Source organism: Tetrao urogallus (genome assembly GCF_951394365.1).
Source record: "Tetrao urogallus genome assembly, chromosome: 1".
Classification (NCBI taxonomy): domain Eukaryota; kingdom Metazoa; phylum Chordata; class Aves; order Galliformes; family Phasianidae; genus Tetrao; species Tetrao urogallus.
In genome coordinates this window covers 121203790-121257471 of record NC_136813.1, presented here as the reverse complement: position 1 = coordinate 121257471, position 53682 = coordinate 121203790, and the positions used below count along the sequence as shown (strand labels likewise).

At 37.0% G+C, this 53682-nt stretch overlaps 2 protein-coding genes across 3 annotated transcripts; one reads left to right on the top strand and one right to left on the bottom strand.

The window, feature by feature from the left end:
* Positions 1-2065: 2065 nt before the first annotated feature.
* On the bottom strand, positions 2066-9086 carry RAD51AP1 (RAD51 associated protein 1; the record flags this gene model as incomplete). Its single annotated transcript, XM_079550516.1, has 8 exons — positions 2066-2193; positions 2909-3028; positions 4009-4152; positions 5223-5365; positions 6358-6483; positions 7017-7155; positions 8539-8588; positions 9079-9086. The coding sequence occupies 8 exons, from the start codon at positions 9084-9086 to the stop codon at positions 2066-2068; spliced, it is 858 nt and encodes a 285-aa protein (XP_079406642.1).
* A 3174-nt stretch (positions 9087-12260) lies between these two features.
* On the top strand, positions 12261-34673 carry FERRY3 (FERRY endosomal RAB5 effector complex subunit 3; the record flags this gene model as incomplete). 2 transcript variants are annotated; one of them, XM_079549585.1, is made up of 13 exons in its annotated part: positions 12261-12438; positions 12709-12854; positions 14224-14405; positions 17030-17129; positions 17220-17341; positions 18295-18401; positions 19093-19290; positions 22300-22428; positions 23547-23615; positions 25123-25325; positions 32168-32225; positions 33511-33578; positions 34581-34673. In XM_079549585.1, 13 exons carry the CDS (start codon positions 12261-12263, stop codon positions 34671-34673), a joined length of 1653 nt encoding a protein of 550 aa, XP_079405711.1. The 2 variants fall into 2 exon arrangements, with proteins under 2 accessions (XP_079405711.1, XP_079405712.1); XM_079549586.1 differs by having other exon boundaries at positions 22300-22432; positions 23551-23615.
* Between the last annotated feature and the right edge of the window lie 19009 nt (positions 34674-53682).

Genomic DNA, 53682 nt, shown 5'->3' with positions numbered 1-53682 from the left:
ACTGCCTGTGTGGAATTTTGATTTAGCAATTTTGACAGACACGTAATTTTTGAAAATAAGATGATGCCAAGACTGAGACCAGAGTGAGACAAATTTCAAATGTATGTTTTGTGAAAAAAAAAAATAAAAATGGGATGAATGGAAAGTCAGAGAAAATAGGGCTTAATAAATCTACCAATTGCAGGAATTTTCCAAAAGCTTCACGCTGAGAAAACACTTATCATTGTTATGTAAATTCCCCTCATGTGGGAAATTGTTAGATTATGTTAGATTATGTAAATCTAACCTCATGAAATGCGTACTTACTCTGAAAAGTAAGTAGAAAAGCAAAATAATTCTTGACAGACTTATTTCAGTAGAAAAGGAAACCAGGCAACTGTGACACTGTAGGGGACTGTTGAGCATGATTACTCCAAGTAGAAAGAAAACGACTGATGCGTAAAGGGAGGGTAGTGGATTGGGATGCTGCATTGAGTCACCCTAAGGCCCAAGGCTCTCTGTGTTTCCTTCCTGTTCTGCTACAGCTCCTTAATCAGCACACATCTCATAAAAAGCCTGGTTAAATAAACACAAAAAGAGGAGTAACACAACTCTGACTTCCTAGTTATCACAAGTGTTATTCTTAGGCACTTATCTTTTCCTTTGGGTACTTCTGTTTCACCTTTGTTTGGAAGCTGTTTCAAGTACATCAGCTGGCAATTTGCTGTAAAGGTGGGTTGATTTTTTTTTCATGTGTCAATTTAGAAAGCTAAGATAATTCACAAATGAGGCAGGCAGGTACTAGAGACAGAAGGCATGTGCCTTCCCTACACTCACTCAGCCCAGTTCAGTAGGCCCCACTTCATCCACTCACTAAAGGCTTTGTGATTCCGTTTGGATAAAATGAGTTTATACTAAACAATGCCCAAATCTCCCTGTTTCTGAGAAACAATCTTTGGTCCATGAATACTCTGTCATTCCTTCCATAAGGCAACATGCACATTATTTTTATAATGTATATTAAATGTAATGCATGTATTTATTACTATGTTGTTTTATCATGTATATACTATGCAGTTAAAAATTAGTCATACCATATATTTTTTTTACCTTAGATAATACCATGCTTTTGCCTGCATAACTACTTTGAGCAATAGGATCATGCATTCTTTTAACACTACTGTATATGTTAAGCAGTCAGATATCATAAGTTACATGAATGCAAATTATGACGAAATCCTTTAATACAGGCCCAACTGCAGTGTCTGGCATAATGTGCTTAGGTGGGAAACTGTCTAAAAAATCAGTCTCATGACTCAGTACCAGTCACTTCAAGTTTTATGAATCACACGTGCACACAGGACATCATGGTTTTCAACAAAGACTAAGGAGTCCATGCCAAAATCCTAATTTTCTGAGCCTAACTAATGTTTACTGACGTCCAGTAAGTTATTCCCACATTTGCAGGGCTGTAGACAAAATCTGGAAGTTAACTTCAAAATTAATAAAATCAATTACTAAGATTCATTAGACTATATATTTTATTTTTTTTCAAAATACAAATTTTAAATACAATTTCTATCTAAAATACATTTAAAAAGCAATTAAAAACACATTTAAGACATGCAAACATTAACAAATTCTGAAAGTGAAGAAGACGGCATAAAAGTGATGGCTTAAGTCTTCCCAGAAATACATTTAAAACATCACTTTCATTTGTATTTAAGAATCTATTTGAGATAGTGAATTCCATAATTGACATAGTGCTGTTAGACTATCTTAATGCTGAGTTCACATAGCAGAGAATTAGATTACAAACCTGTATCTTTGATTATAATTCATAATGAGTTGGTGACCCAGATGACCTTGATTAAATAATATTATGCAGTAGCACTTAAGGATGCCTAGCATTTTACAGAATAAAACTCTGCAATATTAGAAGTGTACTAAACAACTATCCTAGAAAACCAATGATGTCATGAAGCTTTTGTTGCCCAGTGGTTTTCCAGCTTCTATTTATACACAAAATACATTCCCAAGTCTTTCTTCAATACAGGCCTTCACGTGGCACCTTGTCACTGACCACCTATCTGCTGGTGGCATTGGGATGCAGAGGTTTGACTCTTGCTAGTCTGGAAAGGCCAAGCCTAAGACACTGAGTAGGTGATTTAACTGAAGCATACTTCGTAGAGTTGTTACTTGTTCCTGTTGCAGCTGAAAATAACATTAAAACAAAAAGATTTAAGAACACAGAGAAAAAAAAAATATAAATCTAATCTTTTCATAGCTTTCAAAGCAGAGCAGAAAAAAAGGTATTCTAAAGGCACTGCAAGAAGAACTGAATAATATACCATGAAAGTACAAGAAAATCAGCATGTTCACGAGGAACCAATCCATTTGGGAGCCAAAGTAGCAGGCATAGCACACATTTTTAAGTAACCAGTAACGCATCAGACCAACAGCACCACGCGGCATTGGACAGGCAGAGAAAAACTACTGGTAAAAGCCTACTGTGCATTTTCAGGCAGACAATCACGCAGTGGAACATAATGCCAAGTGAGAAAAGAAAGGAGTCAAAGAGGAAAGAAATGTGTGCAGAAAAGGAATATGAAGGAAAATAAGGAGTCAGCAGCAGTATGCTTAAACATCCCAAAACATTAGAACTCCTAACTATTAATCTTACTAAAGCAGTTAAAACACTCAAACATATTTCTAATATTATTTTAGAATACAAAACAACAAAGCACATACCAGAGCTAAAGAAAACTCTTAATAAGCTAGAAAGGGACACAATACAATCTCTTGCTTACGATTTGATCTATGCTCTGCAGTCATTGTTCTGAAATACAGTTTATTTGTTTGCACGCTTTTAGGAGGCATTTCTAAAAACGTAAGACAACAAATCTATCTGTTACAAACTTTAATGTACCTGGTGGTACCCATTTGGGTTTCTTGTTTGTTACAGGACTTGATGTATGTAGAGGCCTTCCAACTGGTTCTGAAGACGTGGACATCTTCTTTTGTGTTTGCTCAGATTTTACTTTCATTACTTTTGAAGGAGTAAATACAGATAAAAATAAAAGCTTGGAAAGACATTTTTACTGAGAAATCATTACAATGTATAAGATGGTAGATCTCTTTACTGCAAGACCTCTCTGAACTGAGTGAAACGAACGTGGATGTTAATAGACAATCATGTCTTCCAACCAACAACATATATTTAAACAGTTACACTTATTATACTCTGGAATTTCAACCCTGGTTTGTTAATAAGCACTGCAACTATTTCTTGTTAAAGATATTCCAGATCTGAATTGCTAAGAGGGAAGGTTCTTCTGTCAGCTACATAAAACAAACCATTCCTTCTCACAATTAAAACTAAATGTAAACTAAATTATGTAAATTCATGCCTGAAATTGAAACACATTATCAAGTCAGACAGGATTAACATGACAGTAAGAATTTTCCTATACTATTTAGGTAAAACTAAATTGTGTTAACAATACAGAGAAAAATTCAAGTCTGAAGGACGTGAATATTTAACATTTTCTCCAAATAGTTTTTAGCACTAGCCTTGTTTGGCTGTCCTTGGATTACAGACTTACATGTGCAATGACATACAACAACTGCAAGAACAGGCTCTGAAATTGTACATATGTATTTAAGTCCTCATATCACTCAATATTATTCAGCCTTTTCTTAAATGCTGTTTTTTTTTAAAAAAAAAAAGAAATGAACTCTGTCTCTTCAGTTTTGTCTGTTTTTATTGTAAGCAGGGTTTATTTATTTTAAAGGTTTTTTTCTTTCAGATTTTTTGTCATTTCCCTTAACTCTGTAGAGTCAGTTTGTCAGCCTAATTTATCTGCCACTGCAGATCCCTTTTAAGATACTTGGTTTTTAAATAAGAAAAATGATTATGAATACCAAAACAAAAAAAACATGAAATATTTCTTGTGAAAGGTACGGATTAAAACAAAAGGAACCTTTATACTAAAAGAAGTGTATTTTAAATTCATAGTAGAAGCTTACCAGTAGTATTATTCTCAGATTTAGGAGTCTTTTCTTTTCCAGTCTGCTTCTTTATTTCCTTTTTATTTCCTTTGATTTTCATCTTTTCCATAGCACAGTCTTCATTACCTTCACTATAATCGGAATCTTTTTCTGATTCCTCATCTACAGCAAGGAAAAAGGATCTCAACTCATTAGAGGAAATAGAATTTACTGTTATGCTAGCTAAAGTCTTCTAATCTCATGTTGAATGTAAACAATCAGGGTATATTAGGAATATAGTAAAATATATATATGTGATGAAATGTGAAGGAAATAGCTGTCATAAAATATTCTGCATTTACAGATTTCTTTCCCTGTTTTTCAATATTTCAACACTGGTATAAAATGCAATTAACAGTTTTTAATTATCAGTTAAAAAAAAATCCCCATGTGCTAGATGAAAAAGGTAAACTCTATCACAGCCTCTGATTTTCACATAATTTTGTTCACAAATATTTGAAGAAGAAAAATATGTCAAATTTCAGCTGCAGGAAAGATTTTACACATTTATTATTATTTTTTTTTTTTAAATGCAATAGCAAATCTTAGGAATAACTTCCAAGCAGGAATATCTGGACTATTCTCCAAATACTTTATTTAACTGATAATTTTTGAAATATTTTCCAGTAAGCCTTCTGTAATGGATAAGTCTGGATAAAGACATGTCAACTACTGGGGAATAAGAGGGAGAGAGAGCTACAGACATTCAGTAATTAGATCCTACCCGAATCTTATTGACCTACAACCAGCTGCAGCAAGGTTTTTTGAGAGTTGATAATGGAAAGAAGGAAGGCTACTTTGTTCTTTAATAAGCTTAGATAAAGCCAACACTGAAAGAACTGTGATGAAGAACATATGATACTTCTCTGCAATACAACTGCAAGAATGGACAGTAGCTCTTTCAAGAGACCATTTTTCCCCAGACAGCGTGGGTAGAAAAATGATTTTCTGACATACTGCAGCTTATACAGAGAAATGGATGATTTCTGCCAGTTTAGGGAATGTGTATCAATAAGCCCCAGTGTCTAGATTCAGTGTCCAAGCGCCGCTTCATATATCACTAGTATTAAAACAATTCAGTAAAGAGGAAGGAAAGATAAAAAGGTGGTATGTGTTTCAATGAACATATAACCCGAGGGTAAGTAATCACATTCAATACACATCTAAGCAGAGGGTGTTTACTGACAGCTTACCTGGTGCAGTCACTGGTTCAGAGTCAGTAACGTGCTCTCTGTCACAACTGTCAATGGTCAGTAACTTCTGATGAGAGAAAGCTTTAAATGCTGCTGTCCTTTGCCTACAGCCATTCATAGGTATGTCATCATCTAGAACCTGACTGAGACCTAGAGAACAGAAGGTGGTCTAATTAATCCAAATTCCCAGTAACTGTTCAAAGAGAAGCAGGTATTTGAGTCTTGAGGCTCTGAATTCTTTTCTGTTTTTCTAAAGTACACTATTAGAGAAGCGTATTATCTGTACCTGTTTTTATCACATTCTCACTTTTTTAACTGATCAAACTGTACTTTCTGGTAGTAAAAGTGATCAGTGTTTATCTGTAATCAAACTAACTAAAGGACAGAAAGCCAAAATAAAATGAGAAACATGAAAAAGTTTCCAGTGGCACAGCAAATCTGATGCTTACAAGTTCCAGACACATTAAGAAATTGAGGATAAGCATTGCTTCTTGTAAAAGCAAATAAACATCTAAAAGCATTGTGTCTGCTGTTTCTTCCAGAAAATATTTAGTGGTCTGTAACTATTTCATTCACAGTAGGTTTTTTTTCCAATGCTAGGACTTTTAAATTCCTCAGCATTTAACATATTTTAAAATATAGACACTTTCTTTTTCCCCACATAATTGAAAAACAGGAAACACGAGAAAGAAAAATGAGAAAAATGTATTTAAATGTGAATTTAAATGCTTTTTCTGAAAAGACAGAGTATGAAAATACCTAAAAGTTCACTGTCTACACTGCAGTTGGAAAAACAGGTCTCCTATCTCCTGATTCAATATTCTTATTGTTTTAGGTATCCAGAAAATAAAATTTAAAAAAAAACAGAATAGCAATATTTGAAAATGACATTGTAAAAATGCAAGTTATTAAGAAATGAAAACAAAATTTTTATCTCTCTCTAAACAACCTATTCAAAAGATCTTATAGAGAATTTATTTTTCTCCTAGTAAAAGCTATTAACATAAGAAGGCAGGTACCACCTAGAAATTCACATTTTCTTATCATGACATCTTGAATAAAAACATGACTTTCAATCTATTTTTTTATAAAACAAGTCACATTGAGTTCAGCACATATAAACAGAGTATTGCACTGAACTGTACAATAACCTTGTTCTTCTGAATTTTGCACTTCATGGATATTTGCTGATTTTTCTTCGATGGACAAGGCCAAGGTAACATTCAAATCCCTTTCACAGAAACTATCATCCAAGGATGTCCTGAAAAAAACAAACATTCAAAATGAAAGTATAATGAGACAAGAGTCACTAACCTATTTCTGACTTACTAAGATTTAAATATCAATATTTCTACAGAAATTAATATTTCAATATGTACTTTATCAAACACCATGCCACAAATTAGTTCCAGAAAAGACTTAAAGAAACTATCTACTGATATTTAAAGCACAATATATTTAAAAGTATTATTACAGGAGAAAACAAGACAAACATCATCCATCTCGACTTCCACTTCTATAAAATAATAGTCATAAAAATCGTATATGCACAAAAGACTGGCCCTGAAAATACAGTGTGCAGAGTGTTAAATGAAGATAAAGGGTAAAAAACAACAACAACAATAACACTTTCTCCTTTATAGCAGTACTTTCTTAACATTCTAATTCTTAAAATAACATTTTGAGTCTTCATTCTCAAATGCATAAAATGATAGGAAAAAAAAGAAAAAATACTGTTTTGTAAGTCCAGGCTCCTATTACAAACATAGTAAACCACAATTCAATTTTTCTTACTTTCCAACAGGTGAATCTTTTTGCAATGGAGTCGATTCTTTTCGTGGCTTTTGCTTCTTCTTTGTCTCCTTTTTTGGTTCCTTAGGCTGCGTTCTGGATTTTTTTGTTAAAGGTGCAGCTATGCATGCAAAGTCTTCATCTATGTAGGAGATATTAACAAGCTTTAATTAACTTTCCTTCTGTATATTCTTCTATGTGGTCAAAAAGAAGTCACTCAACTCAATTTCATCATATACTGAAAATACAAAATACATAACCTTTCTGAAATTAAATCTTTTAATAAAGAGACAAGTGTAAATCTACTGTTCTTCAATGCAATTTAAATGAAAATATAACAAGACCTCTTATGCATCTTTGTTAAAGGCAATTTATATTAACAATATGTGACTAATGGTTCAGTATTGAGTTTCTCAACAGCTGCAAGTTTCACCTTTTGAAATACTTAATAATAATCAATTATAATAGCAATCGCTGTCATTCATTAGTTTTAGAGTCTTGGTGTTTTGGAAATTAATTGCATTAATGGCCTCCCATTCACAAGAAATGCAGACTGCTTCCTATTTTCTAGCCTTCTCATAATGCCTCTCACCAAATACAAAACACATTCTCCGGTTTTCCGAGAATATCTGAAGGTATGAAAGCTTTCTTTCTTCTGACCAATTACAATGCAGTTCAGTGTAAAATAAGAAAACAAGACAACAACGTGTTTTTTAAATGCCATGGAACAGATACATAATCCCTTCTGAGAAAAAAAATCTAAGAGACAGAAGAAAACTTTTTTTTTAATATTACAAGTGGTCACTTAAAAAAAATAAGAAAAGTTATGAACCATATTTAAACTCACAAAACTAAGACTCTGCGTTAACTAACATGACTTACAAGAGATCTGCAAGATCATTTAATTTTTCCTTCCCCTTCCTATCACTTCAAAATGTTCAATGGATACCAAAAACTGACAAATAGCACAGGAAAAAGAAAAAGTTAATCCAAATTCATAAAGGAAAATTATGCAATACCCATTAGGGCTTAGAAGGAGGACTGTCAAGACAACAAATAGACTGCAATCTATTTTTGTTATCCATAGAATTCAAAATCTGATTGCTAAATCCTTATCCAAAATCCTTTAAGACACAGACCTCCATGAGAAATGTTAGATCTGTGCACAACCAACTACATAACTCCCTTTATATTCTGATATGCAGACTTGTGAAATGATCATAAAGAGGACATGGAACAAGTAACTCTCTGAAAACTGAGGCAGGCAGAGAAACAGATTTTCCTGCAATCAAAAGACACGGTGCATTCAACAGATCCCTGGCAAACTGTTGTTATGCTCTGGCTTACAGAAATCATATTCTTGTTGAATCAAGATTTTTAACAATGTGCTCAGTTTACATCCACTGAAAACATTAATAGCCTTGTCACTTAACTAAGTCACAAAAACGAAGACCACTCTGCTGATGCTTTAGGTTGTGGCATTCGTGCTTGGCATTTCAGTTATGTACAGAAATACATCACTTACCACCATCTTCAAAATCCCCAAATTCTGAATAATTAACAATTTTCCTGTTCCTGTAGCAAAAGAACACAGTATTAAGCTTTTCATATTGAGAATCCTTACTAGCTAATTCTTGATTTGGTTTAAATCATGTATTTAAGGAGAAAAGCAATGTATGTCCAAATACATGTGTAACTTGTAACTATTGCAAACATGGTTACTAAGAGTATTAGAATAGCTTGGTTGGAAGGGACAGTTCCAACCTCCCCTTCCAAGTGCAGGGACACCCCCACTAGATCAGGCTGCACATTTAGCATACTTCAGCTTCTCTGTGTAACCTGTTTCAGTGTCTCACCACCCTCATAGTGAAGAATTTCTTCCTAATATTTAACTAAACCTACCCTCATTAAGTTTAAAATTGTTCCTTCTTGTCCTCCTGAGAGTCCCTTTCCAGTTTTGTTGTAGGTTCCCTTTAGGTACTAGAAGGTTGCTATAGGGTCTTCTTGTCCCCAGGATGAACAAGCCGAGCCCCCTGAGAATGCCTTACAGAGAGCTATTCCAGACTCGCGCATCTTCACGGCCCTCATCTGGACTTGCTTCAACAGCTCTTCATCCTTCTCCTGATGGGAGCCCCAAGCATCAACATGGTTTTCCAGACAGGCCCTCATGAATGCAGAGCACAGGGGAACAATCACTTTCTTGCCCTGCTAGCCACCCCTCTTTTGGCCCAGCTCAGGGTACAGTTGGCCTTCTGGGCTGGAACTGCATACTGTTGACATGTGTTGGGTCTTCCACCAACAAACACTCCCAATCCTCCGCAGCACTGCTCTCAATCCATTCATCTCCTTGCCTGAATAGCTACTAAATAAGTGTTTTTGTTGTTCTCCTTACGGAAGCACGGTATTCTTACACACACACACCTTATCAGAGATTTATTCAATTCCTTGGTCACTTCCAGATGCTCAAGGTGTGTTTTCCATGCAGTTTTTACATGGTTTACCATGCCACACTGCTACCAGTGCAGGTGTTTCTGTACCCAGAGGGCCCCTTTGCATGAGGTATACGACTGCCTCTCAGAGCCCACCTGAGGGCCACCACCTTCACGCACAAGCTCTCTGATGAACAGAAGGGCGGCTGCTGCCTACTTGTTGTGTTAGTTTGTTTGTTTTCCTACTGCAGGAAGAGCCCCGTGCTTTCAGCTGGAGAAGAAACGTCGCCAAACCGCCCACAAGCCTCGCTCTGCAGCAGCCCACAGAAAAGATCTCGCCTCCAAGAACAGGTCCAGCAGAACTGACAACAGGGGAGAGCGGGGTGGACGTCACGCAAGCGACGGGCAGATGCAGCGCACCAGAGGCTTTCGAAGAAAAACCGCTCGGCACCGTTCGGCGCACACTCCCAACGCCTCTGCGCCCCGAGGAGCGGAAGGCACGGCGGCCACCGAACCGCGCAACACGCGCTCATGTCCCTCGTCCCGTCCGCGCGGCGCGACCGGACCCGACCCGAGCTACATCACGCACCTCCGCACCATCCCCGCCATCGCCGCGGCAGCCGGCGACGGCCGCGAAAGACGCGCGCCGTTGACGACACTGTTCCTCTCTTTTGATTCCAGCAGAATTGCACATTCGCCACAGAGAGGCGGAGCGGAGACAGCCGGTTCTACGGCGTCGAATCTGCGTTTCCGGATGAGAAGCTATTGAAGAGAAGGGAGGAGGTCCTGGCGTCGGCGCTTCCCGGACAGAAAAATCGAATACCTCATCCGGAATCCAGGTGAGAGATGAGTGCGGTGGAAGTCACTCCTGCCTTTCGTACGAGAGCGCCGGCCCCAGCCCCTGTCAGCCCTGCACCGGTCGGCCAGCGCCCATCGGCTTGGTGAGACCGCTCCGGAGCCGGTGCGGCGTTCGTCTGCTCTGTCAGCCGGGCCGCCCCTCCTGTGCTGTATCTCCGCAGCTGAGCCTTGCGGTCTCGTGACTGAACGAGCTTGCCTCGGAGCTGGGCGGGGGGCTTTGTTCTCCCGGGGAACACGTTACTGCAGACCCTTCTCCTCTTCCCTTCTGTCACCAACTTTGTTTCTGCGTTTTCAGTAACCGCAGCTACTGCTGCCTTTCCTCTGAGCCTGTTAACCTTGAGCCTGCAGTAGGTTTGAGGACACAAATGCAGACTGAGTGCGCTGTTGCACGGCGATCGAAAACTTTTCACATCCTTTGTCTTCCCCTCTTAGTTTACTCGAGGAATGGTACAGAGATGTTTGTCGCTTTTGCATGTCTAAGTGGTGCTGTTCAGATCCCTCTCTGCAACTGGACATGTGCCAGCCTCAATTTAGTTTTGGTTGTATTGGAATGTTCATTCATGTATGGAACTTGTAGATAAAATACAGGATGATGTATCTTTCAACTATGTGTTAAGTTTTCTACAGAATCAGTGAATGGTTTGCATTGAAAAGAACCTTAAAGATCAGATACTTCCAACTGTTTGGACACCTCCCACTAAATCAGATTTCCTAAGGTGCCATCCAACCTGGCCTTCAATACTTTAAGGAATTGAGCATCCATAGCTTCTCTGGGGAACCTGTTCCAGTGTCTCAACCTTCTATTTTAAAAGTGTTACCCTTTGTCTTATCACTCCAGATAAAAAGTCCTTCCCCAGCTTATCTGTTAGCTCCCTTTAGGTACTGGATGGGTGCTGCAAGGTCTTCCTGGAGCCTTCTGTTGTCCAGGCAAGAAAATAAAGAACTCTCAGCCTGTCTTCATAGGAGAGGTGCTCCAGTTCACTGATCATTTCTGTGGCCTTCCTCTGGATTTGCACTAACAGGTGTCTGTCTTTATTGTGCTGGGAGTCCCTGAATTGAATGCAGCATTCAAGGTGGAGTAAACAGTATTAAAGTCATTTGTTTAATCGATTCCCAGCATGTGGACTTGTTCATAACCCTATAGACTAATCCTATAAATTTTTCTGTGGAGAATAAACTTTTTGTTTTCTGCTTTTCTTCTCCTTGGACAGTGGCTTTTAGCACTGAGGAGATTCCCATTAGAATAAGATGCCCAACATTGCAGGGTATGTTCAAAGAAGAGAACTGTAAATCTGTGAAGGAGACCTTGTGGAGAGAAAAACCACCAAGACACAAGACAGCTCCCATTGTTCATTTTTGTCTTGTAGACAGTTCTATTGCTTTTTTCTTTTTTCCTTTTTTTTTTTTTTTTTTTTTCTTTCTTCTCATGGTTTCCTTTAAAAATAAATCCAATTTATCATTAGGCAAGTTTCAAAAGAAGTAAGTAAGCTTCTTCCAGAAGTTGCTGTTGTCTTCCCCTCCTACAACTCTACCACCGGTAGAGAAGAGGCAATATAATCCTAATGCTAATCCTAATGCTCCAAACTATTTCTGTTGTTGAGACATAGTTGTCTGCACTTACAGTTTCTCAGTTAAAGATAGCTTTTTACGTGTTTTTCTTCTGTCGTTTCTGCCTTTTAGTCACAAGGTTTATACTGTAATTCTTGAAAGTAAGTACCGTAATGCGCTCAATCCCAGTTTGGAATAACTCAGTGTTCTGGAAACTGGTGTTCATTTACAGCTTCTACCTGTGTGTTTGGAATCCAAAGCTGAAATGAACACCAATGAAAAATGCAGGATTAAAAGTTTTCTTGCTAGAAATTGTAAATTATTAACGAGGACATTTGCATTTATTTATTTGTTTTATGAGAATGTAATTATTGCTGTTTTCATTGCTACTGCAGGAAATGAACTCAAGAAAATGAAGCCTAATAGAGGAAAGGCCTGTGCTGGAGAGAGAGACTATGTGTACACACTCAATGCTGGAAATCAACATTTTGTGCTTACAGTGCCTCTCAAATTTCCTGTGCAAGAGAATATTAGTCATTTGCATGGGCGTCTAATGCTTCTGCACAATCTGCCATGCTTTGTAGAAAATGGTAAGAACTTTTTTTTTTAAATTCATGTCAAGCATCGGTGTACATAAATGTTTTACAAGATACTTAAAGAAACAAGTACTGAAAAAAAAGTCGTGTTTTTTTTTTTTTTTTAATTAAAAACAAGAACAGCAAAACATTTATGAATATGGCTGTCAGTACAAGCAAGTATGATGCCCAAATGAAAGCTTTTCAGAAAAACCTTTGTATCCTACTTGATTACTAATACTCCACTGACATGGTTTTGTTGATGCTCTCTTCTTCTTATAAAAGACCTGAAGCAATCTCTTAATAAGTTTATAGAAGATGAAACTATAAAGGGTTATGATAGAGAAGCTGAAATGGCTCTGGAAGCTGTGAAGTCAGGAGAAGTAGACATAAACCAGCTGGCAGATACTTGGGCTAAAGCTTATAAAGAGGTAAGATTAATATTCAGAACTTGTTTTGTGAATGTATGTGCACGTATACGCAGATAATCACTTCTGCAAAGGTGCAGAATTACACAAATTCATTTTTACTCATCAATTCTTGTAATTTTTCCCTTTTATTCTGAAGTGCTCATGCAAGTTCTTTATCAGGTTTTTCCTGAATTTATGTCATTACTGGCAAAAATTTAGTTGAGCTATAAAATCAAAATAGAAAGGTGAAACAGATATTTACAGTCAAACAGAAGTGGATGTATGGGTTACAGTGCATTAGAACCAAATCAGAAGATGGTAAATTGCAAAAATATCAACGAGGACTCCAAAGGAGGAGGTATGTGGTTTTCAGATCATTTTCTGAGTTCATATGAGTATTGTACTCTTAGTTATTTGTTTTGTGTTTAAACTTCAAAAAAGAGGAATGCAGAAGAATTGGAGGAGTCCTAGTGGAGAGAAAAAAGTATGACAGAAACTGCAGCTATTGTGGAAAAGTTTGAGGGCCTAACTTGTCATGGAAGAGTGAAGAATATTGCAGGAAAATGCTGGAATGTATGTCCGGTATAAAGAAAATTGGCAAAACAAAATGTCTGCCTTAATGAACATCAACAAAATGAAATTAGCCGAACATTTAAGAAGGAATTTTTTTTACTGGGGAGCATAGGAGTGTGATGAAGCAATGAGTTTACCCTCTTTTCTTTCAAGAAATGAATAGGTTAGGCAGACTATTCAAAACCTTGTCTCTGTGCGAGGATTAGAATTATATTGTCTTTTGATATTCCTTAATTTATTATTCAATATATCGGCTACATTTGTCAGGTTAAACTGGTATATAAAAATATACAGAGTGTTTCAGTGTAGAAGAGCTTGCTGAATTGACATGTTTGGGTCATTCGTTATTCAGTAAGAATTGTTTTTCTGAAATCATTGTTGATCACATTCTAATTATATCAACAATTGGTTCTCCTTTGTAATAAAACATTTTTCTTTTCATAGCCGATGTTTTGAACCCAATCTAAAATTCATCAAATGATGAAACATTGTACAGATATTATTTTAAGGTACTATAAAAAAAAAAGTGCTAAATTTTCTTCTTTGCAATGAGTTGGTGGCTGAAAATTGATTATCCCTCTCTGTAATCAAAATGCTTCTGCTATTGGTTGCTTTCAAAAAGAGAGTATATGGGAAGAGAGAAAATAATAATAGTTAAGCCAGAGTATAGATGACTTAAATTAGGAAAGAGGTAGTTAATGTATGTTGAAGGATGTACATCAGAATGAATGTCCAGTTGGTTTTGTGCCACCATTATAAGACATCTTTATTTTAAATCATTTGGAACCCTTAAGGATGTATCTTTCATAATTTTTAGACAACGTTAGAGTATGCAAAACCTGAAGAAAACAGCTGGGATGAAGATTTTGCAGATGTTTATCATGATCTGATACATTCTCCAGCTTCTGAGACACTGTTAAACCTGGAACACAATTATTTTGTTAGCATCTCAGAATTAATAAGTGAAAGAGATGTGGAATTGAAAAAACTACAGGAAAGGTATTATTTTTATTTTATTTTATTGTTATGCCAAATATGGGTGTACACCACCAGATTTATGTTTCTGTCTTTAAGTATATAATAAATACTTAGCCTATGTTACTAGGGTCAGCTATCTTCCATTCTACTTGGTCACTGAGAATTAGGAAAGGTCATCTGAGTAATATAAGGTTTGATGGTGTTGATTCCCATTTGTTCTATTATAAGCACTTAGGATGTCTGGTAAACGAAGTATAAGTATGTACTGTGCTTTGCCCTTGTTGTAATTTAAATGAGAAATTGGAAGTTCCACCAGATGAAAGAAGGAGGAATGGAACTGAATGAACTTCAATTCAGAAACTCTAGAAAGCATGTGAGTGTGTGTGGGATCCCGACTTCACTAAGATTGTAAAGTTGCAGGTGGCTGCTTTGCCCACAAGGGGGAGAATATGCATTGCGGGATGTTATAAGTGCTAGATACAAATGCTGGCAATGCTTGTGAAATACCAAAATATTCGAAACAGTATGTTACAGCATTGTAAGCAGCACTATTTTTGTTTTTAAGCTCCTTTTATATGATGTATAGCTATTTATGTAGCTTTTTTGTTTATTTTTAATGTACCTCGAGAATAAATCTTACATATCTCTAATTTGTGGGTGAAAATCTCCAGTAATGTGTGTAAGCATAATTTTTTTTTTTTTTTTTTTTTGTGGATTCTTAGATTGTCTTGACTATTTATAAAGAAGAGAGACCACTTAGTGTTAATAGCAGTAATTGCACGCAGCTCAACTATGAGTGCAGGTAACCTGTTTACACAGGAGGTGGTTTGGAATTCGTGACCATCAACTTAAGTCTGCTATAGTAAATCTATTTATTTCTGAAGACTAGGGTGAATACAAAAGACAAAGTGAAGCCAGGAAATTTGGAAGATGAGGGAGAGATGAGGTATTTGGATGAACAGCTGATAGCAGGATCATGTTCATTAGCTCCAGTGCCCATTTTTGAATACAGCAAGAGCTGGAAACTTATCTGGGTATTAAAAATAAGTGTGTTTAGCCTACTTCCTGGTGGTTACATGTTTGCATCATTTGTATTTGTGAGGGAGCAATGCAAAAAGGGTTGAGAAATTTTATTTCAAAACAATAGTTATGTCTGCATTATAGTAGCTAGCTGGGAAATTTTACATATTCTGGACTGTCCAATTAATTCTTATTTGGAAAAAAAAAACAACCAACAAATCAAAACATGATAGTTATTTTAAATTGAAAATATGTATGCTCCTAACCTAAAGTTTGAGTTTTTTTCTTTTATGTCCAGTGACTTTTCCATTATTCTTGGATAAAATAGTTAACAGAAAAGAGTTAACTAAATAGAGAACTACCCCCCTAAAATTGTTAGAATTAAGTGTCTGACTCCGAAGTAGCTACTATAAAATGCACTTAATTCACTGTACTGTAGTACAGTCCTCATTGGATTTTTTCAATATGGGTCATGTTTGTCTTCTGGATCCCCTGCCCTTGTGTAAAGTGTTGTTTCTGCTGATAAGTCTTGCTGATTTTTCTGTGTCCTGGTAGAACAGTAGAAAACAAGCACTACAATTGAATTTCAGCAGTTAGTTCAGATCAAGTATTAGTAAAAACCTTCCTAATGATGAGGATAGTAAAGTGATCCAGATATTAGTATGGAAAAACTGACATAAGTACAGGCAAACTTGAAATGTGTGGATTCTGATTCCAAAACAAGCAGGTAGTTAAAGTACTACATAACATATCTTTCAGCTACGTTGAGTTTTATGTAAAGTCATAGAATGGTTTGGGTTGGAAGGACCTTATGTATCATCTAGTTCCTCCCCCCGACAGTGACCAGGTGCACCTTCCAGTGCACTGGACTGCTTAAATTCCCATCCAGCCTGACCTTAAATACTTCCATAGTGGAGACTTCCACACCTTCTCTAGGTAAACTGTTCCAAAGCTTCACCATGCTTGTAGTAAAGAATTTATTCCTTAAATCTCAATCTACACTTGTAAAACCTTTACCTCTTTTTCTGTCTCTCTATTCCCTGTTCAGGAGTCTTTCTCCATATTTCTTGCAGATCCTTTTAAGTACTAGCAGACCCCTATAAGGTCTCTGTAAGGTCATCTCTTCTCGAGGCTGAAAAACCCCATCACTCATAGTCTCCTTGAAGGAGGACAGGTGCTCCACCCTTCTGATTGTTTTTGAGTTCTAGCAGGTCTGTGTCCTCCTCATGCTGCAAGCTGAATGCAGTACTGCAGGTGGGATCTCATGAGAGCAGAATAGACGGAGTGGATCACCTCCCTTAACCCACTAGCTACTCATCTTTTGTTGCAGGATACAATTGACTTTTTGGGCTGCCCGTGCATAATACCAGCTTATTTTTATTTCCACTGATACCCTCAATTCCTTTGTCCACAGGGCTGCTCTCAATACAGTCACATTGCTCAGCTGTGCTAACGTAACCTGTGCTTACGTTTGGGATTGCCCTGACGACCTTAGGCCTGTGTGATTAGCATTGATTACCTAACTGATAGAACTGATCAGTGACAGTATCAACAACAGTGCTTGTTCCTCTGCTAGTTTATTGAAGGTGTTACTTGTTATAAATCTGCATTTGCTTCCCTTTCAGACAAGGAGCAGAAATGGATAAGGTGATGCAGGAACTAGGGAAATCTCTAACAGACCAAGATGTAAATTCATTAGCAGCTCGGCATTTTGAATCTCAGCAGGTAAACTAAGTTCAGCAAATTGTAAAACATCATGTATATATTTGCATTAAAAGAAAACTGAAAACATTCAAATAACTGTCTTCTTGTTAGGATTTAGAGAACAAATGGACCAATGAATTAAAACAATCTACTGCTATCCAGAAGCAGGAGTATCAGGAATGGGTGATAAAACTTCATCAGGATCTGAAGAATCCCAACAACAGCTCAATCAGGTATTTAATTCCCCTGTGGCAGTTCACTCAGGCTGTGTTGAGTTCTGAGAACTATAAGTCCCTATTGCATGTGGAAGTAATGCATAGGATGTCTATAATAGGGCAACTAGAAGCTTGGAGGTAGAAAGATAGTTGCTTATGTATGCATATACTTATACATGGATCTTTCAGAAAATAATATCTCCTATTTATTTCCACGGGAGCAGCATACACAAGAAGTTATATTTGATAGAATGAATTCTCACCTACAAAAAAAACTCTTGTTTTTCAGTAGTCACCATCATTGCTGTGCATTTTTGCCACTGATGAACAAAAGTATGCATGCCACTTTGGTAAAAATCTGCACCAGTGGAGGTGACACGCTGCTGCTGTCACCACTGTTGAAACATAATGTGTACTGCCTCACTGTGCTAATGTCCACTGCTTAGTCTCCATAAACATTCAGTAAGCAGCAATGAATGTCAACAGGTGCATTTTTTTCCACATGGAGGATGACATGCTTCTTCATACACACTTCCATGTCAGGCACCATTTAGACTGCCCCTCTGCTGCCATCTGTTGCATCACAACAAAATTGAACAGAATATTGGTGGGAAGGTTCAACCTCTACTGACATCCCACCTTGTTCTTCTACTCTGTTCCTCTTTTATTTCCTGTTCTTATCATTATGGTGTAACTAGGCATTGAGGTATTTTTGTCGTTCAGTCTCAAAATATTTTACAAAGAAAACTGATAATATAAATCTAATAGTGAAGTTTTCTTTTCCTGCTGACAAGCAGGTGACTTCATTGCAGCATGATAGGAATGCAGGTCTTCGGATGTGAAGAGTTCATTCAAAAAAAGTTTAGTATCTTGATTTCCACAGGCTGAGAAATTTTTTTATATCATTTGTGAAATATTGTTGGTGTACAGCAGCTAGTATAAAATTCTCAGTAGGTTTCTTATTATTTTAGCGATGAAATTAAGGTGCAGCCCAGTCAATTGAGAGAATCTGTAGAAGGAAATGGGAGAATTTACGAAGAGCAAAGACTTTTAGAAGAAAGTTTTACTATTCACTTGGGTAAGTAAAACAAACTGACAGCAAAGCCAAAACGTAATAACAGATTAGAGAATTATACGTGTATGTCTTATTTACAGTATTTAATTGTCAATGTACTGTATACAGATTGGGATTGTTTTGTATTTGTTGTTTGCATATGTAAGAGAAAAGCAGTACATCATAAACCATATTAAATAGTGTCTAGCTGTCTGAAAAATACTTAATGGAAAACATTCTGAAGGCAAATTTTTATACACTCTGCTAAAGTGAATAGTTTAAAGAAAAAGTATGGTGACATCAAAGCACATAACAATTAAAAATATGAGTGTTGATTCGATTCCTAGAATAATAGGTGTTTGATTTTAAAAAAAAAAAAAATTATTTTATTATTGCTTGTGCATTGAAGGTTTTTAAGCTGTTTGTTGTAACTGCTCCCAGATAGTTTTCATTTCTAGCTTTATCACAGGGAACAAGTCTCATTTCAGGTATAAATATGCCTTTTTGGTTACAATATTGCATTTTTATTTTTAAAATTGCTGATATGCATATAAGATCATGCATTTGATTAAGAACTTTGTGTATGATTGTTTATGTTTCTCTTATGGGTCTTTCTCACAAAAATTAGGTGGAAATTTTGGTTCATTGCATTTTGATAACAATCCTGAGTTTCATCCTTTACTGTTTGTATTAAAATTGTTTGTATTCCATACAGGAGCTCAGTTGAAGACCATGCATAATTTGAGATTACTGAGGGCTGATATGCTGGATTTCTGTAAACACAAACGTAATCATCGAAATGGAGTAAAGCTTCACAGACTTCAAACTGCAATGTCTCTCTATTCAACATCTCTCTGTGGCCTTGTTTTATTGGTAGATAACCGTATCAGTTCGTACAGCGGCATCAAAAGAGGTGAGTCCTCTAATGGAGTGCAACATGCCATTAAAAGTCAATGTGACTCTTGAAAGACTTGCTGTCTTCTCCCACTAAAAGTGCAGTCAAATTAATTTGCTAGAGAACCGAGTGTTTTGTGTGTGGTACTACACAAGAGTAACAAATAGAAAAGCAGATAGAGGACACAGTTTTGCTGAGTAGCTTGAATTCTGATATGCTGTTAAATCCTTCATCTCTGTCCTAGGTTTTGCTTTTTTAGTTAGGAGGATGTGAGAGTAGAATTGTTAATGTTGATTTGCCTGCTGTAGATTGGCTAACTATCAGTAGGGTCTTCTAACTCTCTTATGTCAACTTATCGTACCAAAACATATTTGCAAATACAGCAGTTAAATAGTTCTAAAATTGATGAGTAAATGTGTTAAAATGCCATGTGCGTTAAATATTTCCAGTACCATAAATTCCATTAAAAAGGAACAATAGGAGTATTATTTGCCTGCTCTTGGAAAGCTTGATTAATAGCCATTTTAAGTGCACCAATAATAGGTGATGATGAATGTTTGAAAGCAAATGAATTAAGCACCTGTTTGTTCGTGTTAAAATTTGATTGCTCAAGCATTCTATGAACCATATTATAGACTTTCCCATCTTCTTGAAGTTTAAAACCAAAAAATTTACATTTGAAACATCTTTTTACCTGTAGCCAGTATTAATTTAGTGCTAGTGGTGGCAATGGTGATGAGGAGACGGTTGGACTAGATGATCTTGTAGGTCGTTTCCAACCTTGTGATTCTATGATTCTAATTGTCATTTTTCTAGCATGTCTGTTCTTGAGAAAAGGGAGGGAGGAAAAAAGTAGGCTTTCATACAAACTGAAAACGCTGTGGAATCAAAAAAATAGAAGGGGGAAGTGTGCCCATAAAAATACCAGATGCATTTGTTCTGTATATGATTTCCAAATTGCTTAATTCTCATAGTATTATTTCATGCTTGCTCTTGTTTTCACTTAGGGTTTTTTTTTTTGTTGTTATTATTATTACTGCTTACGTATTTAAATTATTAACAAATTGCAAAAATTTGTTTTGTCATAAATCTTGGGTGATCAAGAGAATATCAGCATTTGAGTAATGCCACTAATCACAAAATTAGCTACTGCAGCCTTAGCAGAGAAGAAAGGAGGAGAAAGTAAGGGGCTGCCAAGCAATCTATAAAATATAATGCTTAGTATGTTTTGATTTCGTTTAGATCCAAAGGAACTTTGGCAAAGTTACTTTAAGCAATTTCCATAGCTTTCGCACTACTATTCTTTTTAAAAATGTTGCGGAAATGAATGTTTCATGTCTCTGTTCCTCTAATCTAGTCAAATACATTGCTTTAAATCAATAACGAGCATCTGGTTATGCTAAGACCCCAAACAACTTGAGGCAGTAACTGATGCTTGGCCACATCTCTTTATATGCTCTGTGTGGTGGGAGCAGTGGCTTCTGATTGAAGATCAGTAATAAAAACAGTTGAGAAGAAACTTTCCTTTTAAACTATTAAATTGTTTGTTACAAGAGCACTACTCTGAAAACATTCTCCTTACTAGAAGGCCTGTTAAGAAATAAATGTACTGGGAGGTTTGGAAGTTCATGATGTGGGCAAAAATGCTATATAGAAGACCTTTACATAGTACATTGATGCTGTTTAAATAGAGAGGTAATGGTGTGTGTACATTACATTTCTGGGTTACAAAAGTGTAGCAATGGTTTTCTGCTTCTATTTTAAACCAGAAGATCACAAATCTAATAGCTTTTGTTTTTGATGGGCTATAATGACTCAAATCTCTGTGTGATTAGAAAAGGATGGTATAGATGAGCTTCTTATTACACATGGAAAACTGATCTTTCACTATGTTGATATCATTCAGCTTTTTGTTGTAAGGAGTAGTAGTTGTCTCTTAACTTACTTGGTATTTATGGTGCAAACCTCTTACATTAGGAATCTGTAGGGCTTCTGTGACTCAGATTTAAGTGAGTATAGCACACTCAATCAGTGGACTACAATTAACTTCAGCTTAAGTATGAGAGACTTTCTGTTGTTGTTGTTGTTTCAGTCCTAGCGTTATTTTATTTTGATGCACCCAGAAAATAATCTTTTGGAATATGAGCAGTTTCTTCCTATGATCTTGGACACCAGAATTTAGTAAACCATTTCAAATACAATTTATGTTGGAGACAGTACATAAGGTATATTAAGATTTTCTTTATATCTTGCCGATTCCTGTCACAGCTCTTCATGGGAATATATGGAGCTCCTTAGATAATCAAAGTGTATTACGTACTTAAAGAAGATTAGAGCAGGTACCTCAAAAAAGGAAGCAAGTCAAAGTTGTTTAGCTCAGCTTCTTGCTGATAGCTTTTTCTGGCAGTCATTAACTTGTTTGGAGAAAAGGCTAGAAACCAGGATTTGTAGCTTAGATTACCATTTACAGGGGCAGTATGTGATGAACCTAATTATTAATTTAATTTTTCTAAGTCTGACATCAGACTTTCTTATTGGGAAAAAGGATTTGCAGCTCTTCTCAGCTGGTGGTATTCTTTAGCTTTCAGAGAGCAGAATAGTTTTGGGAACAGAAGAGGAACAGTATTTCCAAATTTCCAGATGAACTGTTTATGAATGTAATTAACAGCAGTCATTTTACAAAACAAAAGTGCAGTAGTTGCTGTTGGAAGGATCTCTATACGTGTTTTAATAAAGCATCACGGATTGAAGGGTTGTTTTTAAAGCACAGTAAAACATATGTTGCTGCTATTATTTTTGGATTTTTTATATAAATGATTTTATTTGAACAGTAAGAGTGCTGTTTTTTGAAGTAATTCTTTTGTTTCAAAAGCTTTGTTTTTTTGTTGGTGATATTGTTTTGGTCTGGCTTTATTTTTCATTTCTTATTTATCATTGTAACTAGCATTGCTTGAACACTAGAAATGAGTTATGTAATGTTACTTAGCATAGCCCGGTGATATTGATTTAAATCTTTTATTTTCCTAGATTTTGCAACTGTTTGCCAAGAATGCACAGATTTTCATTTTCCTGGAATTCAAGAACAACTTGAAATTGTCCAGAAGGTTGTACTTAAGGCCAGAGCACAGCGTAGCAATAAGTCAAAAAAGCATCACGGTCAGTGACAACCAAAATTACTTTCTTTACTACTCTATAATAGTCCTCAGTGGAATATTTGTGGTTATGGGCACCTTAGTTTTTCTCTTATTCTGTTAGATTATCTATAAAATGTAATATTCTGGTTTATAAGTTGAGAAGTCTTTGTGGAATTTTGTCTTAACAGACTGCGTGCCTGCGTGGTCCATGTGATGTTTTTGATGTCATTACATACACACCTTTAAAAAAAAGAAAAAGAAAGTCACTAGGTTCTGATCATACTTGTGATCAGCCTAACATCACAATCCATATGCAAAGTGTGTAGGATCATTATGTTTTCCTCTGCAATTTAATCTGCCTATGGCAATATGGAATTTATTTTACTTAACTCTTTTTCTTTCTGTGTAAATGAAGAGCTTTAAAAATTGTAAAATACATGCTATGACTTTTTCCCCTCGTCATAAATGAGTGCTAAAACTGAAGAATACATTCACTAAATTTGTATTCTCTTTAGTGCTGACTAAATCCTTATGAATGGTTTACTTTGCAGTTCTATTTACAAATGGCAGAGAAATCATCTGAGTACAAGCACTGCTTTAACAACATGTACATCATGAAATTTTGGTTTTTTTGCAGACAACTACTTGTATGGCTAAATACATCAGTAATGTGAATAGATTCATAAGAGTACAAGTAGAGAAACAAGTTCTCTTAGAGACCTGCATATTGCTGTAGCCTAAGGAAAATACTGAAAGCTGTTTTTATAGTGATGATTCATGCAAATTTCTGTTAAAATTTAATTTTTTAGTATTAGGAACAATTTTTTTAAAAATAGATGCGTAATTAAAAAGCAACAGCAAGGTACTATGTAGTTGCGGGGTTAACTTTGAGTATTATGTTTGAGAACATTTCTTTTCATCTGAATAGGGTGATTGAGGAAGAAAGCTAATGATTTGTTTCAGGATTCAGTTCAGCATTTATTGAAGCCAGTGAGAGCACTTCTTGTTTGTCCCCCAACTTTTTCTAACTTTATGGTGAAAATTTAAGCTAGACATCAGCTCAATACATTTTATATGCTAAAGCAGATAATACATTAATACATGATGTATTTAATGTTTGTGTTATTTATTTATATACAGGAAGCAAAGATAGTGGAATTGAAGATAAATCCAAGAATATTGAACGTAACCAGTCGAATATTTTACAAGGTGAGTTCCATTGCATTTCCCCTCTCTTCTTACAGCAAATTGTGTTTTATAGATGCACATTTTTAGCTCTAAACTCAGAACATAAATTATAAACTAAACCTGAGTTGACCTCAATCAAAGGAGAAGGACGTTCTTGTGGCTAAGGCAGAGAACTGGGTGTCAGGACATCTGGTTTCTATTCCCAGCTTTGCTACCACATCATATGACGTTGGGGCAAATCACTTAACTTCTCTATGCTTAAAATTTGTTTTCAGAATTTGAGAGGAGAAAAGGCTATCTCTGAGGATCCTGGAAAAAGATGAAGCTTAAATACTAGCAAATTATTTTCTTTCAGATACAGTAAAGCATTTTAGAAGATATTTGATTTTTGATCTTTGAATTTAAGAATTCATTCCTCTAAAAGAGGAAATAGATTTCGAATGTATTGTGGTTTTAATAAAGAAGGCTGCAGAGTAGCTTGAAGAAAAATGCACAATTGAGAGGAAGGGAGATAAATCCACCGTAACCCATAGGTGAATATGAGGGCTTCTTAAAATTGCTTTCATGATTGTTTTAGGTCTGTTAGTGGATTATAAATCCACTCTGGATCCTTAACAGGTATATCCTGGTAAAATCTTGCTGCAGTGACTTGTATATCATTATTCTTAGATGGTCACTGCTGGGGATTACTTCCTCTTTGGCTCTCAGCAAGGACTATATACCCATTCTCCAGTATCCCAATGCAGTCTTGACTTGCCAGTGGAAGTAGGTTTAAAGAAAGATGCTTATCTGTTGACTGAAACAGTAGGGCTATCACATACCTACTTCTCTGTTGACTCCACTTTAGACATTTTGCTCTCCAACAGAAGGTAACATGAAGAAACCTGAATTTATCTGCCTCTTGCTGCTTGTGTTTGATAAATGAAAACTGATTTGAAAAATTTCCCTTAAGGTGTCTTCTCAAAACCAACTCTGTAACTCATCTTCCCATTGCTGCAAATTATTTTAAATTCTAATAACCACTGATGCTTTTGCATTCTAGTATGTATCATGTATGTAATATAACCAATTACCCTTTTTCCATAGACTTTTTGTATCCTTTATTTTAACCCATCCATTTTTGGTATTTCCGCCTCCCACATCTGTCTGCAATTCAGTGCTTACATAATATATTTTGAGTATTATACCTCCTCTGTGTTTGTTTTTCTGTTTCATACTATATTTAGATCGTATCCGCCTGTACTGGCACTATTACATCTTACTACACCGGGTGTCTGTGATGCTAGTGAAATTCATTAGAGCAGGAAATTGAGTGCTGGATGAACGTAAAACAGCGATACTCCGTGATTTTAGACCAGTTCATTTCTTTTATTTCTCTCCTTATGTATTGTGTTCTGATCTGTGTTGTCTACTTGTATTGGCTTTTTGTCTTAACTAGCTGACTCTACTCCTACATTGCATAATAAGTATGTTTCAGTATAGGTCACTGCCATGATACTCTGCCTTTTTATTATATGTTATTCTGCAGGAGAATTCTACATCACTCGCCATTCAAATCTTTCTGAAATTCATGTTGCATTTCATCTTTGTGTGGATGATAATGTAAGATCTGGAAACATAACTGCTCGGGATCCTGCGATCATGGGACTTAGAAACATTCTCAAAGTTTGCTGCACACATGACATTACTACCATTAGTATTCCTCTCTTGTTGGTACATGATATGTCAGAAGTAAGTAAATTTGTTCTCTTTTTGGCTTCTAGAGTGCAGTAGTTTGCAGTTTTTTGGTTTTTTTTTAAAGGCACATTTCATGCTGTTTGACACAGATGAGGAAGTTTATCCCAGTCTCCTGCCACATCGTTGTAATAGCACAAGTATCTATATGGTGACCAGAGTTAAGGAACTGAAGCAGTTAAAAGCATTTTGGTTAGCTGAACTTCTTTGTTTTTAATCCCACCCCTTCTTGATCCAGCTCATTGCAAGGCTGCACAGGTATTAACGAGAGAAGTAATGGCACGTGTTTGGCAACACTTATAGCTTAGAAATTGCAAGATACAATGGTTGTATCAGATCCCAATTTTAATTGTCATCAAGAAAATCTTAAAACTAAGTTTTTTAGGAACAGCAGAACTAGCTTGGTTTTTAAAGAATTTTTAATTCTGTATCCCTAAACACCATTCTTTATCACCTCAGCCCTATGCAGCAGTAACCAGATTTCACCTCTGCCCTGATTGGTCACCTTCTTCATGCCTAATCATCTATACCTTCAATTTCTGCCCTTGTTTACCTTTTGTGTTCCTGCCGTGTACCACCTGGGCAAGAAGCAGCATACTGCAAGACACTTTGTTGATAAACATGTGATTCATATACTGAACTTTCGTATTCTTTCCTCCATGGGACACTAATTCATAGAACTTGTCTCTCACGTGTTTTTTCACAGTGTATAAATTATAGTTTAATACCATTGGCAGTTTCTTTTCTCTGATTCAAAAGATGCTGGCAGGAAAGGAAATGGAGGTGGGGACAGAACTAGCAGACAGGCAGTACAGCTACATTCCACACTTCCTTATGTTTAAGGAAGTTTAGAAAAGTTAAGTTTAGAAACTTAAAGGAATGAGAAAAAAAGATAATGGTGCCGTTACTGTTACCCTTGTATATGTATAATTATCATTGTTCTGTTTTTTTTTGAATAACCTTACAAATGTTAAGACTGCATTCCTTCCGTAAAAGTGCTTGACTCGTAGCAAGAGAAAGGCTCACCTTTGGATTGTTTTCAACAGATGGAATAACTGATTTCTTTATTTTTTTTAAACAAAATTTGATCTGAACATATATAATACTGAGATACCTTTTGCAAGATTTGTGAAAGTTCAAGCAATGCAAAAGTTAAAAATATCCAATAGTGAAAATTCTAAAGGATATGCTTCTATATACATGTTAACTCTTAGTAACAGATTATATTATATCAGAAATATACTTCTGCATCTTTGTATTAGTGTCCTTTTTAGGGGTAGCTGCCTGAATTATTACTGGGACACAGTTACTGCATTTCAGAAATGTGTAGACATTTATTTCTTAATCAAGTCACCGTGTGACTCTATTCATCTTTTTCTTTCTTCAATTGTGCTATTTTTACCTTGCTTTATATGTATGTATTTTAAAATACAAACAGAACACAAGACCATGTGTTTGCTGTGCTTTCAGAAAGTGTTATTGCTGAATGTGTGAAACTGAAGAATTATCTATTTGTGTGGCATTGGATTATTAAAAGGTTTTGGTAAAACACTTTACCTTTGATATTAAACTTTTTAAGTACTTATGGATTAAGCAGAAAGTGGCCTGTATGGTAAAGCATGTGTTAAGCCCAGACTGAACTGAATGAACTGTGTTAGCAGCATATACCCTATTACAGTGCTTTGTAGATGACTGAATTTGAAACTCACAAATCTGTGACTTGTTGTTGAGTGAATAACAGGTCTCTGAAGGTTAACGTGAACTTGGTGCCTTCAGCAGCTCCAGTTTTGAATCCACATTTACCACCTACATTAAAAAAAAAAAAAAGTTTTTGTAAAGTGGTTAACCAAGAGCACAGCTGTAAAGATATTTGCCACCTTCTCTGTGACAGGTATTCATCACGAGTTTGCTTTGTGTGTTTCCGAAAGGTTTTCTTTTATGGCTGGTTGAGTAGATGAGTAATGTTTATAACATCACAGAAGTAAGGAGTGTATCACATTTCACTATTATTGGGACTTCGTAAAAAGCTACTCTTTTTTTTTTTTTTTTTTTTGGTAAGGAAAAGATAAGGTTATGGTTTCTTTAATTTTTCTTATGTCTAGAATAGCAAGAAATTCAAGATTGTTTTTTTTCTTTTCTGTTCTGGTCACTAATTTTAACAAAGGAAGGAAACTGAGTTTAATATCTGGGGAAGACAAGATCAAATTTAGGACAGCACAGGTATTAATGTCTGATAATTGCACTGAAATTAACGTAAACGGAATTGAGGAATTAAATGGTTCTAATGACATGGCTAGAGCTGGCATAGCTCCTTGGTAGTTTCAACATGCAGGCCATTTTATGCTGCCATCAATATAGAAACACAGAAGAAAACAGGACACTTCAGGGCTCTCGGGCAGCTGTCTGTCGTGCATGTGCCGGATAACCAGGGGATCAGGGCTAGTCACGAAAGGTAGGTCCTGCTTAACCAACCTGATCTTCTCTGATTCGCTGACCTTCACCTCTGCGTGCAGTCTACATATACTTCAGTTAAGCCTTTGATACTGTCTCTCACAGCATTCTTCTGGAGAAGCTGGCAGCTCATGGCTTAGACAGATACACTCTTCACTGCATAAAAAACTGCTTGGATGGCTGGGTCCAGGAATAGACTTAAATCCAGCTGTCAGTAGGTCAGTGCTGGGGCCAGTCCTGTTCAGTATTTTTATTGATGATCTGGACAAAGGGATTGAGTGCAGCCTTAATAATTCTGCAAATGACACCAAGCTGGGAGTAAGTGTTAATCTGTTTGAGGTCAGGAAGGCCCTACAGGAGGATCTGGATAGGATGGATCAGTGAGCTGAGGCTCAACTGTGTGAGGTTCAACAAGACCACTTCCTGGATCCTGCCTTTTGGTCACAACAAGCCCCATGCAAAAGGCTTGGGGCTGCAAAGCTGCATGGTGGATAAGTGTCTGGGGGTGCTGTTTATCAGCTGACTGAACATGAGCCAGCAGTATGCCAAGGTGACCAAGGAGGCCAACCTGGCTTGTGTTAGAAACAGTGTAGTCAGCAGGACTAGGGAGGTCATCGCCCCTCTGTACTCAGTACTGGTTCAGCGTTCAGTTTTGGGGGACCCTCACTACAAGAAAGACCCTGGACCATATCCAAAGAAGGGCAGTGAAGCTGTTGAAGCCTCTGGAGCACAAGTCTTACAAGGAGAGACTGAGGGAACTGGAATTGTTCACTGTGGAATAGAGAAAGCTCAGGGAAGACTTTCTCATCATTCTTTACACTTGCCTGAAAGGAAGCTGTCATGAGCTGGGAATTTGTTTTCTTCCAGGTAACTTGCAATAGGATGAGAGGTAATGGCCTCATGTTGCATCAGTTGGGTATTTGGAAAAAATTTCTTCTCAGTAAGAGTCGTGAGGTATTGAAACAGGCTGCCCAGAAATGTGGTGGAGTGGCTTAGTAAGCACAGTTGTGATGAATTAACAATTGGACTTAATGACCTTAAAGATCTTTTCTAACTTCAATGATTCTAAGAGTTAAGACAAAAGTGTTGGTTTTTCTTCTTTTTTTGTTTGTTTGTAAGTAAAAATAAAAGGCAAATAGGCTGTGTAGCAAGTATTTGTGAACAGTAATTTTTACATGTAGAGCAGATTATTGAACCCCTGGGCTGCACACAGCCCTGGACAGCTGGTAATGCAGTCCCACAAGATCATAAACTTTAACATTACTGTGAGTTTTAGTGATATTTTTAAACAGCTGATTGCACTTCTCTTGAGCACAGACTGTGTAGATGACAATGAAATGTTGTGGAGAGTGCAGTGCAGGGCTAACTCTGCTTCTTGTGCCTGCTGCACAGTGTCAATTAAATTTCAGTTTAATTGAGCCAGATGTGTTACACATTACATGCACATGTGCCACTTGGCAAATAAAGTGCAGTGATTACTAGTAATAATATTTTGTCCTGGTTTCAGCTGAGAGAGTGTGAATAGCACACCAGTGTTTTGAATGTTGCTGGTTGACAGGGCCATGACTGGGACCAGGCCAGGCTGCTTGGCAAAAGATCTTCTGCTGAATTAGGCAAGGGTTTATTCCCTACCACGTGACACCATGCAGAAGGCTGTAAAGCTGTGGAGAGTTGACCGGGGCCAGCTGCTGCTTGGGGATTAGCTGGACTCCATTTGATGGGTAGTAACTAATTGCTTTGTGGATTTATAAATATTTCTTTGTATATGCATACACACAGAGAGATATATGTATAACTATCATCACATTTTTGTTCCTACTTTCCTTCTGTTTAGTCTTAGTAAATAGTTTTTATCTCAACACAGGAGTTCTATTTTGATCCCAATTCTCTCCTCCCATTTCACTAATGGGAGCAAGGGTGGAGGGGAGTGGAATGAGTGAACAGCTGTGTGGTGTTTAGTTGCCTTCTGTGTTAAACTGCAACGTATTTCAGCTTACCTACATGTGTATGCCTGTGAAGATGCATGTTCTTTATTATTAAGTGGGCGTGTAAGTTTTCTTATTTAATTATTAAAATTGGGCTTGTGTTATTTCATAAAATAATTTACTGTGTAAATGTGATTGCTGGAGAAGAAATATCCATAATACTTGTGCAGTGCTAACAAACTTTGTAATTTTCAACTTCTCCAAAAGCTCACAAACAATATAATTTGCAGTATGTTTTCAATAAATCATACGGTTTGTATTTGATTAATGTTTTTGTAATGTTTGCCTAAACAAATATGTCATTTTACTAATTCAGCCATGCTAAAAGCAAGTTTACAGAGAACATGTGTAATACTTACATTTATTCACTTTTTCTCAGAAACTATAAATTCACTAAGTTGTGTATTAAACGGCAACTTCTTTTTTTATGTGAAAGTAGCACAGTAAATTAAATGTTTTATGATAAGATCTAAAAGAAATGAAATTACAAGAAAAAAAAGCATAAAACTAAAAATGTCAGAGTTGATATATATTAAAAAAAATTGTTGCTTCTATACATTAACTATATTATATATTGTATATGTGGCCTAAGACAGTTCCTCTTAGTTCCTTGTGTCTCAGGCAAGCCAAAAGGTTGGACAACTCTGAGACAGATTATCAGCGTGTGTATTAACCTTTAATTTTTTACCTCTTACAGTTTCTCACCTTGAAGTGTATAGCTGCTCATACAGTGTGAAGGTTTTGTGTATTTCAAGTAAACACCTTGCTAATTCACCACATCTGAAAATTAACCATCGAAAAAGGATCTGAAAGCTTTGTTCCACAAGAAGTTTCTGGAATTTAGTGTTTTCATTACTTGGTTATGACATGGCTTTCTGCAGAAACTTAAATGTGCTCATAAATTTAAAAAAGCGGTAATCACATGGGAAGAGTCTGTTGATGCAGCTTTGCAGCATGTATTTCTAATCAATGAAGTTGACCTTTTTTATTTTTACCAACAGAAGTGATGTTAATCTGATAACAGATGTTTTCATCTTAAAACGGAGTGGTGTGTGGTCTCAAACAGCAAACCAAAACCCCCGGGCATTTTTTTTTACTTGCTGGAATGTTACTAATGAAAGCTCATCAAAAGTGATGGGGTTTTTTATGTTTTCCTATCCTTTGTGCTGTGCTGTGAATTAGTACTCGCTCAATCCTTTGTTTTCACTACTGTTAATTTACATATAGAGAAAAATTCTAACATGCCAAAATTACAAGAACGTATTTTTTAAAGATGGATTGAAATTGAATCACTACTGTGTCATTGTCTGTTCTTGTGGCTTGCATACTGTGACGTTCTAGGTTCAACCTATTATTTCCCTGAGTGCCCACAAGATTTAGCATCTATGTTTCTCTGAAATAGTCCAAGGAATAGTGTCATATCCTGCTGCCTCAATCGGTCCTTTTTAGGCCAGGTCCTTTTATTGATTACATAATGTACTTCTGAATTGCTCTTAGAGTAACTGAACCTTTCTTTTTAGACATTTGTTCTTAAACCAAGCCAAAACAGTGATCAAAACTGGCAGTAAACACCTACATTGCTTGTGACAGAAAGCAAACATAGGCAGTTAATTTGTAACAAAGGCCAACTATTTTTTCCATAAAGATCAGAAATGAAAATAGTATTGTCTGCATTGTTCTGTTTGATTCATGTGCTGTATAACCTAAAAGCAGCACTTTGTGATGCAGAGGTTTATGTGATTAAGACATATAGAGAGAGAGATTTAGTTGGAGAGCACATCCGAACAAATTGATCTTATTTATTATGGACGTTATGTTCTCTGAGAAGTACTTACTCTTTACTGTGACGGCCTTTCTGCCTCTAACTAGGAAAATTCATCTTAATATAATTCATGTTATGGTTTACAGGAAAAGAATGTTGTATGTAGTAAAACTGTTTCTTAAATGATTTAGACTGGTGCACGTAGCCACACATTACAGTAACTTATATCAGTGGGGCTTTCATATCCTATCTTGTTGTTTAACTTGACGTAAGAAATTGCTGTCTGATTAAATCTGAAAATCATCCAGCAGATGAAGTTAGCTTTTGTTTGTTCAGAAAAATCACCTTTAGGAGAGGAGGTTTTTACGTGAGGTATGTGGGTATGCCAATAAGCCTAAATCAGAATCATCAGGAATACCTGGTAACCATCAGTTACTGCTGTTAAGCTGTGGTCAGGAGCCTGTTTTTTGCTACCTGAACCACAAATCTGACAATTTTCATTTCTGATATATATATACTGCTAGATAGGTATTCAGGGAAAATATGCTTTTATGGCAATTTATTATTTTAAAGAATTTCCTTGCTGCTGTTGTTGGTTGATCCATTTGTGTTGAGCCTTTTCATTATTCATTTAATTTTAGGAAATGACCATTCCATGGTGCTTAAAGAGGGCAGAACTTGTGTTCAAATGTGTCAAAGGTATGTTAGTGAATGCTGCAGCTCACTTCTAGAGTTGAATTTGGTGATTTTAGCTCAAGCTGTATATTTCCTACTGCTCCAAAAAAGTTGTTTCAGTAACTTATTGTTTCTTAAAATACTGGTATTTTTTCTTTGAAATTATTAACTACCATGTTACTCTTGGGCTATTTTAAGCATCAGGAAATAATCTCACACTTAGAATGAAGACTGAAAATGTTTTGAAAATATTTTTATGAGTTGCACTTAGTGAAAGAAAAACTCCTTACTGCTTTTGAGCAATCTCTGAAGGAAGGCAGGAACTGACAGTTGTCAATATACTTTCCAGTGTCTTATCTATGTTAATTTCCTCAAACAATGTAAACTCCACACTCTTTTTTTAAAGCTAGTTTATATGCTAACTCATCTCTTTGCTGGAAAGTCATCAGATTTAACATTTATTTCCTATCTATTCCAACTGTTTTATTACTTATTGCATTCTTATGTCCCGTGCTTAAATACTTACAGCAAGCAATCATTTAGAGCATTTAAAGTGTAAGTAGTGTAGTGTTCTCTCTACTACATACTTTAGGAACTTTGTGCTGTTGTGACCTTTAGCGATTCACAGTGGAGTATCCATGTAATCACTTTCATTATATAGTATTTTTCCAAAAATCCTTAACTGTCAGCAATGTATTCCTGTGGACCTTATAGTTCATCAGTTACAGTTAAGAAATGCTAGCGTAAAATCAAAATCTTAAGTTGAGCAATAAACACCACGTTCTTTCTTTGTAAGTTAGTTCAGGCATGTTTGTCTTTCCAAATAGTGAATATATATAAGCTTTTGAAAAAGATATTATTGGCTCTTATTTTCTCTGATGAAATGAACTTTACATTATATAATGTTAGACTTCTGTTGAGCATACAGTTGATCATAACTGATCTAAAGGAAAGAGTTATTTCTGAAGTGAAAGCAAGCTATTGGAAGAACACATAGCAGTCATGTCTGGAGAAACCTCTCACTTCTGCTGATAAACACTGTTTCTGTACTGTAAGTGGGGTTTTTTTTGCTCTTCAACAAATTTTCTCAGCCATTCTTCATTAGATTTTCCAGTTAAATAAGGTTTCAAAGTAGATTAGCCAGGTCAGATATGAATATGAATAACAATGACAATAGTAAAGGCAGTTAAAATCCTAACTGCATATGAAAACTTCCTAACCTCCTCATTGCTAGGTAAGAGTGTAATTAAGAGGGAAGCATGTATAAGTAATCCATTATGAATTATGTATTATGAATATTGGTTTTTAGGTTTCATGATGGAAATGGCCTCATGGGATGGAGGAATTTCTCGGACTGTACAATTCTTGGTACCACAGGTGGGTTAAACAAGTTTCAATAGTCCCCTGGGTTAGATACAAACAAGAAGTTAAATGTCAGTATACTTACGTTTGATTTCTTTGCTGTGTCCTGTTTGTTTGTTTTTTTTGCTGTGTTTGTTTGAGTTTAAACTAGTCCATTGTTGTTTTGATTCCTTGCTTACAAAATAGGAATAAAAGGGTTTTATGTTTTGGGGTATCCTTTAGAATATCCTGTGAGTACTAAAAATTCAAACTGGTAAATTTGTCTTTCCAAATAGTGAATATATATAAACTTTGAAAAAGATATCATTTGCTCTTATTTTCTCTGATGAGATGAACCTTGCATTATATAATGTTAGGCTTTTGTTAGTCATACTGTTGAGCATCTTGGAAAATTGCAATGAAGAGAGTTCATTTATGCTTCCACAAAATCATTAGACTAGATGTTTGAAGTGAATTGTAATGAAGATTCCTAAATGATTTAATTTGGAGCTTAAACTCATCTTCAGGAACAGGAATCTTTCCAAGCATGGCCAACACTGAGGTGTTTTTTTTGTTTGTTGCTGGTGATTTTCTGTGTTTTGTTTTCATTATGAAAAGTGGTGCTGAAAGTTGTCTAAAAAATCAGTGTTATCTTAGGAAAGAAATAGCATGTATTTGTTCAGGAGTCATAAACTAAGGAACAAGAGGAAGATAAGAGTAAATGAAGCAGAATATAATTCTGGAATTCAGGGAGCAGGAGTCCTGTATATAGCAAAGAGCACTATTCTCATTCTTCTAGACAGAAGTACTTGGAACAAGAAATCTGGGGACAGATATGTCACATGAATACACAAACAGTGTTTTGGTCCATTTTTTTATTGAATTAAATAGAATTATAGCATGCATTACATAAAAAATCTTTTGGGCCTTCTGAAAAATGATACTCTTAGATGTCAAAAATAAAGTTTAGAGGGATTCCATTCTTCTAAAGTACAGCAAAAAAAACGAAGCTTACTACTTTATCTTTTTTTTCCCCAGACAATTTCTGAGGAATTGTTTTACCAGCTGAGTAACATGCTACCCCAGATCTTCCGAGTATCCTCTACATTAACTCTAACCTCTAAGCACTGAATTTTGTGCAAAAGTAGGTTGTATCCTGTTGACAGAAGAAAAGGTTCTGGAGAATCGGTACTGGAATTTCACTTCTCTGAAGCCTGATGATCCTGAATTGAAGTTTGTTGCAATTTCAAGAATAATGTTATTAGAATAAAAGATAAAATGCTACCTGTATTTGGATGTTAGCATTTCACTTTTACTTCTTTCATTCTTTTTCAGCATGCATTAATATTGAATTCTTCATCTTTTTCTGAAAGAAATTAAATGCAGCTATGGAATCTGCAGAAATAATTTTCATAGATAGTAGGAATAAAGGCTTATGGAAGAAGTAGAATCCTCTTGGCAGAACAGGTGATGATTTTAAAAACGCATTCTAAATGTTCTCAGTGATAGTTAAAGGAGGAAAAAATGATGTCAGGTATCTCCTTTGAATAATTTTGATATCATTTGTCAGAGTTGTCTTTTAAAGGTGACCACAAAATAAAGCGTTTTACTGCTTCATTTCAGCACTTAACCATTATAAAATAAGAAACATGAGAGAACTCTTTAACCTGTTGCATTTTCATGGAATCACAGAAACACCAAGGTTGGGAAAGACCTACAAGATCATCCAGTCCAACCAATAGTTCTCACTAAACCTTATCCCTCAATACAAAATCTAAACATTCCTTGAACACCTGCAGGGGCAGTGACTGCACCACCTCCCTGGGCAGCTCATTCCAGTGCCTGACCACTCTTCCAAAGAAGTAGTATTTCCTAACATCCAGCCCAAATCTCCCCTGGCACAGCTTGAAGCCCTAATTGATTGTAGAGGAAATGGACCTGGGGGTATCGATCGATGTTTGGCTGAATATGAGCCAGCAGTGTGCCTGGGTGGCCAACAAGGCCAATGGCATCCTGGCTTGCATCAGGAATGGTGTTGCCAGCAGGAGCAGGGCGGTGATTGTCCCCCTGTACTCAGCCCTGGTGAGGCCGCACCTGGAGTTCTGTGTCCAGTTTTGGGCCCCTAACTGCAAGAAAGACATTTTGTAAATCACTGGAATTATTAAAAAGTAATCAATATATCTATAATTTTGCTTTTTTGAAATTATCACTCCTTCTTTATTTTATAGTATTTTCTTTATGACAGGATTCAATTTTTACTGAAAAATAAGCAATCTCATAACCTCCTACTTCCCTGCAGAAAAAGCTGCTTTTAACCCATGTTGGGACACTCAAGCTTTTTGACTTATTTTTGAACACTAGTGACTGGAAGCAATTCTTAAATTCTAGTCTAGTAGAGACTAGGCACAGGGAAAATCCTGTCTGAAGCTGGTATTTACAGGGTTCCTAGAGGAGTTAGCATCACAAGAAAGCAGCTGAGGTAGCGAAGGTCTCAGGTAGGTTTCTGAAGTCCACAGTTCTGTTCTATAGAAATCACTGGGAATCCTGGTAGAGCTCACTTTGAATATGCAGTCTTTCTATGGATTGTTTGATTCTGCATTTGAAAACTGTAAATACATTTGAAATTATTTACTTTTGTCAGTGTGACTTATTATCTTACTTAGTTTAGTAGATGTGAAGAAGGTAAAATTTTGCTCTGAAGAAGTTGCAATTTAGAATCCTTACAGAACTGAAGTAATATAAATCAGTTCATGATATTTATAAATTGACTGTGTAAGTAACAAATTCTTAGCTCAGTATTTTATTAGCTCAGCTTGGTATTTTTATTGAATCCTTCATGTGGTACAGAAGTCTCCTGTCTGATACCTATTGCTGAACTATCAACTGCTTTCATTTGCTGTGCCAGCAGCTTAGAAACAAAAGTCATGCAAGTAATGACCTAATTTGCTTTTCTAGAAAATAAGGATGTATGCTTATTTAGAAGGATCTTGATTAATCCTATTTGAGCTCATTTTACATTGCTGATTGGAAGCTGAAATCAAACTCCAGTATGAGAAAAGGAAGTGCTCTAACCATGGTTCTGTTTCTGAAAGATGTGCTAGCAGAGTACTCCTTTGTTTTATCAATTCTAAGACTTACTCTGTGTTATAAAAGAGGTCTGGGTTATGGAATTGGGTGGTTTTTTTTTTTCTCTCCAGTCAGTTTATCTACCAACAAACAACCTGTAGAACATCATAAATCCTTTAGCAAATCATCTGGCTTATACTGTCAAACTGTTAACAAAAATTGCATCCATGTTCTCCTATTTTGACAAAATCCCAAGAAATGCTACTTAATTTGGTAATTTTTGTTGTAAAAATGCAAGAAATTTCTTAGAAAAAAAATACCTTTTGTGATAAGCCTTACTGTTTTTAATTTTTTGAAGCTCTGCGATTTCAGTTCTCAGTGGAGTATTGAAATATGAATATGTAAAATTCACCCTAATTACCAACTGGTCTTTGATTAAAAAATAAAAACAAATAAAAAAAATCTAGTGGTGAGGTTTTGGAAAGGCAAAATGATGGAAGTGCAGGGAAACTATTAGTTATGCTTAAAATTGTATGGAACATTGTCCCTTTTAAACATTGTATTGAGCTGCCAAAATTTGTCATGAGAATTCTTGATAAATCTGTTATTGCTGCTCTTCCTATCTGTTCACAGGAAAGTGTTGACAGTGATCTTTAGGTCTCATTTGTTTTAAAAAATCAGAATACAGAACTGAGATGACCTAAACTGCCCTTTCTGATTGATCTGTATCCTGCAGCTGTACAGACAAGTAGTACCACAAATGCAATTTAAATAAAGCCTTGTGAGAAATCCTATTTGCACCACAAGAAACTGTTTGATATTAAGAGGAAAACAACTTGATAGGCAGATTTTCTGTTAGTGCATGCACATCAACATTCCTTGAAAGATTAACACTACTGAATACCTTAAAAAATGTCTTGAATTGTGTTTGTGGCTGGGCTTGTATTCAGTGAGTTGTTCTTGCTATGAAGAGAAATAACAGATTTATAGGTACAGTTCTCGCCAGAATGATTTTACCCTGCTGTAATTACAGAAGTTCCACTGTTAGGAGCTATCACTGCCTAGAGAGATAAGAAATTGGATCTGAGGTATTTCCTTCTACAGTAGTCCACTCTGCATAACAGAACATAAGTTGATGAAGTGCAACTGGAATATGTTATTTCACAACTTTTCCCATTGTATGAGAAATGAGCAAAGCCACAGAAGGCAGTTATGGAGAGAGAGTATAAATTAAAGGAGGAAATCACAGCTAATCCAGGTCTGTTATTTATGTGAGCATTGAGCTGATCAGTTCATTTGTTCCATGCCTGGCTTTTCCCCTTGACAGAGAAAAGTTTAATTTATGCTTGTACAGTATTTTGAGCATTGGTCTTAAATGTCACTAATAGTACTGTTACTTGTCTGTACTATACCCAAACATACAATGCTGTTGCCTGGTATTCAGGCCAAGTCAGAAATGTAAAGGAATGTCTGTCTTCTTGTGTCTTTGTTTCACTGTGGTATCAGGAAGACCATTAGTGTTGTACAAAAATAAACTTGTTATTTCGTCCCGCATACTGGATGTGGCAGGTTTCAGTAGCGACCACAAAATTGCAGTCCCACGGGACCACAAAATTAGAAGAATGTATTGTTAACTGCAATTACAAACAACCTTGTTTCTGCTTGTGTAAGTGCGAGGGCTTGACGTTATACTAAAATTACGTTTAAACATGAAATTGTAATCTTACCACAAAGTTCAGAAGTAGGGGGAACAAAGTAAGAATACATCATGAGGAGCTGCATTCAGAGATCATTCCTGTCAGTCAGAAAAAGCAAGACAGTGATAAACTAAGTATCTATGCAAAATTTGCTGTGCTTGGAGACTACCTCCAAGGGCTACCTTCATCGATATTCTTAAAGTAAATAAAGTTGTAGAAGAGCATCTCCACAGAGAGAAAAATAAATTGAAAATCATTGATCTTGGAGAAGTTGAGCAAGTATTCAAATTGGTGGGCTCCTGTACTTAATGGGAAACTATACAGTGACAGTGTTTGTCAAGATTCACATCAAAAACTCAGCACATAACTGGGCTGGGAGTGTGTCTAATGAAGACAGTTTAACTGGTAATCTGAATGAGCTCAGACATAGCCATTTTTTTAATGAATATCTATAAGCAGATCTTTTACGTCCCCAATAAAATTTACATTCCCAAATATTTCTGTAGATAAGTAGCAGCTAAACATGGACAGCAAAACTGCAGCATCTCATATCCAGTTTGGAATGCACTGAGTTCTTTCTCTGTACAGTCCATGTTGCTGTGGTGACTTTAGGCTATAGAGGAATCCATCAGAAACATGTAAAGCTCTTTTTAAGATTAATTCCTGAAGATTAGTGCAGATCCTAGGAAAATATAAGTGATTCACAGTTTATTATTTCAATTCACAGATCTGCTGGAATATCTTGCATAAAACAATAATTTTTAAAAACAGCATTTACCGTGAAGATTTTGAAAGATAAAAGCCTTTGAAACTAGTCAATATAAGATGTGAAGTAGGTCTAGTAAGTTCTGCCCTGTTACTCTAACAAGTCAAGTCCAGCTCAAGAGTTATGTTGAGATAATCTTCCTCTGGGGACTTTCTTCACTGTGAATTTGGTTTTTTTTTTAATGGGAAATGCAGTATGGACTGAAGTACACGATGCATGGATCTTGTCTTATCAGTTTCTCGGCTTTCAGAATAGGTGTGAAACAGTACTGTCAACCAATCTTAGGTGCTTTTGGGGAAAGACTGAGTAGTGTTCTCCAGTGTGGACAAGTATTTGTACCTCTAAAGGAAAAAAAGTCACAGAACAAAATAAGTTTCTCGAGTCATATTTGTAATGCATACATATAAATATGAGCAGCTAGAATGAAATATTATCTGTAACACAGAAGAAAAAAAAAAAGGAAAAGCTAGTAGCTTTTTAAGTCATAGAAGTTTTTTAAACCATAAATGAACTCAAAGCAGACTATTGAACCATATCTTAACTTGTCAGAAGAGCCATGGTAGGTGCCATGATTAAACAGGAGACGATTTTCCACTGCATGTTCCAAGAAGGGCTTTAACTTAATGTACAGGGATAAAACTGAGCAAAGAAAAATATATAAAAGTTATGGAAGCATTATTAGTAAAAAACTTAGAAATCGGTCTCCTAATGTGTAAGCATTTCTACGTGAATGAAGGGACATCCGCTGTGTAATTTACAAAATGACATGAGGTTACAGCTTTGCTATTGTTTCATAAAGCACTCTCAAGCTGCCTAGTGGAGACCAAAATAGAGCTTGATGTCTGCCTTTATGATTTCTCAGAAGAATTGGATTGATTTCTCCCTCCTACTGTTATGTCATTGGGAAGGACATGCATGACCAGCTGAATCTAGACAGACATCTTTTTTCAAGTTGACTTGATATGCTGACCAATTTTAAATGTGTACAAATCAGCTTACCATGAAGAATTCCCCATTCCTTCAAGATGTTTTTACTGTGAAAGACGAAGTGTTGGATAGCAAATCTTTTAGTTGAGTTGATTTGGGTCCAGACAAGGAGAGTCATGTGAACATGGCATTATCATCTCTTTCCTAACGTACATTGCTTTGTTTGCTGCAGTGTTAACTATCACCAGACTGTCTTTGAACCTAGTGGTTTCAATAGTAGTTCAAGGCCTGTTCTCCTCCTCACAGTAATGGAACCTGTACATATAAATTCAGTGTCTTGAGCTGAGTTGTTACCAGACTTGAAGCTGGTTTGGTAGTCTCCCAAAAGTCTTATTTTAAGTGCCTTAAACTGAACCATAACAGCATCTGCCCAGCATAAATTATAATTCTCCAAAATGCTCTGTACTCATTCATACAAGTAATTTATAGTGACTGTTTCAACTTTGTTCCAATGAACGCTTTCAAATCCAGGCAGAAATAGCATCACTCCACAAACAAGGGCCTGCCCCTCCTTGTGTGCATCCATATTATCACTTTTCTGCCTGCCTATTTCCGCAGCAAAATCTCTACCAGCACAAGCCAAAGAAGCCTCCTTTTTGAGACGTAAATCTTTTCTTGTTCACCAATAAACAGCGGAAATTGCAGCAGGTCAGATGACATGAGCTTGACCAGCTACACAAGAGTATGTGAATGCTTCTGTTGACTAGCTTTTTGGAAACCACTGTTTGACAACCAGTTGTTATTTTGGATATATTTTTAGCCATTTTTGGTCATTTTTCCTGCCCGTGGAAGTGGTTCTTTCTTTCAAGCAGTCCATAAATCATGGGTAAGTCCTGCAAGCTGATGTTACTAAATGCAAAATGATACATACCACTCTTGTGTTGATAAGTAGCCTGCTCAGCTTTGTTTATGGAGCCTTCCTGTTAAGACATACAAACTGCAGATAAAAATATTGTTGGCAATTGCTTCACCTCTGCAAGTTTCACTTGATTTCTAAGCCTTCAAAATAATTCAGGAAAGTGCTGCATAACACTTAAGGATGTTTTACTTCCCTTGGCACAGTGTCAATTTCTGATGTTTTTCAGCAGATGGAAGTTGATGTGCCCTTCTGATCCACTGATTATTCAGGTCTGCCTTTAATAATGAGCATTACACACAGTTCTCAAGAAAGACAAAGTCTTGGGTCCCTATGCCTGTGAGTCACTTGGTAGCTGACTGCTATAATGAATCCCTTCAAAGATGATGACATGCGGGCAAAGCTAAGTGATGGGTGTAGCGCTCCATTCACAATCACAAAATTTTGGTGATTAGAACGAACCTCTGGAGATCATCTGTCCAAGCCCCTGATAAAGCAGGCTCCCTAGAGTAGGGCAAAGGAAAGCGTCCAGGCAGGTTTTGAATATATCAAGAGGAGACTCCATACCCTCTCTGGGCAGCTTGTTCTATCACGCTGCCACCTTTACAGAATTTTTTTCTTATAATGAGATGGAACACCTTATGTTCCAGTTTGTGCACTTTGTCCCTTGTCGTGTTGCTGGGCATCAGTTATAAGAGCCTGGCTTCATCCACTTGACAACTGCCCTGTAGATATTTGTATGTATCAATAAAGTCTCTGTTTTCTCCAGGCTAGACAATCCAAGTCTCTCAGCTTCCTCACAAGGGAGATGCTCCAGGCCTTTGACCGTCTTTGTAGCTCTCCACTGGACTCTCTAGAATTTCCCTTTCTTGATCTGGAGATCCCAGAACTCGATGCAGTATTCCAGATGTGGCCTCATCAGTGCAGATTAGAGGGAAGGGCCTTTGTGACCACAAGATCAGGTCAACCTGTTGTCCATCAGGAAACCCAGGTCATTCTCTGCAGAACTCCTTTCCAACAGCCCAGGCCCTAACCTGTACCAAGTTATTCTTCTCCAGGTTTAGGATACTGCACTTGCCCTTGTTGAACCCCAGGCAGTTTCTCTTTGCCCAACTCTCCAGCATGACCAGGTCTCAGTGAAGCTCTGGATGATTAGCCCATGGCACACAAGTGACCATGGCAGTACAAAGAACAAAACTGTGTGTCCTAGTTACCACAGTTTTTTTGGGAATCACCCTGTTTCTAAAGTACCTAACACCCAGGAAAGTGGAACTCTTCATGTATCAAATTATCTAGTCCTTCTAAAACACCTGGCATTGGCTAGCACTGGTTATTCTACTAAGTCAATAGTAAAACTGAAAGACTCAACTGATTGAATGATATATATGGTAGACAGTCACATAGAAGACAGGCAGCAGACTTCAGGGCTTGGCACTGAAACTACGTTCTATCCACTATGTAATATTAGGACATATTACGGAAAGACAAGAAGTAATTGATGAGAAAAACTTTACTTCCAGGGAACAGTATCAGGCTCTAGAAATGTTTAAATTGATTTAAATCATGTGGTTGTTATAAATCACATTAGGAATGTACTAGCTGTCATGCAGAGAATAAAGCAGCTTTTCCTCTTTGTGAGACTTAAGAGGATGTTCATCATTCCCACTGCCTTCTCTCCAGCCCTAGGTGCTTATCAAGTCCACCAGGCACCTTGAGTGAGAAAGAATATGGCTTCTTTTTTCCTTTTGGCTGGATGATTATTTTTAATGTTTTAATGCAGTGTCTACTGGGCACTGTGTTCTATGATGGTAGACTGCATTAAATACCCCAGAACAATAAAGTAAGTATTCAGTGCGTTTCAAGACCTTTGCAAGAGGCTTCCAGCCAGACCAACATATTAAAACAGCCATTCTCCCATCTCTGGAAAACTGTAAGATTTGACCTTGGATTGCTCAGTTGCTCTGCAGTGACTGTTATCTCTGAGCTACCAGCTTAACTACAGTTCACTCAAATAGAAAAACCTTGTGAAAGTAAAAAAATTCTTTGCTGATCAACAGAATAAAATATAAATACAAAAAGTAAAATATAAAAATAAAAATAATAAAAATTAAAATAATAAAATAATAAATAATAAATAAAAATAAAAAATAAAAAATAAAAAAATAAAAAAAAAACACTGTTCAAGAGGATGATTAAAGGAATGCTAAGGGAAGCCTTTCAATGTGATGAATGAGAAAACTCTTATCAGACAGTTCTTACAAAATCGTTTAAGCTTCTTCCTCCCTAAAAGCCTTTTACTCAGAAATTAGAGAAATTGAGAAGCTAAAGCACAAGGCCTTCACACAGTGGAGCTTTGCTGGATACAATTACATGAGCTGATTTTGCGGTTAGTCTCCTCCATTCAGCCACATGCTTAAGACAAGTTCAGGGCTGGAGTTATAGTACCTAGAGATTCCTTTCAACCTCTACAATTCTGTGATTCTGTGACATCAAATGTTTGCAGCTCTTCTAAAGAAAATGTAGAAAAGGTATATAGCATCCAGATCTAACAGCTCAAAATCCAAACTGGGCCTCGGAAGAATGATTCACTTCCTCAGTGTCAGCAGTGCCTCATGGCATCTTTTGCCAACATTTCCCCTTTCAATTTCATTTGAAAACCATGGGTTTTGAAACTCATTCTTGCAAAATTGAGACATAAAGCAAAAGAATGTTAGATTAATGTTACAACATAATTAAAGCTCCAATAGACACATGGTTTTCCAACAAGTGTATGTGTACATCTCCTCACCATTCTAGCCCATACTTCCCAAATCTCCTTTGGACGGCGGATTGGTGTAGGTAACGTAAATGTCGTGAAAAAGCAAACAAATGAATAGATTCTTCCATGCTTCATTTGCATTAGCGTTGTGTTCAGTACACTCATCAGGTCACGTCCTGCACCTGTACTCTGTATTCTCTTCTCTCTTCTCGTTTAACTCTGTTCCAGTTTTTCTGAGTGAGGGGCTCTCTATTCTATGTGTATGTGTGCATGGAGGTCTAAATGCCAGCCACTGTCAAGTGGCCCCGGCTTAAAAGAGCTATGAGCCTGAGGTGCCAGCAACTAGGTAAATGGAGGGAATGCTTCCTGTGCAGGTAGGTACATCAGTGTGTGCACTTGCCTGTGTCACACTGGACTAACCACAGATAGGATGAGGGGTTTGACAGCCACGTATTTGTGCAGCCATCAGCAACCAGAGCATCTGAGAATCAGCAACTGAGGAGATAGGGGCATGTGGGGCTCAGCTACTTGGAGGCCATAGGTCTGGATCAACTATCTAGAGGCATACACAGTTGTTTGTGTATGCCAATGCATAGAGCAACAAGGAGGCTAGGGATCCAGAGGCAGCTACTGGCCACACTCAACATCTAAGTGCAGTTACTGGAGGGATGTGTAGTGCATGTGTTTGTGTATCTGTGCAAGGAAGTCTGAGTACCAGCAAAGTGAGTTTGCAGGCCTCAGTGGCTTTGAAGTCCAAGTATCAGCCACTGGAGAGATCAAAGATTGTTAAGGATGTTACTGGATAGTCAGATTGTGTAACAGAATATCAACTACTGAAGGGATATGTATCATATTATGTATATATACATACATATATTTTCCATTCTGGTCAGAGAAAGTAACAGGATGAGGCAATTTGTGTTGATTGTGTTTGCTCGAGTACTGTTTTCTGCCTCTGTTGATTGATAGGATCAGGTGTGTAGAGCTGTATGTAGGTATTCAGTGCATGTGCGCCTACTGGGAATACACACACAGCCTCAATGGACATGAGAACCAGAAGCTGCAGCAGCCACAGTTCCTTCAGGTTGGATTTAGCAACCGCTAGCTCTCCAGAATCCTTTGACACCCCCCTACTCTGAATCCCTAAAAGCCTTCTCAGCTGATGTGTAACTTACAAGTCATTTGTCTTCCAGCTAAAATAGATCATGCCCACTGCATACAATAAATATCAAGAGATGGAGAACTGATTTACATATGACTACAACTCTGCAGAAGTGTGTAGGATCCTGATTCAGAAAGCAAGTATTTGTCTGACTGCAGTTAGACTTATATGCTCAGACTTAAAATTATGCTTATAATCAGATTTTATGGCAACAGGGATTGTCATGGCTGAGATGACAGGCAAGGGTGTTGTCCTCCTATCCACCATGGACTCAGCATTCGGTCATGCTTCCAGCCTATGTTGGGTATATTTTGAAGTGCATGAGCAGGGCTTTCACTGGGAACACATCTGCCATGCAGCGAGGATGTGCAGCATCCATAGGTTCCCCAGCTTTTGGGACATTTGACAAGAGTGGCACCTTCTTTTATCCCTAATTTCAGCCAAGTTCAGCTTCTAATGCTATTCTTTTTCCTGGATGCTTGCCATGGAGTTATCTCTAGATCTGTGTCTGTGATGGGGGACAGCAGGCCACAGGCCCACCAGCCCAAATAAGGGAAGGGGGAAGGGGGAAGAGGGCAGAGTTGAGCATGAAGAGGGAAAGAGAACAAAGAGGGAAATAAATTTTAAGAAAAACAAACAAAAAACAGCAGCAATGATTTGAGGAGGAAAGTTAATCTACTAATTATAATAGCAGAAGTAAAGTTAATTGCGATTGAAGATAATAAACCAAATAAATGAGAATGGAGCTACGAGATATGGTTTAGTAGCTTGTGGTGCTGGGAATGGGAGGGTGGTTGGACTAAATGATCTTGCAGGTCATTTCCAACCTTGCGATTCTATATTCTATGATTCTATGATTCTATGAGTGTCCAAAACTGAAGGCTTTATTCTAATGCTGAAGGCAAGACAGCTAGGGAGCACACTTTGCAGAGACAAGCAGTAAAAGAAGGGGGCATCTTGTGACTTGTGAGCAGTTTTTTTCCCCCCCTCCAAATGGAAAATGGACACAGAACAATTAAGTCATCTGGGAGATGTAGGTGCTCTTCTTTTCTGAGAACCAGGTACCTGGAAATATTGACAGTCCACAGAATTGGAGCATTCTTTAACTTCCAGTGCACTAAATGATGTTATGATGTACAATACCAATAACAACAAATGATAAGACCATGACAGTGGTCAAGCCATTCTCTGGAGAAAGCTGGATTTGAACATCCCCAGGCCAGAGTGGGCCACATCAAAGAGACTGATACAGTACTAAGTACAAACAAATATATATACAAAAGTAGGACATCTCTGCCAGGCTGACTGCTTCCTTCCTCTTCAGTGCCTCCAGAAATGTTTGGGGGATATAAATCCAGACTTGACAGAAGGGCCTGAATCCAGGAAAAACTGTGGACTTTGGAGGCACCCCTTAGAGTTCCCCTGTAACTAAAGTAGACAATGTGTCCACAGTCACTACGCTGGCTGCTGTCATTCTGGGATCACTAATGTTCCTGTGATGCTGCACAGCTCTACAAAGCCCTAGAGAAAGTGCTACTATGCTGTTAGTACAGTGTGTGGGCACACTGGAGTAAACTCTCAGAAGTGGAGAGGAGGCTTGAGCTAGGTAGACTAGCTACGGAAAACTAGAAGGAGCTCTGGACCTCCTTCATTCTCTAGCTGCAATTCTTCCCCCACCCACATCTCTACGTTCAGTAGGTAAAGGGTTAATCAAAATGCTCGCTGAACCTCAGTAGGCAGAAAGAGATGGCTTAGTTGAACACTTCAGTTGCCTTGTATTAACTGACCCACCAGTGTTTGAGTGAAAGGCAGCAGCAACGAGCAGCAGAAGGTAAAGATATTTCAGTTGACAAGAGCGAGGAGAAAACTCAGTCAAGAGCAACATAGTTAACAGAGGAAGGCAGTGGACTCAGTACCCTTGGATACTTCCTGCTAGTGCCCTTTTTCCCTTGTCCCTTGCCATTCACCAACATTTTCAGCTTTCAGAAGAGAAGTCAGCAAGAATGTGTCAATGCAAACTGTATGCTGCATGGGCTGGTGATCAGATCATCACTGGGTGAAAGACACATTCAGTTGTGATGTTCAGAATCCTCAGGCCATGCACATAAAGGAAAGCATTCCCCGGTCTATCTTAGTATCAACTAACCTCTCTATTTTTGAGTACTCAAGCTAGGGCATTTTAAGCAAGCTGGATCTCAGATGGGATTTTCTGCACTTCTGCCAAGTCCACACGTATGAAGTTGAATGCATCTCAAAATTGGTGATAATAAGAATCCCAAGTCATCTGGGAAAGTGTGCATGGAAAAATACGAGGACACAATTGGATTGCCACCTGTGTTCTGATCACACTAATGGTGATGCTTGCTGTCACAGGTAGATCTGTAAGTGCAACTATTCTCAATAAATAGCATTCTATCCAGTAATAAGTACTTGCACAATTACCTTCTTGCTGCATAAACCATCTCAATCTTTACAGTGGAATCATATGCAAGCCAGACCTGCCAGACACTTAGAAAAACAAAGCAAGACAAGAACAAAGGTGGCAAACACAAAGCAACCAGACAGAGGTAGGGATGGGTCAAGCTTGAGATGGCAACAAGAGTTAGCAGGAGATTTGTAAGAGGTTTTCACCTCCTGTATATGTCAGCCAAACAGTCATAAATTATAACAGTCTGGGATGCATTAACATTCATCCCTGTGGCCAGTTCTTAAATTGGTTTCTCATGGTGGATTTCACTGTGCCACGAGCACAATTATTTGTCACAGCACTATTTTCATGATAGGTTATTTCACAGTAAGTTACAGCATTTGCATGTCTTCAGACATTTTGTAACATCAGGAGAAATGCTGGGCTAGAGGAGACAGCTGAACTTCCACATGGTATATGCCAGTTTACTTAAGAATAAGCATTTTACTGCTGCTGGAGGAATGCAACAAAAGGTCAGTGCTGAAACCTCACTAAAGTGAATTGAACACACATTCCAGCTGCGAACATATGCTCACTTCCTGCTTGGTCAAAAAGGAAATTTCAGAGCTCTGCTCTGGAGGCATGTTCGCCTTGACACCACTCCATGCTGCCTGTCCAGTGCGCATCATAACAAACTGTTCTTTAATCCTGCTAGGAATACAATATTAAAGGATGCTTGGAATAGTTGCACATTATCAATGGCAGAGTACTGGGCAATACGTATGGAAAAGAGCATGATAGCAGCAGCAAGGATAACAAGAGGACAGTTGTTATACAAATGAGCTAGATGTGTGGTTTTATTTCATAGTTTCATGTTCCTATCACAACCTGACACTGTCCAAGTCAGACTCGTCTTTGGAGGAGATAAATTAACTCAGCTCTTGCATTTTTCTCACCTGTACCTTCTTCAAATGTTTAATCTTCTGGAGCTGCCCTGACCTTGTCAGTGTCAAAGAAGAATTCCGTGAATGAAGAATATACACAACCTTAACTGTGCTGTCAAAAAGTGTATAAGTGAAGGTCTTACAGCTACAAGAGCTTCTGGCTGATATAGAACATGTTCCCATAACATCACTTGGTAAACATAAGACTCTTGTCTCTTTAATAGAATAAAATCTTAGTTTTCATATTTAACCACAGTCACTGTTAAAGCTATAAGTGGCTTTCAGAGTATTTTAGGGATCTGATCTTGATCTTCCATATGTTAGAAACCATCACAACAAATACCTTACACTATTGTTCCTAGGGAAGAAATAGCAAAGTGGCTGCAGCCTCAAATATAAAGCATTAATTTTACGTTCACATTTGCCACTGTCACAGTTATCTCTAGATCTATCTGTGTCCATGACAGGAGCACAGCAGGCACACTGACACAAAAAGAGTGGGGGGAGAAGGGGAAGGGAGGGAAAGGAATAATAATAAATAATAATAACAAAAAAAAAAAAAAACCACAAAACCCAGCAGCAGTGATATGAGGGAAGAAGTTTATTTACTAATTACAATAGCAGAAATGAAGTTCATTGGGATTGAAACTAATAAACTAAACAAACGAGAGAGAAACTCCAAAACTGAAGGCCTTACTCTGATGCTGAAGGCAAGACAGCTAGGGAGAATGCACTGCAGATGAGCAGAAGGGAAAAAAAAGGGACATCTCATGACTTGCAAGCAGTTTTATATTTCCCTCTGAATGGAAAACACAAACAAAAAGTCCTCTGGGAGATGTATTTCTCTTCTGAGAGCCAGATACCCAGAAATATTGGTAGTTCACAGAACTGGAGCATTAATTCTTTAACTCCCAGTGCACTACATGATGTTATGATGTGGAGCACCGATAACAAAAATCATAAAACCATAACAGCCACTCGTGTCAGAAATGACCATTTAAAGGCAGGCAAGGAGATAATCTTAAGTCAGAAAACATTGTAAATCTTCATGATATTTAGAAAGAGGGTACTGATGTACTCGTTACTTACAGCCAGCACTTCACTGTCTCCCGGACTCCACTGAAAAATGGTGCTAGTTCTGAGGACTTGATGCACAGTAATTGGAAGATATTTTGACACAAAGATGGTTTTCCTTCTGAAAACTAGACTTGAAACTTCATGAAAATACACAATGGCCATGGTAATAAATTGGATTTAAACTCTAGGTTTATTAATCCCACGTTGTCTTTAGTTGTCTTCAGTCAGTTCAACTGTACAGTACAGTCATGGACAATCCCAATTAATAATCGTTTAGTGAGTACAAACACCATGCCGCTTGAACAGAAGAATCCATTATTAGCATCAGATTGACAAAAAACGTAGGAAAAGTTGACACAATGAAGATAGCATTACCATTCAGATGAAACCTGAAAAACATTTATGCAATCCAGCATGAAAAAATAAACAGCCTTGCCGCTTCCAAGACGTGATTCCTGGCACCAGTACAGGCTGGGGAAGCAGCTGTGCTCTTTGAAAGATGTTGGGAATGTTGGTTGAAAGTGAACTGAACTTGAGTGAGAAGCTATGGTGAGGAAGAACAACTACATCGCACTGCAGTACCAAGAATGTAGCCTTTTAGCAAATCTGTTTTGTTCCCCATGATTTCTAAGATAAATTTCCACACATAACTGCAGATTTTGTTTGATAATCCTTAGTATCTTTGAGTACTGCATCATCACAGTTTCTGTTTCAAAATGATGTAGTTTTTCTCTTCCTCTCTTTCCGTTTTCACTTCCTGGGAAGAATTCTTCCCATTCCTAATATCATTCAAAATCTGGGAAAAGAACTCTCTAATTCCTGCGTGGTCATTCCTTTATCCCTCACAATCCTGGGTGACTTGACAAACAAGCAAGTACTCTCAGAATTCATTTTATACATTTAAACACTTAAGGCGTACATACGCAGTACACTGCCATAGGTATTCATTCTTTTCCAATTCATTAATTTACACTAATATCCCTCTGAGCACACATGATAGAATCCAGAGTGATCATACACTGGCTTATTTTACCTCATTTTTTCCACCACCACCTTCATCACTGAGACTTTTGACTGACTGTTAGCAAATTGGCAAATTTCCATTGCTTGCTAGGCCTTAATAAGCAACTCTCAAAACAATAGACATTAAAATCCAAGGAAAACGTCCTTGCACCTCATGAAATGCAAGGACAAGTACTCTGTTATGACTCCAGTGCTTCTTGTGAAGCAGAATTAAGGGAGAATAAGGCTGTTCACACACCAAGTAAAGCCAAAAAGTTTTAGCACTTATTGATTCCTTTTGCTAAGCTAATATGTTGGTCCTTAAACAAATATTCTGATCCCTATTGCTAAACAAACCAGCCTACATCACCAACAAAGTACCCTTACAGAACTAAATCTTGTTAGTTATACGGCTTTAAACAGTAGAAGGAGAATTCCTGGAAATTATAACATAGTGTCTCCAAAATTTTAACAACTTTGCCTGTTCCTTCCTTGGCCAACATTTTTAATACTTTCTCTCACTTCTTTTTTTTTCCTTCTCTGTAACAACTATGGACACTGTTCTTAGACAACAATTTTCTCAGGAAAAAAAAAAAGATAATGTAATAATTTAAATTGATTACCTAATTCCTATGAAGACTATCATAACAAGTCTTCTATATCTGATTCTTTGCTAATGGTGTAAAATTCGCAGGTTTGTATTAGAGTAGTTTATTTTTTTAATCTATTATTGTATTCTAATTCAGTGATTTCCACTCCTTTTCTAACTCCTGTTGTAAGTTCATTAATGTCATTGTCATTTAACCATTCACTGGATAAAGAGCTCTGCTGGACAGTAGTTCAGATGTGCTAAGCAAATATTCTGCTGCATGATAGCCAAATGAATGAGTAGTTAGATCTTTGTTACTGTCCCTGCTCCTTGCTTTTTGTGTGCAAATACTTGTGCTTCTGCGTAGGAATAAAGCTTTGCTTATACCAGGGGCTAGTTTATTTTTCAGATAGGAATTTTGCAGGTCATTGAACTAAGTGAATAGTTTTCTCTAACAAAAAAAAAAAAAAAAAAAAAAAAAAAAAATCTAGCTTGAATCTTGAAAATAAGCTAAAATCAAAATTAGCAACAGAAACTGTTGCTTTCTTATCCCAGTGCATGCTCTTTCCTACATAGCACCAAACAAAAGCATTCTTATCTCTACAACGATCATAGAATGATCAGTACTTTCCTTTTTCCATGCATCCTTGGCGTAGAAAATATCTGTGTTGCAATCAGATTGGTCTGAGTAGCTAAACTCGTAAGTCAAGGTTGATCTTACATTCTTGGTCCCCTGAAATGTCTATATAAAGTATGAGCTTCTCAGCAGATTCTGGCCTGAGTCCTCTTCTCTGTATCATTTGTCTTTTTATTGAGAAATCAAAAAATATCCTTTTCACTTTTTATTACATAACAAAGAAATAAAAAGGAGTTGTCCTCCCACCCTCATTTACTTATTCCTAAAAGCTTCACGTTAAGAGCTACAAGCAGGGAAAATACCAGCTCCATCTTTCAGCACAAATGTTGATTTTGAGCCATCAAATAGTTCAAGATGATAGCCATCGGATTTTGACTCCTAAAGCTTTATGACATTTTTGACAAACTTTGGATATTTATGAGGAATGTTATAAGGAAAGATTGTTTACCTTTAGAAGCAGTATGGCCTTCAGGCCCATGGTGTGATTTCCTCAGCTGCTTATTTCCCATCTTGCTGCTGCCTGGCATTGTGGAGAATTTGATCACCCCTCCTGCTCTTGCTATGGTGTTAGTACTGCTTAGAGCAGGAGGCTGTACTCAATGAACTCCATAGGTGTCTTTTAATGTTAATGTTCCTATGACTGTGACTCGGTCAGAGGTGTAGAGAATCAGATGCTTAGTGGAGACTGACACTTCAAATGTCCTCCATGCGTGAGATATAACATGGTTGCTCTTTCTCTACATGCAGTAACGTGATATGAACACTTCAGAATGTTGAAACTAAATAAACACCCAAGTTAAAGACAGTGGGTGGGGTGACTTAGTTTGAGAAAGTTGCCAGTGTCATGCGAGGAGCAATGACAGGGAGCTGGAGTCCTCCAGCTGCTGCAGATTGATTTCAGAATTTTTGCCCTAAGTATGCACCCATGGGGAGGGCACAGTGCAGTGCTAACTCAAGTGGTGGCAGATGATTGTGTGCATTTTGATACATTGGCTAAACACAGTCTTGTGAACAGCAAAACATATGCAGTTGTGCTTTCCATTCTGATCAAGGAATTTGAGAATAAGTTTCAAGGTTGCTGAAAAAAAATCATCATCATCAATTTTTGGCCTATTTTTGCGATTCTATTTTCAGTTGACATAAATAAATTACCTGCAAATTTTCAAATGGAGTTGCAATCATATATTCAAATCAAAGGAAATTGATCATGTCTCTCTACTACATACTTTACTATATACTATATACTTTTCTTATAAGACTTCTCTTACCAGATAAAAATATCTCTTGTTTTACATTATTCACATTCTTGTCACATTATTTATGTCATTGCTTTCTCACAGTACGTATATTTGTTAGCAACTGTTCTGAAGAATGAACACAGGAACAGAAAAATTTCATCAAAAATCTCTGATGAACACTTTGAGAACTCAATAAGAATTTCAGCCACTGCCATCAAATCAGACTAATGCATTAGTTTCACAAAAACAAGATCAAATATCTCACTAATTTTATGGCTTTGTTGCTCTTTTTCTTTTAATGTTTTAATAAAAAATTTAACAGTTTCAGTAAGTTTTGTTACTTAATACATTAACCATATAATATATTTTATGAAAACTTATCTGAAATTAATGCCTCTTGTTTTATTATGTTGGCCCATAACAACAGAGGTGGATGCTGGCATGATAGTAGCAGAGGTTGAACCTTCCAATATTCCATTCTGTTCTGTTGCTGTGTGACAGATGGCAGCAGAAGGGTTCTCTGATAGAATAATGTCTCATATGTATGAAGCAAAGGTGCAGAACTAAATTCCTTAATGCAGAAAAATTTGCACCCACTGACATTCATCAACACCTGCTCAACATTTATGGAGACCAAACTGTAAATTGTTAACAAAGTGAGGTGATAGTGGTGCATTTCAGTAGTGAAAACAGTGACCACAGGTCACCTCCACTTGTATAGGTTTTGATGATCATGACATGCAGCCTCTTGTTCATCACTGGCAAAAATGCATAGCTAGTGGTGGTGACTATGTTGAAAAATAATGTTTTGACATTTTGTAGTTGAAAACTGATTATATCAAATACTATTACTGTACTCACTGTATCTGTTTTATTTTCCATGGAAATAATTAGGCAGTGTTATTTTTGAAGCAGTCTACATGTGTGTGGCTTGACAATTCCTCTTCACTCAGT